Raw genomic sequence first — 60948 nt, 5'->3', positions numbered from 1 at the left:
AGCAATTGTAGCCCATCCAAAATTTTGATGGCCTTTTATTCAATTTATTGGTACAATACGCAAAAATAGTGACTGATGTTAAAGGAGTTATTTGTTTTATTTAATTTGTAATGTCTCATTATGTTGTAAAACTGTAGTAAATGTACTTTTTATGTACTATAATCGCTTCTATTATAGTCACTCTGATAATCAGCCTCTTAAACCCGACCCTTGTGCCAGCCAACTATTGCTGCTGAGCAAATATCCCCATGTATTTCAATGGGTTCATGCACCCGACAGTGGTTTCCCCACATATGAGCCAACCAGCCAAGCTGCAAATTAAGGAGCAAGTCCTATTCCTGCCAAGGCAGTCTTTTCTGTGGTCATCAAAGCATGAGTGGACCTCACACGCAGATGACACATGGGCCGTCAACAGCGGATCATGGTCTTCCGTTTGCGGACACCAATTGCACACCTCGTGCAAGGCATATCACCTAATACTAGTACTAAAGCTCAGCCAAGATGCATAAGAAAATAAATATAAAATTAGCATGTAAAAAATTGATGAGTGCAGCTTTGTGGATGAAAAAGGGAAAATGGCCATTTTGATATTAGTTTAAGATGTAGAAGGTTTTCAGATTATTCATGCTAGCAGCTCCTAATCTGTGTAGCTGGACAATTTGGAACATACTTTTAATCCAAAGAATTAAAATAAATAAATCCATTCCCATAATGGGTTAAAATACATTTTCTCTGCGATTCCAATCTGTTCACTGATAATGTAATCCATACAGGATCTACAAAATGACATACAAATCACATTACAACTACACAAGCCAGAGGTATTTACTTCTTATTCAGAAACGTAAACATACAACTGGGGTTTACCAAATAGTAACATGTTTATTTCACTCATGTTCTTAAAAATAGTTCATCTGCAATTGTCGCAAAAACATCCTACTGTAAAAAAATATTGAACTGTTAGGAAAAAGAAAGCAAAGCATGAAAAACAGACCCAAAATGTTAAGATTTTATTTACAAAGTTTTTTTTTCTTTTTTTTGCTGTTGTACAGAAAGTAAAAATGGTGCTCCATTGTCTATTTAGTAGGCAGCCATTGACAATCATGACTCACCAATCAGACGAGAAATGTTCTAGTTTGTTAACCCTTAAGAACCCCAATGTAATAGTAAAAGCATTGACCCAGTTTGTTTAGCCAAACGTTTTGTATATATTTTTTCCTCTGTTTACATATACACATATATATTTTTTTTCTTTTTAGGTTTTTTTTTTTTTTTTTTGCTTTTTAGACACTTAATTAGAAACCAGGGTGTAAGCTTCCAGTAGGGTTTATTGGCTGTAGGAATGTCACAGTAACAACTCTTTGGCTCTTTTTGGGTGTTTGGGGACAGGGCTTGTTGTAATTGGTACAATTTTTTGCAGCTTGCTTTTCAGTTATCCATGTATGGGGCCAGTTCAATCAATACTGTGTAATCCGATAAAGTCCTTTTCAAATTTTTATTTTTTTTATTTAATTTTTTTCTACTTTTCCTTACAGAAATTTAATCATCCTCTTCATCGCCTTCATCATCTGTGTCTCTCTTCCTCTTCTCTCCTTTTCCAGCTTCTTCTTCATCTGCAGAACAAGCGAGATAAAAGTATTGTATTACTATAAAACATTTCAAACTTTGTGGTGGATATTACCTCAACCCACTCCTGCCACGGCAGTTTTTAGTTTTTATGTTTCCATTTGCATTTGTTTCCATAACAAATTGCGCTTCATAGTGATGGTATTGAATATTCCATGGTGTGTACTGGGAAGCAGGGAAAAAATACATTTACACTGTTTTCTTGTGGGTTTCGATTTTACGGCTTTCACTGTGCGCCCCAAATGACATGTCTACTTTATTCTTTGGGTTGGTACGATCATGGGGGATACCAAATTTATATAGGTTTTATGTTTCATACATTTACGAAAATGTTTTAAAAATAATACATTTTTCATACTTTGGTGTACGGAGCTGTGGGTGGTGTACTATTTTGCGACCTTTTATCAAAAGGTCATACAGTTCTAAAAATTGAAGCATTGAAAAGTCAGCACTTTTTATTGTTTTAATAGCAAAAAAGTGCCATTTTCGACTTTGGGCTCTTTTTTCCGTTACGGGGTTAGACCGAGATTTGATATTTTTTTTTCACAGTTTTTCAGACCTCCTAGTGTACTTTAGGTCGTCTGTCTGATCCTACCATATACTGTAGTATGGCAGTATGTGGAGTTTCCTCCTCATTCCTTACTATGTGCAAATTGTTTAAAACGGGTTAAAATTACATTGAAACGAGACAGCCTTCTTCGGAAGACCCGAGGCAGGTGTTACCGCTAACTGTTTGCTACTCAGACAGTAGCTCGAGAATAATTAGCTTATGTTTAATACTTTATTGTCTTCAAAATGCAGCATTTTCAGATTTAATAAAGACAACATCCATATTCAGCAGGCACAGCAGTTCTTAGCTTAATTTTTGTGTCGGATGGTGGTACATTTACTTTGCAGAGACTAGTCCTAGTAATCAGTTCTTGATGAACTATTCTTCTCAGTCTGGCGCGCTCTAGACCAGTAGAGTAACAGGGGAGTGAAGAAAATTATAATACGAGGTGCTCCAGTTACGTACCCCTCTTGGCAGGAGCGTGACAATAAATTAAGTTCTAAGTATAGGGAAGCAAGGAGAACACACTGACAGATTTGTGGGGTTTTCAAGTAAAGGAGCTTGATCACACATCTGTGCCCATTCAATAAGAACTCGTTCAATGTGATGGTTAGAGGAATAGTTTAGTAGCATCATACAAAATGAATGTGCTTGCCTTTGTGGCTCAGCTGAATGCACTGGAATGGAAATACTATAGGCCACATAATGCAGAGGCGAGTCATCACTGGCTCACTATGTGGAATGGGTGCAGGCTTTCAAATACCAGTCAGTCTCAAACTGATCACCTATTCTAAGGATAGAAGATCAATTTTTTTAAGCTGGACAACCCCTTTATCTATAATCAATATAGACATATTTATCTATAACACACCTTCATCTTCCTCTTCATCCTCCTCTTCATCTACTTCTCCATCATGTCCAAATTCCTCATCCTAGATGATAAAAATTGGAGTTAGAACAATTTTACTTCTTTACACAGCGATGCGGTGAGGTATACATTTTATTTGTTTGTGTCTTTTGAAACAATGGATCAACATATTTTATTATTTAGATGAACAACTAAATGCTGCCTCTGTCATTGCCTCTCACCAGCTAGCATGTATAATAAAAATGATTAGCCTAATGAATTTAAAGCTTTATCCAAGAGAAGACAGAGAATAAAAACCTCTATACCATTACCGGGGACATGGCCAGATACTAGAAAGTGGGGATAGAGTCAGGAGGGGCATAGAGTACCGCCAATGTGCATTATGCGCGATACCAATCTACCCCAGGAGACAGGGGTCTATAAAAGCCTGGGAGCGCATTATATATAACACAAACCTAAACAAGAGTTACCAGAGCTGCTTCAAGTTGGTGCAACTACATCATGTTAATGTACAGCATCAGAATATTGCACTCAGTATCATCCCAACCAGCGTCTAAAGCCGGACATTTCCAAGGAATCATGACCAAACTAACAAAAACCAATGTGGCTGTATCAGTGCATGCGTCTGAGACAATACAGGTATTTTAATAACACATCAATACACGTTAAAAAACAAACAAATACAATCCACTAACCTCCTCTTCTCCACTCCCATCCTCCTCTTCATCTTCATCTCCAACTTCTTCATCTTCCTCATCCTCCTCCTCTTCCTCATCTATATCTTCTTCCTCTTCACCATCATCCTCCTCTTCATCTTCTTCCTCTTCACCTTCTATAATTATGAAAAGGTGTATGAGAATGTATGTTGTGCATTAATAAAGGAATGTTTCTGTAAGTTACAAAAATAATCCACACACATAATATTTGCTTGGTACCAACTTACCGCATATACTCGAGTACAAGCAAAGTTTTTCAGCACCACTCAGGTATAAAAAATAATAAACTCTGTACTCACCTTTCCGACGCCCACCGCAGGTCCTCCTTGATCCCTGCCCACCAGCAGCACCAAGTCTGTGCGCACTAGCATCACACAGACTATGATGTCGGCATGATCTATGACTAAAGACCAAACGGGTCTGAAACACGTCAGATAAGCTAACTTATTGTATTTTTGTAACTGCTTGTATACCATGGACCAATACAAAATTCACGTCTAATCAAGAAACAGTGAGTGCTGACCTCATCCATTTTGAGTCTTGTATGACGTCGGCAAGCAGGGATGTTGGAAAAGGTACAGAGTTTTTTATTTTTATGTGCTGGGCAGGTGGCTAGCTATATACTGGGGGGAGGCCGTGACCAATGCATTTACCACTTTAGGCTTATAATCTAGTCAATAGGTTTTCCTAGTTTTTGTGTTGTAAAATTAAGGGCCTCGGCTTATACTCCAGTATATATATGGAGTGTGTTTTGACACAAGCTAGACAACAGTTTAGGCACTTAAATAGCAATTTTTTACATGGCACCTTCCACTCTGGATTCAATTTTTGGAAGAAACCGTGATGTTACTATACCCCTTGTGAAATCACCAAATTATGTGGTGCTCATTTACTTCTGAGCCTGTTGTATTTCTACAAAGAGATTCTAAAATCAGAAAATGTAGCATAGAAAAGAGTTGCCTTTTACAATGGGATGAGCTTTACATGATATTGTGGGCACTGTAGATTTCAGTTTTTAATTCGTATTAGCTGATGCACAATAAGTTTTAGAAAGAACCTGGAGCACTTTAAAGTTGTAGATATACCTTCATCTTCTTCCTCCTCGTCGACACCATCTCCATCAGCTTCTGCATCAGAGTCTGGTGCCTCCTTATCGTCCCTGTCATATCCATCCAAGTATGTCAGTTGTGGGAGGAGTTTAAATACACTTTCTCTGTAGTCATTTAGATTTGTTACTTCGCAGTTAAACAGGTCAAGACTCTTCAAATGTTCCAATTTTTTCTGAAACAAATGTTTTTAAGTCATTGATTTTAAAGTATAAAAACTTATGTCTAAATCTGTACTAAGCAAAAATATGCAATTCTCTAATTTGCTATAATTAGCTATCTGCAGGTGTTTAGCTGCTAGCAGCGGTTTTACCAGGCTAATCTCCATTTACCATGTTTCCTGGTTGCCAAGGGAAACTGTATAGTACAGTAGTACAGCTAGAGAGGACAGGAGTTTTTTGAGATTGTCTGTAGGCCTGTAGTGATGTCACCAGCATGTAACTCATCACATGCTTCAGATCAGCCAATTACAAAAATGCTCTCCTCTTCTGGCTTCAGGAAGTGCCCATCCACTTCAGAATGAGCTGAATCTGAATCTAATTTTATATATACCAGATATATCTCAGACTAGGAAGCAGCCAGCAGCATGATACAGGTATCATTGGAATTGTTATCAAAGGCTCTCTCCAGCTGTGGCTGCACAATTTTTGTCAGTAACTTTACAGTTACGCTTTAGGTTTAATTGCAAGATATCAAGATACATTCTTAAAGTAAAAGTTTGCACAATGCCAGAAAAAACACTCGGTGATGAGCGTCCATTTGTAGGTTTCCATGTTTATGTTTTGCCAAATATTCATCATAGAGCTTTTTTATTTATGACAGAATGGTTCTTTGGGAAAAACTTTTACAGTCCTAGGTTGATAAATTAACCTAAGTATAGGTGAAAGGATTAGCCACTTTGTAGGAATATACATTAAAGGGCACCTACCACCACAAATCTACCTATAAAGGTAGATTGGGTGGTAGGTGGATTAATGGGACGTGAGGATAGCCCTTTTAAGGGCTAATCCTCACGTCCCTGCACTTTTTTAATAACTTTAATTTGGTATTTATTCAAATTTACTTATGCGGCTACCGGGGCGTGGAGTAGCCGCATATGAGATTACACGAGGCGGCTACTCCACGCCCCGGTAGCCATTTTACCCCTCCTACTCACCCATCTTCGGCGCGCAGCTCCGCGTAGCTGCGCGCCCTCGTCCGGCGATCCTGCCGTCTGCGCATGCGCAGAAGAGCAGGCCCGCGCCTGTTTCGGAGTTGTGACCGCGCAGGCGCGGGCCTGCTCTTCTGCGCATGCGCAGACGGCAGGATCGCCGCTCCGTGTAGCTGCGCGCCGAAGATGGGTGAGTAGGAGGGCTAAAATGGCTACCGGGGCGTGGAGTAGCCGCCTCGTGTAATCTCATATGCGGCTACTCCACGCCCCGGTAGCCGCATAAGTAAATTTGAATAAATACCAAATTAAAGTTATTAAAAAAGTGCAGGGACGTGAGGATTAGCCCTTAAAAGGGCTCTCCTCACGTCCCATTGATCCACCTACCACCCAATCTACCTTTATAGGTAGATTTGTGGTGGTAGGTTCCCTTTAAAGCAATATTGTCAACTAGGACCTCAAGATCAGATTGTTAGGCGGGTGAGGCTCCTCTAAAGATCAGATGTTAGTCGATAACAGAGAATGGAACAGGAAGCAGAAAGAATCACTGTCAGTGTAGCGGTCAAACCAGGTTACTTCAAAATAACTCTCAATCATTTGCACCTTTGTCTAGTTTTTAAGATTATTGGCAAAAAATAAAAATCAGAATGTAAGATTTGTCAATGTATCCTTTGGTTTGTACAATTTCTGACCCAAAGATGTGAATAATGATCCAGAAATGGAGATTGCATTTGTTGAATCTAGATTTAAATTAGCAACAACCTATTAAAAAACACATACCAGAGGTTCCAATGTGCTAATGTCTTTTAATTTATTTCCACTGAGATTTAGATGTGTGAGGTTGGGAAGCTTTTCTGCTAATACATCCAGCCCTCCAGAGATTCTATTGTCGCTTAATTCAAGCTAAAAAAAGCAAAAACACAAAATATACAATAATTTTAGATAAATATTCAAGAACGACACCAAACAAAAATACATACATTATATATCTTTCCCTATCCATCCTTACATGCTGGTATGAGTCCGCTCTGGCAGGAACCACTTATTTTATATGCAAAAAAAAGTCTCCATATCTGTTAATTGAGCTCTAAACCACTCAAAACTAGTTTGCATATTTTTAAAGACTTTTTTTTTGTAATAACAAGAACATAAGCTAAAAGAAGAGCAGATCCTGCCAGAAGGGGCACACACCTCCTTGTAAGTGTGCTTAATGTATAATCCTTCATCCTAGTGGTATTTTGGGCTTAGGAGTCCTATTATAATAATAATCAGTCTCTGTATAAGCATACATGCAAACATGCCTGGCATTTATTAAATGAACCCTCCCACTAATATCTTCTCATTCTTTGCTGGAGGCAGTTAAGCTGTTATGCCTAGTCATTCTACTTCTCACTCTCCCTATATAGTCACCCTCTACAGATGGCCCTTTATTTACCAATTCCCGGATACATTTCTAACTGACAAAAATAAATGGCATATGGGAAAAAAAAAAAAAAAAAAAAAAAAAAAAAATCAATTTAGTAAGGGAAAACTCATTTAAGGAAATTGATCTAGCACTCCCTGATTACATAATTATGCACACCCCTTGCATGCACAAGCTGGGTCTTACATGGGAATGGGACAGAGAAGGAGGGAAGAAGCGCCTCTTTATGTTTGTTTCTTCCCTCCTCCTCTGTCCCATTCCCATGTGCAAGAGCCGGCAGGCATAACTATGTAATGAGGGAGCGCCAATGATCAGCAAGTGCCCCAAGCTAAAAAAATATATATATAATTTTTTTTTTTTTTTTAAGTGGTTGATTTCCTTTAAGCAAGTGACAAGTAAAACCAGAGACATGAAGTTACCTTTTTTAACTTGGGTAGCTTTGGAAGGTTAGAAACGGACATCAACATAACATTTATTAGGCTGAGAAACTCTAAGTTGACAAACTCTGCTGTTAGACCCTCAATTTTGCCTTCTCGTGCTCTGCAGTTGTCAAGTACCAACTCCCGTACCTGTAAAAAAAGCAACATGTAACATTACACTAGTGTACAGAACATCCACAAACAGAAACCACATGCAGAAAAACACATGCTATTACAAGATATGTTATGAGCATATTTCTGGTGGGGCCAGAAAACAGAACAGGTAAGGGAGTCTCATTATTAAGAATTGGACACTAGAGGGCATCATGCAACCCTTGTTACATAACACTGCATACAATCTTATGTCAAGTATGGGGCATGTCATCTTTCTACACTGTATCAAAGGTGAATTGGTGACTCACAAGAGAAACAATAGTAATAAAGGCATAAACAAAGTATATGCTTACTGACATCTTTCATTTACAAGACTACCAGTAATACGTTTGGAACATTATGAAGTATGTTTTGGTCTCATATTATTCATTATTTGTATAAGCACATGTCTTAACTACAATTGTGTAATGTAGAAATCACTGTACACAGTTTTATCCTAGTGTTCTATTTTAAAATTCAAATCTTTACATCAGATTATATCAAAAGAATTCAGTAAGTATCACCATAGAGCACACCAGCCGTGCACATGTCTTCCGGCCTGCACTATGCTCCACAATGTCACCTGAATTGGTGGCCGCCACCCAGGAACTGTCCGTAGCTTATCCTCTGCAGAGAGGAGATGCACAGGAAGGCAAACTATATTGATAGCCAGGTAATTCTCAAATAATTGTTTACAAGGGAAGTTTTGGGAGGGGGGGGGGGGGTATCAGTTGTGCAGTGTTTAGGACTGCATGTTCTGGAATTTGTATGCGTATGAATGGCCATGTGTACAAATCCACCTGCATAACGACCATTACACTTTCCTTCTAAAATAAACTTTTACAATTATGCTAATGAGTCTGAGGGGCTCTGGTGAGTGTTTCCAGAGCTCCTCTGTGCTGCAGCATTACAGATTGTTACAACTAGCAGGACATGCCTAACCATCCCTCTGCCTGTGTAGCATTAGGAAATGCAGGGGAAGGGGAGTTCTGATCAGCTCACTGTAAGAGGAAGTGAAGGGAAGTGCTTCTAAAAACACCCACCAGAGCCACTGATGCTAATGAGAATACTTTTAAAAGTTGATTTTAGAAAGAAGGAGGCCATGAATAATAAAGACAATTACTACAGTCACATGAGAAAGTGTCCCTGGTTTATGGATTGGAATAGTAGATATTCTTTAAGCTTGTCATTGCCATGGTTACTTGCTTTGTCTGTGTAGTTGTGTACTACTTTGGGTTGCATATTGTACTTTGTTTTGTTTTCTTTTAAAAGGGTTATAAATAAAGCCTTTAAAAATGTGTTTACAGTATTTGTATTTTACCAAAAAATATTATCTTTTTCAAACAGTTGTCCAAATGGTAATGGATTACTACAGTTGCAATTGCAGTCCCATTGTAAGTCCCTATGAATACAAACACTTCTAAAACAAATTACCCCATGACAAATCAAATCGAAGGTTACTAGAATATAACCATGCATCACTTTCCATTGAATCACACACTTTCAGAAGGAGACACTACATGTACTGACATATTGCGTTTGAACACAACTAAATAAGCATCCTCTGCATCCAAGATGTTGTATAAATGTGGAATTTAACAGTATGCTATTCACATCAAAGGCTAGCTACACAGAAAAGACATGAACAGACATGGTTAGTATCAGTTTTTTATGGGTGATTTGCATGAGCCAGGCATCCTTTTTCTTACAGACCCACAAACTATATTCAATGAGTGATCTGGGAAAAACAGGGAAACGCTCTACTTTTTAACAAGTCAATTACAGTGAGTTAAAATAATGACTGTGGGCACGGATCCATCATGTAGTATTGCATTTAGTACAGCCGTGTTCTGGACATTCACATGTCGTGCTTACCCTACAAGGTATTTGTACACTGCTCAAAAAAGGGAACTCTCAAATAACACATTATGAAATATTCTCATTGAATACTCTGTTCTGTTCTTGTGCTGACAACGAAATCACAAAAAAAATTCATCAATTGAAATCAAATTTATTAACCAATGGAGGCCTGGATTAAGAGTTACACACAAAATTAAAGTGGAAAAGACCCAACTTTGATGTAACGTCCGTAAAAAAGTCAAAATGAGGCTCAGTATTGTGTGTGGCCTCCAAGTGCCTTTATGCACTCCTGTTGAGGTTGCAGATGGTGTCTTGAGGGATCTCCTCCCAGACTTGGATTTAAAAAATCTGCCAACTCCTGGACAACCTGTGGTGCAATGATGGACATGATGTCCCAGATGTGCTCAATCGGATTCAGGTCTGGGGAACGATTAGGTCAGTCCAAAGCTTGAATGTCTTCATCTTGCAGGAAATGCTGACACACTCCAGCCACATGAGGTCTAGCATTGTCCTGCATTAGGAGAAATCCAGGGCCAACCGTCACATGTGCTCTGCTTTCATCTGTGAATAGCACAGGGCACCAGTGGCGAATTAACCAAGACTCCTGCACAGTGTTGGACTGTGAGCACATCCCCCCAATCTGTGGACGTCAGGCCCTCATACCATCCTCGTGGACCCATGTGTTTGTGCAGACACATGCACATTTGTGGTCTGCCGGAGGTCATTTTGCAGGGCTCTGGCAGTGCTCCTCCTGTTTTTCCTTGCACACAAGGCAGAGATAGCGGTCCAGCTGCTGGGTTATTGCCCTCCTACAGCCCCTTCCACGTCACCTGGTGCACTGGCCTGTCTCCTGGTGGCGCCTCCAGACTTGCGCTCCAGACACTTTTCTTGTGGGCTTGGATTTTACAGCTTTCACTGTGCGCCCCAAATGACATGTCTCCTTTATTCTTTGAGTCAATAGGATCATGAGGATACCAAATTTGTATAGGTTTTATAATGTTTTCATATATTTACAAAAATTAAAACCTCCTGTACAATTTTTTTTTTTTTTTTGCCATCTTCTGGCGCTAATAACTTTTTTATACTTTTGTGTACGGAGCTTTGGGTTGTGTAATTTTTTGAGACTTTTGATGACTTTTTCAAAGCTACTATTTTTTAGGACTGTATGACTTTTTGATCACTTTTTATTAAAAAAAAAAAAATAAAAAATTTTGCAAAATAGCAAATCAGTGCCATTTTCCGCTACACAGTGGGAAAAAAAAAAAGTTATTTTTAAAAGAACGGGCAATTTCTGACGCGGTGATACCTAATGTGTTAATGATTTTTACTGTTTATTTATATTTATCAGTTCTAGGGAAAGGGGGGCAATTATAATTTTTAGGTTTTTTTTTTTATATTTACTGTTTTTCCCAGACCCCTTAGGTTGTCTGATCGATCCTACCATACTACGGTATGGCAGTATATGGGGATTTTCCACCTCATTCATTACAATGTGCAAATTACACATTGTAATGAATGAGTTAAAACGAGACAGCTTCGAGTCTTCGAAGACCCAAGGCTGTCTCGGCGCTCCCCGATGACATCATGGGGAGTGACGATCTTCGCCAAGATGGCAGCAAAGCAATATGCAGCAAAGACTTACTGGCTATGGAGAGGGCTCAGCCCTTGAGCCCTTTCCATGCACCAGAAGCCAGTGCGCGCCGTAGTAGTACGGCAAGCATTGGGTGCTGGTGCATGGAGATGGCTCACTGGCTGGGGTTAAAATTGACCAAGGCATAGGTACTGAGAAGTGTCTGTGGTCCCCACCTGCAGAATCACTCATTTGAGCAAGTCTTGCTAATTGCCAATAATTTCCACCTGTTGTGTATCCATTTGCACAACAGCAAGTGAAATTGATTGTCAAGTTTTATTTATATATTTTTAAATTACAGGTAACACCATTGGCATTATTGGGCTGCACACTTTTCCATGTGAATGGTTTCTGCTGCGAGTTACTATGAACTCAACTTAGGCTTCAAAGAAAACACACAACAGTTTCTTACACAGATGAAATAAGCTTAAAGTTAGTCTTCATAAATTCTATAGGTAAAAATCCCTTCATAATTTTAAGCAAAATAAACCTGAAGTATTTATGTGCCTTTAATACATCAATGACCACAAGCCCAACCACAGGAACATCCATTTGCGCTTTTACATTATATAAAAAAAACTGTTCAGAATAAGCGTTTATTAGGTATGTGAAAAATGAAATGGTCCCAACAGAGGTCCTATTAAGGCAGGAGGTCGCGCTAACATTTTTCCAGAAGGGTAAAAATACTCCTCTCACCATTTTTGAGGAGTATTTTTACCCGAGGAGGAGTATGAAAATTTCTGTAGCACACTGCGCACACAGCACACACTACACTCACACACTGCGCACACAGCACACACTACACTCACACACTGCGCACACAGCACACACTACACTCACACACTGCGCACACAGCACACTCACACACTGCGCACACAGCACACTCACACACTGCGCACACAGCACACTCACACACTGCGCACACAGCACACTCACACACTGCGCACACAGCACACTCACACACTGCGCACACAGCACACTCTGCGCACACAGCACACTCACACACAGCACACACTACACTCACACACTGCGCACACAGCACACACTACACACACACTGCGCACACAGCACACTCACACACTGCGCACACAGCACACTCACACACTGCGCACACAGCACACTCACACACTGCGCACACAGCACACTCACACACTGCGCACACAGCACACTGCGCACACAGCACACTCACACACTGCGCACACTCACACACACAGCACACTCACACACTGCGCACACAGCACACTCACACACTGCGCACACAGCACACTCACACACTGCGCACACAGCACACTCACACACTGCGCACACAGCACACTCACACACTGCGCACACAGCACACTCACACACTGCGCACACACTACACTCACACACTGCGCACACAGCACACACTACACTCACACACTGCGCACACACTACACTCACACACTGCGCACACAGCACACACTACACTCACACACTACACTCACACACTGCGCACACAGCACACACTACACTCACACACTGCGCACACAGCACACACTACACTCACACACTGCGCACACAGCACACACTACACTCACACACTGCGCACACAGCACACACTACACTCACACACTGCGCACACAGCACACACTACACTCACACACTGCGCACACTACACTCACACACTGCGCACACTACACTCACACACTGCGCACACAGCACACACTACACTCACACACTGCGCACACAGCACACACTACACTCACACACTGCGCACACAGCACACACTACACTCACACACTGCGCACACAGCACACACTACACTCACACACTGCGCACACAGCACACACTACACTCACACACTACACTCACACACTGCGCACACAGCACACACTACACACACACTGCGCACACAGCACACACTACACTCACACACTGCGCACACAGCACACACTACACTCACACACTACACTCACACACTACACTCACACACTGCGCACACAGCACACACTACACTCACACACTACACTCACACACACTACACTCACACACTGCGCACACAGCACACACTACACTCACACACTGCGCACACAGCACACACTACACTCACACACTGCGCACACAGCACACACTACACTCACACACTGCGCACACAGCACACACTACACTCACACACTGCGCACACAGCACACACTACACTCACACACTGCGCACACAGCACACACTACACTCACACACTGCGCACACAGCACACACTACACTCACACACTGCGCACACAGCACACACTACACTCACACACTGCGCACACAGCACACACTACACTCACACACTGCGCACACAGCACACACTACACTCACACACTGCGCACACAGCACACACTACACTCACACACTGCGCACACAGCACACACAGCACACACTACACTCACACACTGCGCACACAGCACACACTACACTCACACACTGCGCACACAGCACACACTACACTCACACACTGCGCACACAGCACACACTACACTCACACACTGCGCACACAGCACACACTACACTCACACACTGCGCACACAGCACACACTACACTCACACACTGCGCACACAGCACACACTACACTCACACACTGCGCACACAGCACACACACTACACTCACAGCACACACTACACTCACACACTGCGCACACAGCACACACTACACTCACACACTGCGCACACAGCACACACTACACTCACACACTGCGCACACAGCACACACTACACTCACACACTGCGCACACAGCACACACTACACTCACACACTGCGCACACAGCACACACTACACTCACACACTGCGCACACAGCACACACTACACTCACACACTGCGCACACAGCACACACTACACTCACACACTGCGCACACACTACACTCACACACTGCGCACACAGCACACACTACACTCACACACTGCGCACACAGCACACACTACACTCACACACTGCGCACACAGCACACTCACACACTGCGCACACTCACACACACAGCACACTCACACACTGCGCACACAGCACACTCACACACTGCGCACACAGCACACTCACACACTGCGCACACAGCACACTCACACACTGCGCACACAGCACACTCACACACTGCGCACACAGCACACTCACACACTGCGCACACACTACACTCACACACTGCGCACACAGCACACACTACACTCACACACTGCGCACACACTACACTCACACACTGCGCACACAGCACACACTACACTCACACACTGCGCACACAGCACACACTACACTCACACACTGCGCACACAGCACACACTACACTCACACACTGCGCACACAGCACACACTACACTCACACACTGCGCACACAGCACACACTACACTCACACACTGCGCACACTACACTCACACACTGCGCACACAGCACACACTACACTCACACACTGCGCACACACTACACTCACACACTGCGCACACAGCACACACTACACTCACACACTGCGCACACACTACACTCACACACTGCGCACACAGCACACACTACACTCACACACTGCGCACACAGCACACACTACACTCACACACTGCGCACACAGCACACACTACACTCACACACTGCGCACACAGCACACACTACACTCACACACTGCGCACACAGCACACACTACACTCACACACTGCGCACACTACACTCACACACTGCGCACACAGCACACACTACACTCACACACTGCGCACACAGCACACACTACACTCACACACTGCGCACACAGCACACACTACACTCACACACTGCGCACACAGCACACACTACACTCACACACTGCGCACACAGCACACACTACACTCACACACTACACTCACACACTGCGCACACAGCACACACTACACACACACTGCGCACACAGCACACACTACACTCACACACTGCGCACACAGCACACACTACACTCACACACTACACTCACACACTACACTCACACACTACACTCACACACTACACTCACACACTACACTCACACACTGCGCACACAGCACACACTACACACACACTGCGCACACAGCACACACTACACTCACACACTGCGCACACAGCACACACTACACTCACACACTGCGCACACAGCACACACTACACTCACACACTGCGCACACAGCACACACTACACTCACACACTGCGCACACAGCACACACTACACTCACACACTGCGCACACAGCACACACTACACTCACACACTGCGCACACAGCACACACTACACTCACACACTGCGCACACAGCACACACTACACTCACACACTGCGCACACAGCACACACTACACTCACACACTGCGCACACAGCACACACTACACTCACACACTGCGCACACTACACTCACACACTGCGCACACAGCACACACTACACTCACACACTGCGCACACAGCACACACTACACTCACACACTGCGCACACAGCACACACTACACTCACACACTGCGCACACAGCACACACTACACACAGAACACTACACTCACACTGCACACACAGAACATTACACTCACACTGCACACACAGAACATTACACTACACTGCACACACAGAACATTACACTACACTGCACACACAGAACACTACACCTACAATCACACAGAACATTACACTACACTGCACACACAGAACATTACACTACACTGCACACACAGAACATTACACCTACAATCACACAGAACACTACACTACACTGCACACACAGAACATTACACCTACAATCACACACTCACCCGTCCGGATCTGCGGGCAGGTAGAGATGGAGCAGGACAGGGAGCAGCAGCCCCGCTGTCCACAGGTATCGCGGGGCCTGCGCTCTCGCTCCGGAGCGCTGCTGACACAGATCACTGTGTCAAGTGTCGCGCTGAGCGGTCCGGCGCGCGCTGTGATCGCGCGACATTTACCTCTTTTGCAGCGCGCGCCGAGCCGCTCAGCCTGCGCGCTGCAAGGAATAATTGCCAAGCGTAACTTTACGCATGGCAATTATTTTGGGGGGTAATGGCGCCTCATCACGCGTCTATGACGCGTGGTGAGGCGTTAATGCGACCTCTGTATTAAGGCTTGTATAAGCATCATAGATGCTTGCACATACATTACCATTGACGTATAATAAGGATGCCCCGTTTACCGGAGCAGTGCTTATAATGAGCAGTCCACGGAACGGGCACAATGCCTCCATGACCTCTCCCAGGCATCAAGCTGTTAGGTCATGGTGGGCAGAGCCTAAGCCACACCCCCTCAGGACCTTATATTCTGCACAGCGATGAGGGTGGGGCTGTCCCAGAGAATAATTTGGTCACACAATTACCTGCACTCAGAGAGGAACTGAGCAGTGAGGGCTATGAGGGCAGCAGTGTGCAAGCCGCAACCCAAAGCTCTGTGGGCTGTATGTGTCCAGATGTTGTGCAACACTGGTCTAGAACATTTGTAAAACAGGCCACAGAGAATGTTAGTTTTACGGATGCATATTATTCTGGTGCTTTTTGCTTAGCTCATCTCCCACAAGCCGATATGGAATGCCAGGAATGGTGAAGACTACAAAGAATATTCCAACAAAGCCAGAATCAGTTGTACAAATCACTTTTCAATGGGAATTGCGTAATGCATTGATTAAAGTTTGCGGAAACTAGGGAAATATGCAAATGCATTTTCCAGGGTGGGACAACGAAAACAATGCCTCTTTTTGTACTTTAAAAGACAGCCCCTGTAACATCAAGCATGACTGTTAGGACACCTAAAGACATGAGGTGGGATTGAAGCCAAACCAGGATATATATTCCAGAAGGAACAGATTCCCAACTGTAGACCGGTCTGTTTCAATATCTTTGCATCTCTTCAATTAAGTCCACCTTGTAGGCGTGTGGAGACTTGCAGCCATTGATGCTCCATTCTAGGGGATTCTGGGAAATATGCAAGTATGTTTTCCAGGATCTGGCAGCAAAAATGCAACCAAAAAAACCCTTTCCTATGCAAGACTGTGGAACTGCCCCAAGTTTTTTTTTTCTCTTAACAGTAGCAATAATGGTTAGGAGGACATCATTGTTTTGGCAGATGCACACGAAGAATATATTCAACATATTCAATAACTACAGATCTAAAGAATACATTTCTATTAGCTTGGAGGAAAAGTTACCATCAGCCTCAAGCAGATGTTTGTGTAGGAGAAATGTAGTACGGCCGTCCACTCCACACACGTTTGCAAGCATGAAATACAGAAGCCATTTCAATATTTGCCTGCAAGACAACAGTCAGACTTCTTCAAGCAACACAACAAATGCATTGACAAGTGTCTTAAACAGGAGTAGAGCGAATCCTATGTTCTATGAAAGAGGCCTTTACTGAAAGTAAGAAAGCCCTTCTCTCAAAAACCTCTGTACACCTCTGGTCTTACCATTCAAGGAATGTGTTATACAAACATATGTTACTGTTTAAAGGAAACATGGCTTACTAAAAAAGGTGAACATAGTTCAGCTCTGCAGGTCAAAGAAAAAGTGAAGCCATTATACAGTCTTAAACCTCTGTTGATTGTATATAACAGTGTAGAGTAACCGAACTGCTTGTACTTTTTCATTCATTTCAGCAACAATTCATCATAATAATTATTCAGAAAATGTAATCCTCCTGAATCACATGAATCAAAATGCTAATTTAATATTATTCAAATTGTATTCCATGCCTGGCTGCTCCTCCTCCTTCTCCGACTACAGTACAGGTCTCTGGCAGCATTTCACAGGATGGAGAGGGAGGCTCTCACACTGCAGCTAGGCCGAGCACACAGAAAGCTGTATAGAAGGTATGCATTGCAGCCTCAGTCCAGCTCCAGAGGAAGCAGCTTCCTGAAGAGCGAGCACAGGCCCCAGGTAATGGGACCTGCAGCCAGACAGCTATTCATACTCATCTGCTGCACAGGGTTGATTCTTGCCCGTTTACTGACCGTGGTGAAAATTTAAATGCCACCCTCCCCCCCACACTAACTAGCCTTAGCAATGGTTACGATACATCAACTACAATACTGCCCTCTATGTACAATATAACTACTATAATACTACCTCCACAGACAGTTAGCCCGCAGGTCTTCTCTACCTCCTCACTCAAGTAGTACGTCATTTTTCAAAATGGCAAAAAAGTGCCAATACGGCTATGGCCACCATTTTTCATTACGCGATTAAACGCTGTGAGAAAACCTTATTTTCATAGATTGGGCATTTTGGGACTTGTTTAGGATTTTTACTGCTTATATATATTCAAATTACTTCTAGAGAAACGGGTTGGGAGGGGGGGGGGGGGGAGATTTGAATTGTTAGGTTTTTAAATATAATTTTATTTAAAGTTTTACTATTTTTCAGACCCCCCTAGGGTACTTTAACCCTAGGGAGGGGCAATCTTTACCTATATAAAGCCGTCGTCAGCTTTGCCGGCGGAGATGACGTGTGACGTACTAGTAAGGAGTTAACCTACCCCCTCCAATCTGTAGATCTACATCCTAATTAAAGGACATCTACCAGCTGCATGAAGCATTCTAAACCAAGTACTTTATTGTGCCCTGAGTAGACAGGGTGTAATCTGCAGTGCTCAATTAAAAACAGAAGATTGTACAGCATATGGACCTGGCAAGTGAACCTGTAAAGTGAACCATACATTGCTCATGCACTTGTTTGGTATTATGGTATATGTGAGAGCGAGCCTTTAAAATTGTTTTGTTAAAATTATCAAGTTGGAATTATCGCCATTTTACATGCAATAAAAATTTAAAAGCGATCATAGTTTTCAAAATGGTATCAATGAAAAATGTCCTCCCTTCCCACAAACAACCTCACACAGCTTCGTAGACTGAAGTATGAAAAAGTTATGTGGAACTACAAAAATCTGAAGCGTATAATGCATCACACCAAATGCAAAATTTGGCTGTGGTTGTCCAAGTTTCAGAAGACCTTGGTCCTGAGAGACCAAAAGCAAAAAGCTATATGTTGTTAAGCTTAGTTCTGTACTAATGTTTCAGGTTTAAAAGATTTGTGGCAGTACGCTAAATAGAACACAAGATTTTTCTCACCTCTGTATGTAGTCACATGATTTATAATATAGGCTGTTGTTACTTTACACACATCCATGAATAAGGACTAACTGAAACATGTAAGCTCCGCCAACAAGCTCATTCTTAACCTACAGTTGGATTAGTATGCTGTGTCTTTTAACCGGTTCGCGACCGCCCGCCATGTATTCACGGCGGCGGTTGCGTTCCGATACGTGGAGAGGGCTCACGGCCCGAGCCCTCTCCATAGCCGGTAAGTCTCTGCTGCATATTGCAGCAAAGGCTTAGGCCGGCGCCACACAGGGCGCTTTGTTTCTATGGAAACGCCTGCGATCGGGAACGAGCCGCCGGTGTTTTGCGTTAATTTAACGCGAAACACCGGCGGCTCGTTCCCAATCGCAGGCGTTTCCATAGAAACGCCGATGCGATCGGGCCGAGGCCCGCCCCGGTGGGCACGACTTTGTCTGCGTTTGCAAGCGCAGACAAAGCGCCCTGTGTGGCGCCGGCCTTACCGGTAACACCCACGATCTGTCCCAGCACCGATCGCGGGTGCTTTCTTGCTGATCGCCGCCGGCAAAGCTGCCGGCGGCTTCAAACAGATGGCGGCGCGTGGGCGATCTGTCGCCATGGTAGCTTCGGGTCTCACGGGTCTCTCGATCAGACAACCTAGGGTTAAAGTACCCTAGGGAGTCTGAAAAATAGTAAACGTAAAAAGAAAATAAAAAAATAATAAAAAAAACCTAAAAATTCAAATCACCCCCCCTTTCCCTAGAACTGATATAAATAAACAGTAAAAATCATAAACACATTAGGTATCGCCGCGTCCGAAAATGCCTGATCTATCAAAATATAATAACGGTTTTTCACTGTGTTTAACCCCGTAACGGAAAATCGCGTCCAAAGTCAAAACTGGCACTTTTTTGCCATTTAAAAAAAATTTAAAAATTCTATAAAAAGTGATCAAAAGGTCATACAGTCCTAAAAATAATATCATTGAAAACATCATCAAAAGTCGCAAAAGATGACACCACCCTCAACTCCATACAAAAAAGTTATAAGCACAAGTATGGAAAAGTTATAAGCACAAGAAGACGGCAAAATAAAAAAAAAATTTTGTTCATGAGGCTTTAATTTTTGTAAATGTATGAAAACATAAAACCTATACAAATTTGGTATCTCTGTAATCGTACTGACCCAAAGAATAAATTAGATGCGTCATTTGTGGCGTGAAGTGAAAGCCATAATATCCAAGCCCACAAGAATACGACACAAATGCGTTTTTTCACCATTTTCACTGCATTTGGAATTTTTTTCCCGCTTCCCAGTACATGGCATGGAATATTCAATGCGATCACTATGAAGTGCAATTTGTTACGCAAAAAACGAGCCATCACATAGCTTTTTACATGTAAAAATAAAAAAGTTATAGATTTTTGAAGGTGGGGAGTGAAAAATGGAAATGAAAAAACAGGAAAGGGCCCGGTCCTTAACAGGTTAAACTGTGTATAATAAAGAAATACTGTTAATGATATTGGAGTTTCCTCTTAAGCTGGATGTACATTTGTTTTCCGTGGAACGTGTTTTACATCCAGCCAAAAGTTTATCCGTACCAGGAGGACCCCTGGAACTTAGTGCCAACACAAGTTGAGCTGGTTTTCTATTGGTCCTAAAAGGTGAACCAATGTCCTTCCATTCACCCTCCTAAAAGAGAGTATAACAGAAAGCCCAGACGTAGTTATGAACTGGGCCTGACTAATGTGCATGATTACATACAGAGATGGCCATCAGTCCCTACGGACACACAAAGGAGTACTGCTTTACTAAGCCACAGTGTGTGGAAAGTCACTTTACATTCATGCAAGTCATTTCACTGTATTCCTAATATCAGAATATGTCCATATAGGACCCTATTGATGGTACATACTTAAACAGAGGTGGTATACTAGATTTCTACATTTTTAATAACCCCATCCATGCCATAATATTTATACCAAAGTTTCTATTCGAGTCACTTCACAATTCCTATAGGCATGTCCCAGCAATGCATGGTATGTGACCTTGACCAGGTCGCTTAGTCTAGTTCTTGGTGAGCTGACAAAAAGCTACCCAGCAAAGTGATGACAATCCTCGCAGTGGCATTAGCAATCCTTGCTGGATATATGTGTCTAACTAGTGAATGAAAGAAGCAGTAATGACTTCTGCTCTGAGGGATGGCGATATATCATTCACAGAATAAAGATGGCACAACACTTGGTGAAGACTGAGGAGGGGTGTGATTGGCATCTCTTGGCTCTCCTGTGCTGGGTACAATGAGGGAAATATCCAGAGAATATCCGGCAACATTGTAATGTATCAGACGCTCCTGGACTATGGACAAGATACTCGTTTCCAAGTATTGAAACATTCAAGGACTGGACAGATGGAGGGTGTAAGGAGCCGGTGCACGAAGCAGGGAGAGTACACCTCTAACACAAGGGAGATATCAGACAAAGGCGGTGAGGGGGAGGGAGAAGCGGAGGAGGAAGGCAGCCAAAATGCTACCGAAACGTCCAGCGCCCGAGCTGCGCCATGCCGGGGACATAGTCACACACACTCGACGGGGCAAAATGGAGGCTGGAAGGCGGGCACTGCAGCTGTCACCAGAGAAGGAGAGCGCCGAAAGCACGACGACACACTCAACATGGAGAGCGTGAGTGAGGAGGAAGACAAGAGGACAGCCAACATGGCGATGTCTCCTCCTCCGACATTGGCCGGCTGGGGGAATGCTGGATTAAGCCGCCATAGCACACAGCGAGAGCTGCGTCTCCCCAGGCGGATATGTATCTGCACATTAGCTCGGGTCTTGTATTTCTTTCTCTACTGTATATGTTAGTGTGATAAGGAGCCTCTGCTGCCTCCTCCCCCTCTGCTCTGCTGCGCTTTCCCGCCCGACTAGCAGAGGAGGAAGAGGAGGAGGGCAACATGTCGCCCGGCCTCGCTGTATAGCTGTGCATTTTATTCTTTTCATCCATTATCTAGCTAGTAACCACACACATACATAGCAAACAGTCGAGCATTGACGAAATAAACACAAGCTGGCGCCCGGTCCAGTTCTACAAGCTGAAGGCACCGGCTTGGGGCACTGCTAAAGTATGTCGGGGCCGTGCATGCACACAACAGGGCCATGCTGGCTGCCATACAATGGGAGCGTCCTGCCGGGAAACTTCACTCCGGACACACAATGTAACATGTTGCCACTTGTGTCAGGAGCGTGTTATTACCTCACACACACAATATACTGGCGTCACGTGATAGCATTTATATATCTGCCCGATAGCAGCAGCAACTTTCCACATGACTTTCAGCGCGGGCACAATGGACAGGCTGCCCTCTGCTCTGCATGCCCGGCACCGCGTTATTAGTATGGGAAGAGGCTGAGCTCTACTCACAACTCTCCCACAAAGTGCTGCAAGCAGGCAGGGTGAAAACACGTCCTCCCCATTACTGCCACTTCTTCTACAACCCAGCAGGGCGGTCAGGTAATGCCTGTATATGCTAAACATGGCTACCGCATTGGCAGCCCTGAAGACAGTGTGAACGAGCAGCCAAGGAAAATAACTTCAAACTCCGAAAACCAATGAAACCATCCATCTAAATCTAATTTTCCATAATGCCATCCCTTCCTCCCCCTCCATAACTCGCACCTTCCTGGCTGTAGCTGGAAAGGGTCATCACAAACTTTACCATTCCGGGCAATGGCAGGAATAGGGCGCCAGGTAAAATAAACTGGGATAAAGTGGAGTCTGGAGCTCGGGGGGTGGGTGACAAGGAAAGTAGGAGCCCATGTGGTGGCCAGTGTGGAGCCCATGCCAGCAATACAAAGATGAACTTACATCAGACGGCGTCCTGTTCCTCAGCTCCAGGTGAATTCTTTTTTTCATGTCCATCTTTTTGCTTTTCTCGTTCCCCGCTCTCTTGTCTATGGCTCAATGATAGATCTGTCTCCCCCCAGTCCTGGCTGCTTTTCTAGGTGATCCAGCCGAGAAATAAAACTTTCAGAGGGAGGGGGTGGGAGGCAGCAGAGTAAAAGAGCAGTTCGAGGTGTCCTTAATGGAGGCAGAGAATCAGAGCGCTCTCTGTATAGGAAACGTGTGGAAGCTGCTGAGACCAAACGCCAAGTTACTCACAAGAGCGAGGAGGAGAAACCATGGAGGGAAAAAAAAAAAAAAAAAAGACATTGACACGACTGCCCCTAGCGGCCGCAGCGCCCTATTACAGCCTGAGGCAGCAAACGCTGCAGCAAACAGCAGAAAGCGACACCGGGGAAAAAAAAACACACGCTTGCATAAGAAATGTACAGTACAGAAGACGCGGCTCATTTTATGGAGCGGTTACATAGCGCCGAGTACTGTAACATCTCGCATCACCTGCTCCTCATGGCTACTCAGTGGTATTAGTGTGCTTATTAGCACTAGAAACAGGGGTCAAGGCAAACAGAAAGGAGTGGCCCGGTGAGCTTGGCTTATAGTTTTCATGGTCCTGCATCTCCATGAATAGTATTACTTTTATGTCGTGATATAATATAATCAAATGTAGTGATCAGGACCTCATCTCTGAGATCCTCCACGTGGGAGGATATTTTTGTGCATTTTTAAATAAGAACTAAAAATATTCTGGTCCTGAGGACTGTCAGATGCGGCCATATGTGTGCACACAGATGAAGAGAAACCTGCAGCGGGGTTTGTATATGTAGTTTTCTGTATAATGGTTCGCTCTTTATTCAGAATTTTAAAGAGGTCCTTTCACTACCAACACCAGCATCTTTTATTGTTTAATAGGTGTTACTTCACTAATTTACATTCATTTGCAATTTCATTCTAGCAGTAGTGGATTATAATATAGGCGGCTTTGGTAGTACTGTTTTCCCCAAAATAAGACGGTGTCTTATACAAATTTTTGCTCCCAAAAAGACACTTGGTCTTATTTTGTTGTTTTATTTGTCAATGAAAAAGATTTCAGTAAAAAAATTCTTCTTTATTAACACACTGTATTCATGTGATCACAAACAACATAACCAACGTATCAAGAATTTCTTGTCACTCAATAATGCACAAGAATTTGATTATTTTTGCGATGAACAAAAAGGAACATTTTTTTATTTAAAGACCATAATTCAGCAACTTTTCCGAACTCTGAATTCCATCAATAATTTATGAACAAAAAGCAACATTTATTCATAGACGGTCAAAACATCATCTTATGGAATATCATTATAACTCCAAACTCTGAATTTCATGCTGTTTTTGTTGTGACTCCATTTCTATTAGAATCTTTGGCCCTAATCTGTTTAGGGCACTTTCACATTGGCTTGTATTTTCAATTATCTGTTGTTTTCAGAAAAAAAATTATGAAACATGTCCTATTTTTTTCACTTATCTGTTGTTTTTGGAAAAAATTATAAAACATGTCCTATTTTTTTTCACTGATGCGGATCATAGAAGTCTATGGGTCTGCATAAAACACTTGAAACATCATTTTTCACTGAGGAGACTGAAAAACCGGAAGTTGTTGGAGCAGAGCTTCTGTGCCCCTGTTAACAAACGGGAACAGATCTGACCGACCACATCGCAGGACCCCAGGAGTGCTGGAGCAGATGAGAGCTTTATTTAAAAAATTTTTTTTTTATTCCCTCCCCAGCCTGACTGCTACATTTTAACAGTCAGACAACTTTTTTTTAATCCGCTTCTGCTTTCTAGCCCTCACCATTCCGGAGAATCCTCTATACACTAACAATAGTACCATATATACTCGAGTATAAGCCTAGTTTTTCAGCACAAAAAAGTGCTGAAAACCCAAACTCCGCTTATAATCGAGTAAAAAAATATAGGTTTTACCAGTTTTTTGTGGTAAAATTAGGGGCCTCGGCTTATACTCGTATATACGGTAATTCTTTGTTTATAAAGCGCCATCATATTCTGTACTTTACAGATCAACGGGGACATGTACATGTACAAAATATGACATTGCAGTTAACCCATGAGAAGAAGTGTGGGTCCCCCTATATTTTTTGAAAGGTATTTGTTGCAAAGTTACATAGCATCATTTTTATTTTTGTGAATGTAGAAAAAAAAAAAAAAAAGATCAAAGGATCACCAAAAAAAAAACCAAACGATTTGGATACAATACTGACACAAAAAAGACTGAAAACTGTGGTTTTTTTTTTTTCGGAAGCGCAATGAACACAACTTTGTGAATGAATCCTTGGTGTGTGTAGTAAAGACTTCTCTTGCCACATTATAAATAACCAGAGGAAGCACTAAGGTGAAACACAGGTCTGGTCTGGTGTACTGCCCACGGTCAGTATAGAACCCTTATCCAGCCTTAATTACTTTATATGTTGGTGTACTTAGCTGGAATACTTTACATTGCTTGTGTGCGTCATTTTCTTTGGCTAGCAATTCTAGAATGTATTTTTACTAGAACTCAATCTTTCCTTTCCACGTCTATATTACGGGTATATTCCACTTTCTATTACTAATTGGGTATGAATTCCTGTTTCTTTTTCTTTACCTACCAACATTTACTAAATGTTTTACCTCTGTGTTCAATGAATTAAAAAAATGTATACATTTTCCATACATGACTTTATTTATTTATGTTTTATATTACATGATATTTGATTTTTTTTTTTTTGTGGTTAATTCAAAGTAAATGTTGCAGACTGAGTAGCATGGAATTAATATTTTTAACACTATAAAATTTATGAATGCAGCCCAGGTCTCCAGCAGGTACTGTAGATCAGTAAGGTAAGCAGTGCAATGGATTTTCACATTGGATTGTATTTTTATGTAGATTCATTCTGATGATAAATGATTTTTAAAAGTGGACATGTTCCTCAAACAAACATACTGACAGCAAATCCATCACACACTTTAACAAAGGTGCTTTTAATGATAAGAGAAATCATCACACACCAGCAGGGCATTGTGGCTGCCCTTAGATCCTATGAAATGATACTTTTCAGTATACACCAGTTTCTAATCTGCATGTAGGACACATACTAGCAACTACATGAAACATTGCAACATACATCAAAATGAAAATTATTTTATTAGTTCAGATATCTATGATATGACCACTTTCTATGGCCTGCAATCCATCTTCAAGATTTACATTATATTTTTAATAGGTGTATTTTGTACTATTATCTAGTCATAAATACAGTCTGAAGTCAGCGGGTGCTCCTTAACAAGTTAAAGAGGACCTGTCACCTCTAAAAACGTCATTAGGAGCTACTTACTAAAGTAAGGAGCTCCTAGTGCCAAAACAGACGGAGCAGTGTTACACTGCTAGCGTTATCGGAAACCTCAGATAACGCCAGCAGACACTACTGCGATGTACATTAGAAACGCCAGACGGCACTGGAAGCAGTTTGGTGTATTCATGAGGGGCGGGATTAGGGGTGGTGACTGCCGCATTACACGAGTCTGATGGGCTACCCTAACCCTTCTGTGATCTGGCTTTACAGACTGATGCACTGTCTCACCCTCCCCACTGCTCCCTCAACACTTTTGCAATAAGTGAGAAGTGTAACAGTCTGTAAATCCACATCACAGAGAGGCTAGGTTAGCCCCTCAGGCACACTAACATCATTTTAAAAGTTTATTTTAGAAGGAAGGCGGCCATGAATGACAAATATAAGAGGATTACTAGAGTCACTGTGCCTGGATCCAGTAAGTGTCGCAGGTTTGATGCTTGATTTTGATGGTAGATTTCCTTTAATTACATTAATATTTATGTCGTAGGCATTCCTGCCTTGAGCATAGCTAGTAATTAAATCCTGTTGATCTATGGCTAATCATTGCCCAAATGTCCAAAAGCTGTTCCTTGTAATTTAAGACGTTAAAGGGTTTTTACTAGAAATACTGTTCACACAATCCACAAATTGATAATGATGTTGTACAGTAAAACATTCAGAGTGCTCCACACCTTGTTCTGTTAATTATACACGTTCAGTAGTAAAGAAGGAGTGAACAAGCAGTGAAAAACTAGTCCAAAGAAGATTTGTGTCTCCATTACCGTATATACTCGTGTATAAGCCGAGTTTTTCAGCACAAAAAATGTGCTGAAAAACGTCCCCTCGGCTTATACACGAGTCACAACGAGTTAAAAAATAATAAACTTGTATACTCGCCCTCCGGTTGCCCCGATCTGCAGCGCTGCTCCCCCGATGTCCTCTTCTGGCTCCCCCGATGTCCTCTTCTGCAGCGCTGCTCCCCCGATGTCCTCTTCTGGCTTCGCGGCGCCTCTTCTGCGTCCTGTACATTGCGCTGGGCGCCGCCATTGCTGTCTCCCGGGCTCTGCTGATGACGTCATACTAGGCGGCGCCCGGGAAACAGCAATGGCGGCGCCCAGCGCGATGTACGGCAGACGGCAGAAGACAGAAGAGGACCCGCGCGGACATCGGGGGAGCAGCGCTGCAGATCGGGGCCACCGGAGGGTGAGTATATAAGTTTATTATTTTTTTTAAATGCTGGGCTGGGCTGTGCTGTATACTACTGGGGGCAGTCTGGGCTGTGCTGTATACTACTGGGGGCAGTCTGGGCTGTGCTGTATACTACTGGGGGCAGTCTGGGCTGTGCTGTATACTACTGGGGGCAGTCTGGGCTGTGCTGTATACTACTGGGGGCAGTCTGGGCTGTGCTGTATACTACTGGGGGCAGTCTGGGCTGTGCTGTATACTACTGGGGGCAGTCTGGGCTGTGCTGTATACTACTGGGGGCAGGCTGGGCTGTGTACTACTGGGGGCCGGCTGGGCAGTGCTGTATACTACTGGGGGCCGGCTGGGCAATGCTGTATACTACTGGGGGCAAGCTGGGCAGTGCTGTATACTACTGGGGGCAAGCTGGGCAGTGCTGTATACTACTGGGGGCAGGCTGGGATGGCTGTATACTACTGGGGGCAGGCTGTATACTATAGGGGGCTGGCTGGCTATATACTGGGGGGGGGTCTGTGACCAATCCATTTCCCACCCTCGGCTTATACTCGAGTCAATAGGTTTTCCCAGTTTTTGGTGGTAAAATTAGGGGTCTCGGCTTATACTCGGGTCGGCTTATACTCAAGTATATACGGTAATTTAAAAAATGCTGTGGCAATTCCATATAAAATAAATTCACAGTTCTGGTGTTATTTGAAAAAGGAGAATCTCCTCTATCATATTGTTTCTAGCTGCCAGTGAATCGGAGAAAAGTGAAATTTGTGTGTTCAAGCGTATTATACAGACTGTCACTTTAACTGTTAATATTTTTGGTTATCTGCCCACTAAGAAACACAAGCCTGATATCATTTCATTTTGAAACCAGGACTGTGATTCTGGGTGTAACTAATCCAGAGTTTTTTTTAACCCATTGCGACTATTAACTCCTCCGAAGCCACCGGCAAAGCTGTTGGCGGCATTTAAAAGATGGCGGAGCATGGGCGCCATATTGGATTCGATTGTCACTCCCCGGGGTGGCGATCGGTTGCCATGACACCCTCGGGTCTTCGTTAGACCCGAGGGTGCATGGTTTCTGCAGTTTTGTTACAATGAGCCAGTGGCTCATTGTAATGTATACTGTGCGGAAATGCCATATACAGAATACAGTAGTAGTATTGCTATATATGGTAGGAATGATCAGACTATCTAGAGTTAATGTACCCTAGAGGGTCTAAAAAAAACAGTAAAAAAAAGTTTTAAAAATAATTAAATTTTTTTTAAAAACCTAAAAGTTCAAATCACCCCCCTTTCCCTAGAACTGACATAAAACGTAATAAATAAAATTCACAGACATGATAGGTATTTCCGCGTCCCAAAATGCCTGTTCTATCAAAAATTAAAACTGGTTATTGCCGGCGGTGAACCCCATAATGGAAAAGAGCCCAAATGTCCGAAACGCAACTTTTTTTTTTATCACCGTGATCGTACCTAACCACAGAATAAAGTACAGGTGTTATTTGGAACGATCAGTGAAAGTCGTAAAAACTGAGCCCACAAGAACGTGATGTGAACATGATTTTTTTTCCACATTTTGAATTTTTTTTTCAGATTCCCATAATAAATAATGTGACGGTGAAGTAAAATTTGTTACTCACAAAAAAAAAAACCCTCACACAGCTCTGTTCACGAAAAAATGAAAAAGTTATGGATTTTTGAAGGTGGAGAGCAAGAAATGAGCAAAAAAAAAAAAACCTGCATCCTCAAGGGGTTAAATATGCCTCCCTCCAGCCTCCTAGCCAGCCTGCAGCAGGGTCAAGAAGGAAGGGGGTGCAGAGAGGGGGTAGCTACAGCATGCAGAAATTCCAAATATTATCTGTTGCTAAACATGGTGGATGGGTAACATGAAAGTATGACTCTTATTGTCATATATTGACTGTTGTTTCGTTGTCAGTAATGGAACAGAAGATTAACAATAAAAATAATAATAAACCTTTATTTTTATAGCACCATCCTATTCCGCAGCGCTGTGCAGATCATGGGGTACATATATAAATAAAACAAGACATTAAAGAGCAACAAAATAATCAGATGAAAACCTAGGAATGAGGGCCCTGCTTGCAAGAGCTTATAGTCTATGAGGATGTAGGGGTGACACAGAAGGTGACTTGAAAATGGTGATTATCTTTAAAGGGAACCTGTCACCAGGAGACCCATTTTTAGCACTCCCCCAGTCCCCACAGAGCATAGTACATACACTGCCAAAGTGTTTTTGTATAAAAAATTGGTTTTACAGAAAAAAAGATATGTTATATTGTACCTTTCATTAGCATCTGCTGTGTGACTAGGCAGTTGCCTTTTGGGAGGAGCTGGAAAGGAGCAGTTTCCCACCCACCCTTGGGGAACATGTGACCTTTTCAAATATATGAATAACTCCCCACACTCAGGATTGGCTGTAGAGGAGCAGGGGGCGTCGCTAAGCCAAGTGATGGGTGTTTTCATATATTTGAAAAGGTCACATGGAGAAGCTGTTCCCCAAGGGTGGGGGGAAACTGCTCCTTTCCAGACCCTCCCAAAAGGCAACTGCCTAGTCACACAGCAGATGCTAATGAAAGGTACAGTATAACATATCTTTTTTCTGTAAAACCAATTTTTAATACAAAAACACTTTGGTAGTGTATGTACTATGCTCTGTGGGGACTGGGGGAGTGCTAAAAATGGGTCTCCTGGTGACAGGTTCTCTTTAAGAGATAAAATAATTAAATTATTATATAAATAGTAATGAATTGAACAAGTCGCCAGCAGATATCAATATTTTCTGAAACCAGGGTGCATCCGTCTGCAGAGAAACCTTTTTATTAGTATTAAGTTATGAGGAATTACATAGACAGGTGGAGAAATCAACGTAGGTTAACAGAAAAAAGTGACACCTAATTTGGCCGCAGAATAATATCCCCAGCCACAACTTGAACAAAACATTGCAAGACACATACATTGCTGAGTAAAGTTTTTATTTTACATGTTCCCTCCAATGTTTATATCTACATTATGGCATTCTAACTCAAATTCTTATGAATCACAGAAGAATCATTTTATTGCACTTCTAATTTGAAGGTGCATATCTAAATTTGGATGCATGCCCTAAACACACCCACCTGCCAAAATCTGCCTAGCAGGCCTCAAAAAACCTTGGTCGACAATCCCTACACTGTATAGGTGCACAGGAAAAATGACAAGACACAGAGGGACAAAACTACAGAGAAGTTAAATTAGGCAGAGCCACTTTAAATCAAAGGGAATGGACCAGTGAAAAAGAAAGGGCTCATTAAACACTCTGTCCCTGCCCGAATTACCCTTAGGGGTAGGAGACACTCACCAGTTTTTGTTTCCCTGTCCCTCGGGATGGATGGAACCCGGCGGCACTCCACCGTGAAGATTGTGCAGCTTGAGGTCTAACACATGCTAATGAGCCCCAGTCCTCTACCTCTAGAATGCCAGTAACACCTATTCCTCCTATTCTGCAACCTATTGAGGAGGATAAAACCTCTGATGTGAAATCAGATGATGGTTTTAGGAAGCCATTTTGTACACCAGAGGATATGGTTTGTTTGTTTACATCCCTAAGAACAACAATCGAATTAGAAGAAGTAAAAGAATCCCTGCCTATCCAGGACCAGATGTTTTAGGGCCTAAAAGAGAGAACATCCCTGAGAACAACAATCGAATTAGAAGAAGTAAAAGAATCCCTGCCTATCCAGGACCAGATGTTTTAGGGCCTAAAAGAGAGAAAAATGAGTCTTTCCTGTTAAAAAAAAATATAGAGGCACTGATTTAAAAAGAATGGAAAGATCAGAGAAAAGCGTACAGGAGTGTCAAAAATGTTTAAAAGGAAGTAACCTTTCTATGAAGAAGACTCAGTCTTCTGGGAGACGGTACCAAAGGTGGATGCGCCCATAGCAAAAATTTCCAAGAAAACATCTGTTCCTTATGATTAAAAAAACGGACCGTCTCCTGAAGAAATCTTGGAAAAATTAAATGGCCATGTTAAATGGCACCTACTCTGGGGGTCTAGCTTGGGCAACTAGAACATCACGTGATGTCTGGCACACCAACACAAGAGATCTTAGCATCAGTACCAAACCTACAACAAGCAAGAAATCTCATTGCAGATGCATCAGCGGATCTTCTGTTTTAGCAAATGCAGGGAGCAGGACAACTTGGCTGAAGCTATATAGTGGTTATGGTGGATTAAAAAATAAGCTTTGTTCTTTACCCTGTGAAGGAGATAGTTTGTTCGGGAGAGGATTAGATGACATTCTGGAGAAAGCATCTGATAAAAAGAAGGGTTTCCCAATGGAACCCAGCTACTTCCAGCACCACCAGTCATTTCAAGGGCAAAGAAGGGCGCGTGGGGATTTCCGGAGAAGAGGTGGACCAAATAGATCTGAAGCGGCCAGAGGCAGAGGGAAAGGTTTCCTCTTCAACCCTAATGTTAATAAAGGATACACAGACCAATGACACCAGACTTCCCATGGGGGGGAAGGCTAAAAGTGTTCTACCCCGCCGGGACCATCTATCATCTTCCCCATGGGTAAAGGCGTTGATTGAGGGAGGCTATCAGATCGAATTTGACTCCACACCTCCCAGAAGGATCCTGATTGTGAAAAACTGACCCAATCAAGCAACACTGGAGTCAGAAATAATGTCTTTAGTGAAGAAAGAAGTCATGGTGCCTGTCCCGTCCAGCCAACAGGGAAAAGGGTACTACTCCTCTGTTTTTTGGTAAGAAAACCAAATGGCTTGTTCAGAGCCATTATTAATCTAAAGGATTTGAATTTTAATTACAGCGACCCCTGTTTTGATATTCTGATTCACCGAAACTCCCAAAGGTATCTGAGAGTTGCTCTTTACATAAATGGGGTACATTTCCAGCTTCAGGCATTACCATTTTGTATCTCATCTGCCCCAAGGATATTCACAAAAATCGTGGCCGAAGAAGTTGCAAGCTTTCATTTAAAAGGGATTCACATAATGCCATACCTGGATGATTTGTTTGTCTCCGCCCCTACAGAATTACTCCAAGAACATTTGGGTTAAGAGGCAACAACTCTTTCAAAATTAGGTTGGCTAATAAATTGGGAAAAAATCTAAATTAGTTTATTCACAGGAAAAAGTATTTTTGGGGTATCGTGCTGCACACCAAAAGAATGATGCAAGTTACAACGAAAAGCTTGGTCCTGTGCAGAGTAGCCAAAAAGTTGTTTAGATGGGCAGAGAAAAACCTCAACTCGATCACAGCACTACATTTGAAAGGCAAAGCCAATCAAATAGCAGATTTTCTAAGCAGAAAAACTCTGAAGGAAGGAGAATGGGCACTGAGGAAACACGTCTTTTTGTCTCTAACAGATTTATGGGGAACTCCATGCTTGGGCTTATGTGTTTTCAGCAAAAAACATCAAGTGTCAGCTTTCTTTTCACTACAAAGAACAAGTTCCACATGTGGTACAGATGCCTTATGTCATCCCTGGCCCCAGGGTTTATTGTATGCCTTTCCATCCTTTTGTCTCCTGTCCAGGGTTTTTACAAGGATAAAAGAACTAGGGGCATAAGTGATCCTGATAGCTACAAATGCAGTAAATCCCGGACACTTCAAATACAAAATGTGCCTACGCCTTAGAGAAAACTCTCCTGCGATATTCCTGCGTTCCTGAGTGTTCCTGTGCTCCCGTGTGTTCCTGCATTCCTGTTCCCATGCTCCTTTGTGTTCCTGTCTGTTCCTGTGTTCCTGTTCCCAACTGCCTGGACCTCCTGTTGCTGACCCTGGATTGGACTTAACCTTGCATCTCTGCCGCCTGCCCTGACCCTGAGCCTGAACCTGACCACGAGACTGTCTTCTGCTGAGGTATCTCAACCTCGGCTGCTACCACGGGCTAGTTGCACCTGTGGAACGACCTTGTGATACCCCACCGCAGCAAGACCATCCTGCTTTGCAGCAGGCTCTGGTGAAGGCCGGGTGCCACTTAGATTCCGGTCCCAGGTGTCAGATAGTACCATCTCATGCGGTGGTCCTGAATCCTGAAACTGTGCTTGAAACACTATAGGGTAGATGCCAATTGCATCCACCAGTGAATGCTAGTGCTTACAGGGGAAGGACCTGTATGCACTGCAATGGCAATCAATTGTACGTTGCTCTCTCCACCGATGGTAGACCTGATGTTAACTGTAGATCACTTCAAACCTTTCGTATCAATATACCGTATATACTCGTGTATAAGCCGAGTTTTTCAGCACAGAAAATGTGCTTGGCTTATACACGAGTCAATACAGCAAAAATTTGTTTCCTCTTGGCCGACAGGTGCATACTATGACACGGCGCGGAAGCCAGAAGAGGAGCCGCGCTGACATGGGGGAGCCGAGCTGCGCATTGGGGCCACTGGAGGGTGAGTAAATAAGTTTGGTTTTTTTTAAGTGTTGGGCTGGCTGTATACTACTGGGGGTGTGCTGGGCCGGCTGTATACTACTGGGGGCATGCTGGGCTGGCTGCTGGGTTGGCTGTATACTACTGGGGGCTTGCGGGGCTGGCTGTATACTACTGGGAGCGTGCTGGGATGGCTGTAGACTACAGGGGGCAGGCTGGGCTGGCTGTATACTACTGGGGGCAGGCTGGGCTGGCTGTATACTACAGGGGGCAGGCTGGCTGTATACTACAGGGGGAAGGCTATATACTACTGGGGGCTTGCTGGCTATATACTTGTCGGGTCTGTGACCAATGCATTACCCACTAGAGTCAATAGGTTTTCCCAGTTTTTGGTGGTAAAATTAGGGGTCTTGGCTTATACTTGGATTGGCTTATACGGTATATATCCAGAGATAGTATATAGCTGCTATCATACAGACAACCATACACCAGTAAAAAGCATATAACCAAAAAAAGGGCAACAAGAAAAAGTGGGCTAAACACATAATCAAGATTCAGGGGTAGTGGACGCTCTGTACCTCCGTGGACGATGATGTAAGCTGACACCTGGTAGTGGAGTCTAAGTGGTACCCCGTTTTCACCAGAGCCTGCCGCAAAGCGGGTTGGACTTGTTGCTGCATGGTGACACCACTTCGCTCAACAGGCGTGACTTTGTCTGCAGTGGCGGCCAAAGCGAAGTACAGAGTCGGATAGCAGAATCGTATTCAGGAACAGGAAGAAGGTCAGGACAAACAGCGTGGGATCAGAGTCGGTGACGTGGCAGATGGTCAGGGCAGGCAGCAAAGGAGCGGAGTCAGGAACGGAAGCCACGAGGCAGAGGCACGGGGCATAAAGATCTGGCGTAGGCATGAGGGCAGAGGCTGGCAGATTGGCAGGTGGCCAGTGCCAAATAGTGGCGTGCGCGCCCTAGGAGACGGAGCCGCCCGCTGGATCACAGACCGGTGAGTGAGCTTGCGTGCAACGCTAAGGGGGCACACGGAGGCACATGGGGGTGTCTGCGACCCAAGAAGTGACACACATCAAATACCCATCGAAAACAAAATTCTTTATTTAGTATGCTTTAAAAACATACCAATTTGCGTGTAACATCAGAGATAGCAATGAAGTAAAGTGCTCGAGTATATATAAATATATATCACTAGTGTCTGGATACGCTTGGGAGGAGGCTTGCTTGTCCTCGCGACACACGTATCGCCACAGACATGTAGAAACATATGAAAAGAATCTTCCAAAAACTGAACTTTAGCTCTAAGAGGGGAATTGGCATAAAATGAACCAAAATTGATGTATTCAGCAGGAGGTGTAAATGTAGACAATCTAAAACTATAGTCAGCCAACTGTGTTAAATCTGTGTTTAAAAAAAACTCCAGGTGCATATATTCTACCTCTTCTCTGGCACCCTATTGCCATCCTCCTATGCCATCCTATGCTATTTGGGAAAGGGGAGATGATACGGATCTGTTAGTGGTTTGAATTCTTTTGCCAAGTAGTTTTATGTAGTTTTTGAATAATGAGATTCAAGCAAAGGATACTGTCCATTTCTCATTAAATGAAATCTTATACTTACTCATAGATCAAGGATACTTACTCATAGATTTAGGCATAGGCACTGTGACTGTGGTAAATATTTTTATCCATGGCCTACTTCCTTCAATCAACTTTGAAAATTATACTAATAAGTCAAATGTGCTCTGGGGGGCGTTACCAAAGCCCCTCCATTCTCTGGCTTTACAGGCTGTTACACTATCTCTCCCTCTTTCCTGGTCCCTCAACACTTAATCATCTCTCTGCCTACTGTCATCTGCACAGTGTAACAGGCTGTAAAACTGCAGCATTGAGAGGCTCTGGCGGCTAATTAGCAAAATTTTCAAAGTTGATTTTAGAAGGAAGGATGTCATAGATAAAAAAAATTGTATGAATATTAAAAAAAAATTGTAAGAATATTAGCACAATCACAGTGCCTGGGTCTATGAGTAAGTGCCTCTATTCTATCATGTCTGATTTTAATGGTAGATTTCCTTTAACATACACAGGTCCTTAACCCCTTAACGCTCTGCGCCGTAGCTCTACGGCGCAGAGGTATAAGGGATGTATGAAGAGGGCTCACGGGCTGAGTCCTCTTCATACAGAGGTGGGGGTTTTTGCATTTTGCACAAAACCCCCACCGCTAATAACCGCGGTCGATGCTTGCTATTAACCCTCGGGCGCCGCCATCTTTTTTTCGATCGCCACGCCCCCGAACGTCATCGGGGGGCGGCGATCGGTTACCATGGTAGCCTCGGGTCTTCTTTTGACACGAGGCTACATGGTTTATGCAGGTTCGTTACAATGAGCCAGTGGCTCATTGTAATGTATGACCTGCAAAAATGCCATATATTGCAATACTGTAGTATTGCAGTATATGGTAGGAGCGATCTGACCATCTAGGGTTAATGTACCCTAGATGGTCTAAAAAATAGTGAAAAAAAAGAAAAAAAAAAGTTTAAAAAATAAAAAAAATTAATAAAATATTAAAAGTTCAAATCACCCCCCTTTCCCTAGAACGGATATAAAACATAACAAACAGTAAAAATCACAAACATATTAGGTATCGCCGCGTCCCAAAATGCCCGATCTATCAAAATATAAAAACGGTTGCGGCTGGCGGTGACCTCCGAGGCGGGAAATGGCGCCCAAATGTCCGAAATGCGACTTTTACACCTTTTTACATAACATAAAAAATGAAATAAAAAATGATCAAAATGTCGCACAGACCTCAAAATGGTAGCAATGAAAACGTCGCCTCATTTCGCAAAAAATGACCCCTCACACATCTCTGTGCGCCAAAGTATGAAAAAGTTATTAGCGTCAGAAGATGGCAAAAAAATGTTTTTCTTTTTTGTACACATTCGTTTAATTTTTGAAAATGTATTAAAACACAATAAAACCTATATAAATTTGGTATCACCGCGATCGCACCGAACCAGAGAATAAAGTAGGCATGTTATTTGGAGCGAAGAGTGAAAGTCGTAAAAACTGAGCCCACAAGAACGTGACGCACGTGCGTTTTTTTTTCAATTTTTCCACATTTGGAATTTTTTTTCAGCTTCGCAGTACACGACATGTTAAAATAAATAACATCACGGGAAAGTAAAATTTGTTACGCACAAAATAAGCCCTCACACAGGTCTGTACATGTAAAAATGAAAAAGTTATGGATTTTTGAAGTTGGAGAGCGAGAAATCAGCCGAAAAACCCTCCGTCCTTAAGGGGTTAAGGGGTTAACATTAATTGGTTGGCGTTTGACTTATCATTATTATTTATTTATAGAGAACCAATAATTCTTAGGTACTATATATTCAATGAGGGGCACACATAAACATAAACATAAACATTAAGATGAGAACAAAGAAGTACAAGAAACACAACTACATTGTACTGGCACAAGGGTCAGGAGGACCTTGCCTTGGAGACATTTGATGTTGCATATTGTATAAATATGTGTACAATAAAGGAGCTACAAGATTTCTGTCTGCCGTCAGTGATCTGACATGGATCAGGAGAGGTAATATGTCCCTTTGTAAAGACTGCCTTTGTGGTTGTTCTTATATGTACCCGTGTACCCGTGCAAAAGCAATTATAACGCAATTCATGCAGTTTCGCGGCGTCAAATCCGGATGAATTTGGTGTGTTATTGTGTTGAAAAAGCACCTTATTTTTTGCCAAATGCTGGAATGTCTCCTTCAATTTTTCTAAAAATTGCCGATCTCATCCCAAAAAATTTTCACCATGACCTTTCCGGACGATGGGACCGTCTTTACCTTCTTTGGAGCAGATTCACCGGGAGAAATCCATTGTTTTGATTGTTGCTTAGTTTGTGGTGTGTAATGAATCCAGGTTTCATCAACGGTGACAACTTGACGCAAAAACTCCTTCGGATTCCTCCCAACACTGCTTTGAAGTTAACAGCCGCATCCGCTTGTTGTCCAACGTGAGCAATCGCGGCACCCATCAGGCCCACAATTTTTTCATCGCCAACTTATCATGTAAAATATTAATTGCCGTTCCGGTTGACACACCTACGGCCTCTGCTACTTCCTGCTCTTTCGTTCGTCGATCAGCGAGTATCATGTTGTGGACTTTTTGAATGATTTCCTCGGTAACAACGTCTGCCGTGCATCCTGGTCGCACCTCATCAAAAACGGATGTTTGCCCATGTTTAAATTAGTTGAACCAGTATCTAACTGTGGTCATAGATGGCGAAGTGTCCCCATAAACAGCATCCAACTTTGCTTTTATCTCTTTTTATATTTTTAACTTATGCATTTTTTCCCATCCAAAAACAAAAAGCGAATTATAGAACGAGACTGCTCTTTTTCCATCTTAGCCAAAATCACGAAACACTCAAATGGCTGCTAAATCCAAACTAACCTATCAATCATCGTGTGTAGATGGCAACACACGATGATAACACCAACTTCCCTCAGGAACGCCCTCTGTCGTCAAACACAAAAGTACTTATTGAACCACCCTCGCGTGTGTGTGTATATATATATATATATATATATATATATATATATATACCGGTATATATACAGATATCAATTAATCAAGACCATTAAACAGTTAATTCATATAAATATTAAGACATGCCATATATTGTGTATATATAATAGTAAAAAAGGGCATAAATAATGTAAACATTGCATAGACATGTAGATTGTGCATATGATAAAAGATATACATGAAACTACCTCTAGGGTAGCATTCTGTTCCCCCCTGATTCCTCAGCAAAGCAGTCAGATCATTGTTGCGTGTCTACCTTGTCTGCGTGGAATGCAGCATGGAAAGCAAACCAGTACACAACATACTGTGCATGTGCATCACGTCATTGGCATTATGATCCACCCACTATAGAAAAATCTATCATAATAAGTGAAGAACACAGCCCAGGAGCAAAAAGAAAGGTAAGTATAAGAAAAACAGCCTCCAATGCTCACTAATGTGTCCAAAAGCCGAACTGTGATGGGAACAAAAATTATATTGTGGCAGCCATATTACCAGATTGATAGTCAAATCTATAGGCCAGATGGTGGTTAAAAGGTAATGGATGGACAATCCCCCCAGAAACAGAAAATGTTTGTTTTATTATGGCTGAAAGTACATTTTACCATTTGGTTACATTTATGCAACCTGGGAAACATCCCATTTTGAGATTGGCCTGTCAAAGTAAATAGTTTTTTAAATTTAAAGGAGCGTACATCAGAGTGTACCTCTTTAACGCTCTGAGACTTGCAGTATGACATTAACCCCTTAAGGAGGGAAGGTTTTTTTTCTCTCTCTCTTACTTCAAAAACCCATAACTTTTTAATTTTTCCATGTACATGTCACAATCATAGGTAGTGGATCCTCTGTACCACGGCGGGCGATGACGTAAGCCGACATCTGGGACCAGAGTCTAAGTGGTATCCGGTTTTCACCAGAGCCCGCCGCAAAGCAGGTTGGACTTGTCGCGGCGTGGTACCACCAGGTCGTTACATAGGCGCGACTTTGCCCGCTGTGGCGGCCAAGGCGTAGCGCAGAATCGTGATGCAAACTCGTGGTCGGGGACAGGCAGCACAGAGGAGAGGAGACCATCACTGGAGTGCGGCAGGGTGAGTGAGACTGCCGGCCCGAGGGGGCACACAGGAGCACCCGTGACAGTACAAAGCTGTATGAAGGCTTATTTTTTGCGTGGCAAATATCACTCAGTCACATAACTGGAAAAAAATTATAGATGTGGTGAAATTGGCAAAAAAACCTATTTGCGTCACTTTCTTGTGGGCTCAGTTTTTACGACTTTCACTGTGCGTTCCAAATAACACCTGTACTTTATTCTTTGGTTTGGTACGAACACGGTGATAACAAATTTATATAGGTTTTATTGCGTTTTAATACATTTTCAAAAATTAAACAAATGTGTTCGGAAAAAAATGTTGCCACCTTCTGACGCTAATAACTTTTTCATACTATGGTGTACGGAGCTGTGTGAGGTGTCATTTTTTTGGAAATGAGCTGTCATTTCAATTGCTACCATTTTTAGGACGTTTTGATTACTTTTTATTACATGAAAAATTAAATGTAGGAGGTCCTCCATAGATAATTTGGCCATGTCTACTCATTCTCCCTCTTCCTACAGTCCCAAGTAGCAAAGTAAGTATCAAAATATGTCTGAAAGCAGCATCTTTTAAGTTGCTTGAAACTGGAGGAAGATTCTTTGAGTCCTGTCTGGGGTGATGGCCTGTGTGCCATAGGTTCGCCACCACTGTCCTAGACCCTCTAGGGTACATTAACCCTAGGTGGTCTGATTGTTCTTTTCATATACTACAATGCTACTGTATTTCAGTATATGGCATTTTTGCACTGTATTTATTACGAGGCACGGTCTGCCGAGGACCCAATGAATGGAAACCGATTACCGCCCCCCCTCCCCCGATGACGTTCAAGGGAAGAGACGATTGGAACCAAGATGGTTGCTTTGCTGGCGGCATAGTAAGGGTTAATACCCGTGATCGTGCTAGCACCGACCGCAGCTATTAACAGTGGGTGTTTGCTGTAATATGTGGGAGGGGTGGATATTAATAAAATGCATAAATTAGTGAGCGGAGGAGCCATGAGGTATAAGTGGTAAGTGGTACGAGCCTGAGCGCCTCTGGCTCATTTACATAATGTTATAAAGTTGTTTTCTTGGTGATTGCGGTGCTTCGGATTTACCTATATACCCGAGTATAAGCCGAGTTTTTCAAGACAATTTTTTTGCTGAAAATTCTCCACTCTGCTTATACTCGTGTATATAAATACAATAAACTCAGTACTCACCATTCCGACGGCCCTGTGAGCTCTACTTCCATCTTTATGTACAAGGCAGGTCTGCGACAGCTTTGTCTGCAGCGCCTTTTCTTCAGCAGCTGACATCACAGTTATGCGCCGACCGGGCCATGCACACGGAAATGTTGTGGTCCTGGCGCCAGCCTGAAGAAAGAAGAGGCGCTGCAGACGGAGGTGTCGCGGACCTGCCTCGAACATAATGATGGAAGTGGAGCTGCCTGGGCCATCGGAATGGTGAGTACCATTTTATTAATATATTATTTATTGTATACTGGGGGCTGGCTATATACTACAGACGGCTGGCAGGCTGTATAAAACAGACGGCTGGCTGGCTGTATACTACACGGGGCTGGCTGGCTGTATACTACACGGGGCTGGCTGTATACTACAGGGAACTGGCTGTATACTACATTGGGGCTGGCTGCTATATACTACAGGGGGCAGCAGGCGGTATACTACTGGGGGCTGGCTATATACAGGCGGTCCCCTACTTAAGGACACCCGACTTACAGACAACCCATAGTTACAGACAGACCTCTGGTGAAGATTTCTGAATGCTTTACTATAATCCTAGATTGCAATAATCAGCTGTAAGGTGTCTGTAATGAAGCTTTATTGATAATCATTGGTCCCACTACAGCAAAAAATGTTTAAACTCCAATTGTCACTGGGGCCAAAAAAATTTTTCTGGATCTACAATTATAAAACTTAAGAACAAACTTCCGGACCCTATATTGTACGTAACTCGGGGACTGCCTGTACTACAAGGGGCTTGCTGGCTATATACTGGGGAGGCTGTGATCAATGCATTTTCCAACCTCGGCTTATACTCTAGTCAATAGGTTTTTCCATTTTTTTGTGTTAAAATTAGGGGTCTCGGCTCATACTCGGGTTGGCTTATACTTGGGTCGGCTTATACAGTAGCTAAAAGAAGTGGAATCATCCTCTACAGTGCTTATAGGACAGTCTAAAACCGCTCAAGTTCCAGGCAGCGAATACAAAGGGATCATGAAATATAATCAAAACATTTGGTGGATATTCAACTGCGCTGCACCGCTCTGGTGGAATATTTACATGTCCAACACATCCCCAGAGGATGTGGGTCCCCTGGGTCCCCAGGGACAAAAAGGAATATACTTTGACCAGAACAGTATCGATTTTCTTGATACCACCTTGATTAAATCCCAGGAAGGTATACTCACCACTGGTATTTTCACTAAACCCACAGATAGAAATAGCCTCCTGCACTACATCAGTTCTCATTCCAATGTCTGCATATTGGCTCTTCATTGATCACAACTGGAGATGGTCAAAAGAATAATCATCTTAAAACCTACCATGAGGAATCTACCATCAGAAGTGTATCTGATGGTATCTTCCTCCTGTCTGTCTCTGTCGTAATCTATAATCCTGGAACCTTTGTTAACTTTGATTGATTGATATCAATAAAGTAAAGTTTTTAACAAGTTAAGTTAGGTTCCAGGATTATTAAATGACAGAATAGGGCAGAGGCAGGCAGAAGGAATCTACTATCAGATCTCCTGCTGATGATAGATTCCTGACCACTTTTATCTAAAAGTCATCCTCAGATCCCGAAATTCTCGGTTCCCTTCATGGCTTGTTTTAAACGAGCCCCTAATCTCACAGACAAACTGATTAGGGCAAACTTTTTTGAGCAGACCTAAACAGGGAACTTCCCCCTGTTTGACATGCGCACAGTGCAGAAATGTTCTCAAAGGTGACATGGTTTCTCACCAGGGATACTGAATAAAAGACCTTTTTACCTATGAATTTACCTACCTCATATGTCATCTATGTTAAGTGACCATGTGGCCTACTATATGTAGGGTAAATGATTCAACATGTAGGACAGGATATCCAAACACAAATCCAACATAAGGAGTAAATGACTACTCCTACCCTTACCATAGCACTTTGCAGAAGCTCGCCATTCTCTATCACAACTTAAGTATCAGGTGCGTCAAAGTAAAAGGGCCTCCTCAAAAGAGCAGCCTTCTAGATCCATCAGGGTTCCTTGTGATAATACCAAATATAGGGATTAATTCTCATCAGATGCATAAATTATTTATTTACAATCCTTACTGTATACCAACGTAACATTAATTGTTGTTTACTCTTATTTCACAGATTCGCGGACACTGGATTCTTCTTTACATTGCTCTTTCCTTACTTGCTCGCACTTCCCTCTACCGAGACCATTAGCTCTTTATCTCATCTATATCCTGTTCTTACCACTGTCTGTCATGCTTAATTTGTAGATTCAGCGCTGACCTTCACTCTCGGCCCTTTGGCTTCGGCCAGGACGCCTCTCCATAAGACTTCCAATTATACTTCCACAAATACTTCCAACATCAGGATTGCTAGAAACAATTCCTTGCCTCAAGTTACCTACCACTCCTATTCCCCTTCCTCCTCTTGCCTCCTCATCCAGTTAGGCCTGCACCACCAGTTTCAACCATGGGGAAATGACTGTAGGATGTGCTGAAACTCATCTGTCTGGGACAAGACCACACACCGCCCTAAGTAAGTCAAAATTTCATTCCAAACCCCTAGATTAACCCCCTGGACAAACAAACTATTTACAAAAACAAACTTTTTGTAATATAGTATATTTTTTGACTAACAGAAACATTTTTTTCTAAATGTTTTCTACAAAAAAAGAAACTTTTTTTACCAATTTTTTTTTACAAAAACTTAAAGTTTAAACATAAAGCATTAAGTTTGTTCCATGTGTGCACTTTCTGTATTCACACCCTGCTGCTGCTTAACTTTCTGCAATACAGAGGTACTTTGGCATTCCCATCAATCGATGGATATTTGATGTGCCAACCAGTGCTGTGCCAACTAATGAGTGGACATCCATGAGGGACACCAATATGGTCAGCGCAAATGATGCCATAATCAGAGCTACTATCCCCATTCTTTTTCCTACTAGGAAAAACACTTTAGGCCATGATAAAGGATGTAAGGGTGGCACAGGAGAAGGCAGAGGATGATGAGGTGTCAGGCCAGTACACACATGGCTCGCAGGGAGGTTTGCTGATCCAACAGTGGACAGGTATTATCTAGCCAGGGGACAGTTTTGGAGTATGAAGAGGAGGAGTTTTCCTTATAGCTGGATGTAACACAGCACAGCTCACGGATTCTTCTGGAGCATCACTGGAAGGATGTAACGGAGAAGGAAGCACCTCGCACCCAGGACAGCTGGTCCTTGCATCTGGGCAATTAGTGTCTTTTAAGGCAGTGAGAGGAAGGGCCAGATTTCCCCATTGCGTCATTTAAGGCAGTAAGAGGTAGGGCCAGGATTTTGTGTCTTTTTAGGGATTTAGAAAAAGGGCCAAGTTTTTCCCGTTGATTACCATATGGCCACCCTGCTGTATCCACGCTGTAAAGATAAATAATTCCGCCCCTGGAGCTCATAAGAAGAAAATCGAGATAATGCACTAGTGTTGTAGTTCCCATCTGTTATTGAGCGCTTAGTGGCACCACAAGCCCTAGGAGCAGGAAGTCACCAGGGGAACCATGAAGAACAATAATACAAGGAAGGTATAGGAACCAAGGCTGCAGTTTTTAACTGACTTTACAGTTAAATGCCTAAAAAATTGAAGCTTTATGGATTGGTATGTAATTAAGAGATATTTCAATAAAGAAAAAGAAATGCAACTGTCACTGCTCTATTGGACAGTATGAATATAGAAATGCAGGTACCCTCACTGCACTATACTACCGAATGAGGAAAAATATGAAATGAATATTGTCACTGGCCATGTATAATAACAGCACATCAGTACACATGTAGTCCTAAGAAAGAGAATTATCGCTGACTAGCCCTGTCTCCAGTAGCATCCTCTCCCAAGCTCTGTCCTCATCATATGAGAATAGAGAGGTAATTAGTACTTTCACTGGCACTGCACTTTGGGAATAAATGGAGTTAAAAGTCTGCTGCAAAAAGTCCTAGACTATTACTGAAAAATATCACTGTATGATGCAAATAGTATTTAGACTGATACTGTAAGATATTACTGCATGATGCTGGAACTGCAAACAGTGCTAACAATAGTACTAACACTTTTAGTCACTGCCAAAGGTGTCTGGCAGCAGCTTATTCCTCTCTTCCTACTGAGATCACATACACATTGAGATGAACTAATAAGGCATGTGTCTGCGGAGGTTGGTCAAAAGGAATAACTGTGGAGTAAGCTAACACTTGGACAACAGCTTATTCAGTTGCCCACCTTTACAAACAGAAGACTTTTGGGGTTCTAGAACAATATTTAATATTTATGGATTAGAAGAAGAACAAACATATATCATGGTAAGCCCCTCCTGATGACTGTCGCTAATTTTCCTGATGCAAACTGTATTGCACCAAACTACAAAAATACACTGTAGTATGTCAGCATGACTTTGCAGGCTGAATACTTTCTCTGACTAGGCAGATGTATTGGCACAGCATCAATGGTGGCTTTGGCACTTTCACCGCATGAGGATTTTCACACCACTCAGTGTCAGTAATTCAAACAGATTCTAGTAAAATCCCTGTGTAGAAGTATTTAGGTGTAGACCACATATGCTCAGACATTGATGTAAAGTGTTCATAAATAATGAAAGAAATTATTGAAATACACTCAGTGCCTAGCAAAATGCACCAAACAGGAATTGTTGAAACAGAAAGAAACTTTATATTTGTGAATGTAACAATGATATAAGTTAGTTATTACAATATAGTAGCAATAGTATACATTAAAATGGAGGGTATATTAACCAGCTGGATTTCCTCTATCCTGGTTACAAGATGAGATACAGTGGAGTATGGAGGTATACATGTGTGCACGGTCGGACTGGCCCACTGGTGGTCAATCCTGTGGAGGGCCCCAACACCTCAATTATGGCAGGGGCCTCTGTCTGTACCCGCAATCGGCTGCTAGAGTACTTTACTGTAGAAAACAGTCAATAGCATCTGTGTCTATAAGAAGCAAATGCTATTCAATCTGAAAGCAACATGGCCAGGTAGCTTACCTGAACGTGGAGCACTCTGACCCTGGATGTGCAATGGCGTAACATCATTACGTGGCCATGGTTCCCTTTCCTGCTCGTCTCACTACTGAAGCAGCGAGAAGATAGGAGTGAGGATTTGGCAACGCCGATTTTGATTAAGGGAAAATAAAGGAGAGGAAACAGTGTATAATCTCTAAGGAGGGGCACAGTACACAATCTCTAAATAGGGGTCAGGGTATATAAACTCTTTGGGGATACTGTATATAAACTGTAAGGAACTGGCATAGTATATACAATCTGAGGGAGCACAGTATATCAACTCTGAGGGGGTACAGTATATTTACTGTATATTTACTGTTTAAGTAGGGGGTCATAGTATACAATTTCTATGGAAAGAACACAGGGGGGCACATTTACTTACACGGTCCTAGGAGTTCACAGAAAGTGCATGGTCCTACAATCATGCACTCTGCCACGATTCACCAAGGTTGTAGAATATAGAAAACAGCGGCACTCACCAGTACGGTGCAAAGAATACTTTTTATTGAGGTGCGTACAGGAACAGAGCGGGGCCAGGCGACGGGCCGTTTCGCGCTAGTCTAGCGCATTATCAAGCCAAACAAATTTGGTCATTTGGCTTGATAATGCGCTAGACTAGCGCGAAACGGCCCATCGCCTGGCCCCGCTCTGTTCCTGTACGCACCTCAATAAAAAGTATTCTTCGCACAGTACTGGTGAGTGCCGCTGTTTTCTATATTCTACATTTGGATTGTCTTTGCTCCCGCTGAGCACCACCGTGTTACAGATTTGTGCAAGATGGCCTAACCACCCTGCCAAGACCCCTGCCGGGCTTCACTGAAGGTACACAACGTTGTGGTCGGTTGGTGCCAGACTACTGTCTTCTTCGTTGATTGATTTTATCACTAAGGTTGTGCGCCCGATATCCTCCATGTGTCGCTTGCCCGCTCAGGTCCACCGGAATTCACCTTCTTCTTCCTGGTGTATGTAAGTGCATTATCTTGCGACACTTATTGAATATTAAATCCTGCGCTCAGTCCGTGACATGACATGAAAGCCGTGCAACACAATCCCCTGCTAAATACCTGTCACAGCCGTGCATTCCCCGAAAATGCCGGAAAATCCGACAAAAGTACGATCTGCGACCCTTAGTAAATAAGCCCCAGTATGTAACATGTAAGGGGAACACTGGTGAACACTGTGTAAAATGTAAGTGGTGGGCACAATATATAACATGTAAGGGTGGTACAATATTTCCTTATGTACTTGTAATTGCACTGTTCCGACTTGGAAAAAAAATTGCATAAGTCAGGGGGTGGGGAGCTCACTGCTGAAGCACGCTCCCTCCTATGTGATTGATGTCACAAAAATTTTCAAACTGTTCTTCTGAAGTGTTGTGCATACGCTGTGTACACTGGATTCTGGCACATGTGTCATGCACTGGAACCAGAAACTCACACTCAATCACAATGGAGTGGACTTTATCATGGCTCTTACCACACAAATTAAAAAGATTTTTTTTCCATTTTGGAGCAGGGCAATAACAAGTACATAAAAGAAAATGGGACTACATGCTGCACAAAGTACTGGTGCTGGTTTACTGGGGTAATCCCTGCTTATGGGTTCCTTTTAATACTTTAGGGGACTCTATATAATAATAGAAGCAAATAATGTAGGGGAACTATGTGTAAATTAATATTTAGGAGGCACATTGTATAACTTTATAATTTAAGTGGTGTTATATGCACATTAATAACACATTAATAATTTGGAGATAAGTATATTTATTGTAATAATAAGGGCAATATGTATAAAAATAGACTGCAGCATTTTATATCAAATAAATGATTAGGTGCACTGTGTATATGGAGAGCATTATATAAAACATTCTTTAGTGAAAACACTGTATGTGTCAGGATTCGAAATGCGTGGATCCTCTGGACCACCGCGGGAGGTGGTACCACCCGACATCTGGGACCGGATTCTAAGTGGCACCTGGCCTTCACCAGAACGCGCCGCAAAGCGGGATGGACTTGCTGCGGCAGGGTACCACCAGGCCGCTCCATGACAGTATGAAAATAAGTGGAGGGGAATTAAAAAGGTAAAATAATTAAAGGGGGCCACAAGTAAAATTATTCTTATAGGAACCATACACTAATTAATTTGGGGCACCACATATAATTTATTAAGGGTACAGTATTATTTATTCAGAGACTATAAAATAGTAATATATTGGGGGTTGCAATGTAAATTTTGATATACGTGGAGATGTGCTGCTGGGAGCTAAAAGCACTTGGTGGGAAAATCTGCAGCAATAGGTCACAAACAGGAAAAGTCGTTGTGCAGTTCTGAACCCAAAGGAGAAGACATGTCATCTGTGTATCATGTCATCATGTGTATGTCTTACTATGACCCTAATGTGCGGGATCGTTATTGTTTTCAGTTATTAAAAATGTCAGCATTTTTTAAATAACATCGGTGCTGACACGTACATCCCTAACAACTACCTAGCCACCAGCAGAAATCTTGGGAAACCAGGGATAATTGTTGTAACATTAATGCACTCCAGTACTGTACCCCAGGCACTCCAGTATGACCCCGCATGAGTGTGTTCTAAGTAGTTTTCATGTAATTATTGTTACAGAGCAAGCGTTCACTGATCCATGCTATGTTGTTAGGTTTTTTCTTAATAACTTTTCTTGTTTGAATTAATATTCTATATTAATGGTGTTTACATACTTGAAAGGGGTTTTTAATGTTTTTTTTACTTTTCTATGTCCATGCACTTTTTTATTTTTCCAGTGCATGTACTGTACTGGAAAGTTGGGCAAAAAATCCTTCCAAATGAGGTGAAGGTATTTTCTTGTGGTTTTATGGCGACATTACCTCTTTCTTCTTTGGGTCCGCAAGATCGCTATGATAGTAAATTTATGTAGGTTTTATTATGTTTTAGTAGATTTAAAACATTTAAATCGTGTGCACAAAAAATATTTTTTTCACCATATTCTGAGGCCAATAACTCTTTCATACCTCATAGTACAGACGTTTGTAAGATGTATTCTGTAACGGGACAAGATAACATTTTCATTTAGATCAATTTGGGACCTATATGACCTTTTGATAACTTTTTAATTACCGTATATACTCCAGTATAAGCCTTGTTTGCCTAACTTGGTTTATACTGAAGTCTATGAAAAAAAAACACTCTATACTCACCTTTACAACGCCCCCCGCAGGTCCTCTTCTGTAGCTCTGGCTCCATCTTCGGGTTCCCGCACCCTGTGTTGCACACACCATGACGTCAGCCACTTGCTGACATCATGGTGTAAGTGCCACCATTGGTACACACTATGATGTCAGCAAGCGGCTTAAGTCATGGTATATGTGGTGGTCTAGCTATATACTAGGGGAAAGGCACCAACTTTATACTAGGGGTTGCTGGCTATATACTAGAGGGCTGCTCACTATGTACTAGAGGACAATGGATGCTGGCTATATACTAGAGGGCTGCTGGGTGTTGGTTGTGACTAATGCATTTCCCACCCTAGCAGGGCCGGATTAAGGTTGGTGGGGGCCCCTGGGCGCAAAATCTGGTGGAGGCCCCCACTGAGTATAGCGTACACACACGTCATCCTGCTTCCTTTCCACTATCCCAGCTGTAACACAGCTACATACAGCCGCCTCATCCCCAGTAACACAGCTACATACAGCCGCCTCACCCCCAGTCACACAGCTACATACAGCCGCCTCACCCCCAGTAACACAGCTACATACAGCCACCTCACCCCCAGTAACACAGCTACATACAGCCGCCTCACCCCCAGTCACACAGCTACATACAGCCGCCTCACCCCCAGTAACACAGCTACATACAGCCGCCTCACCCCCAGTCACACAGCTACATACAGCCGCCTCACCCCCAGTAACACAGCTACATACAGCCGCCTCACCCCAGTAACACAGCTACATACAGCCGCCTCACCCCCAGTAACACAGCTACATACAGCCGCCTCACCCCAGTAATACAGCTACATACAGCCGCCTCACCCCAGTAACACAGCTACATACAGCCGCCTCACCCCAGTAACACAGCTACATACAGCCGCCTCGTCCCCAGTAACACCGCTACATACAGCTGCCTCACCCCAGTAACAAAGCTACATACAGCCGCCTCACCCCAGTAACAAAGCTACATACAGCCGCTTCATCCCCAGTAACACAGCTACATACAGCCGCCTCACCCCCAGTAACACAGCTACATACAGCCGCCTCGCCCCCAGTAACACAGCTACATACAGCCGCCTCACCCCCAGTAACACAGCTACATACAGCCGCCTCACCCCCAGTAACACATCTACACACAGCCGCCTCATCCCCAGTAACACAGCTACATACAGCCGCCTCGTCCCCAGTAACACCGCTACATACAACCGCCTCATCCCCAGTAACACAGCTACATACAGCCGCCTCATCCCCAGTAACACAGCTACACACAGCCGCCTTGGCCCCAGTAACACAGCTACATACAGCCGCCTCGCCCTCAGTAACACAGCTACATACAGCCGCCTCGTCCCCAGTAACACCGCTACATACAACCGCCTCATCCCCAGTAACACAGCTACATACAGCCGCCTCGTCCCCAGTAACACCGCTACATACAACCGCCTCATCCCCAGTAACACAGCTACATACAGCCGCCTCGCCCTCAGTAACACAGCTACATACAGCTGCCTCCCCCTCAGTAACACCGCTGACTATAGCCTGGCAGGCACACGTCGGGCATTGTGGAGAGAAGATCGCAGCTCACCCCTCCCGTCTCCATAGAGAATAGAGCTACGTGGTCGTTCTTACGGCCATAGATAGAGCACGCTCTATCTCTTTTGCGGCCGCAGCACGAAACAGTGAGTACTCGTTGTGCTCACCATACCAAAGCACTATAGATGCCTATGAGGGAAGTGTATCAGGTAGCAAATTTGCGGCCAGATATACGTCCCCCATACATGTTCCCTTATACAGACATGTTTATACAATTACACACTGATATATACACACCTTTATATACTTATATACACACAAATAAAGTTCTACACTCGTATACTTGCACCCATATACACACACAAGTATACACTTATACACACATTTATGCACTCATATACCGTATTTTCCGGACTATAAGGCGCACTTAAAAGCCTTGGATTTCCTTGGAAATCCAAAGTGCGCCTTATAGTCCGGTGCGCCCTATATGAGGGCAGCGGACCCTACTTACATAGGTCCCGGCTACCGGAGACAGCAGATCTCCAGCGGGAACTGCAGACCACGCGGCACGAACAACTTCTGCCGCGTGGTCTGCAGTTCCCGCTGGAGATCTGCTGTCTCCGGTAGCGGGGACCTATGTAAGTATTCCATTCTCCACCTCCCCTTCCCCGCGTTCCGTGTCTCTTCTCGGCGTCGCGTCCCGTCTCCGCTCCGCCCCCGGACCTCCGCCACGCCCCCGACCCTGCGCCTTATAGTCCGATGCGCCTTATATATGGAATTTTTACATATATAAGGCGCATCGGACTGTTGCGCCTTATATTCCGGTGCGCCTAATGGCCCGGAAAATACGGTACATTTATACACAGAGTATATATAAACTCATAAAGTATATACACACATATAGCATATACACACACATAAAGTATATAGAGCATATACATACCATATTCCCAGTAATATATATATATATATTTAAATATACACACATATATGCTTATATAAATATATGCATGTATAAATACAGTAAATACACCTATACACGGTAGATGCATATATACCCATATACACAGTATATATATTTATACACGGTAGATGCATATATACCCATATACACAGTATATATATTTATACACGGTAAATGCATATATACCCATATACACAGTATATACACATAAATAAACAGTATATACACATATACACATACACAGTAGATACATATATACACATACACAGTATATACACACATACACAGTAGATGCATATATACCCATGTACACAGTATATACACATAAATAAACAGTATATACACATATACACATACACAGTAGATACATATATACACATACACAGTATATACACACATACACAGTAGATGCATATATACACAGTAGATACATATATACACAGTATATACATATATACACATATGCCCTGTATATACACATATGCCCTGTATATACATATATACACACAGATAAATTGATATGTATATACTTACCTTTTAGGGTGCTTGTTCGTGCGGGTGGGTCTTTCGGTTGCTTGTTCGGCCGGGGAGGGGGTCGGTGGGTGCTTGTTCGAGCGGAGGGGGGGTTGCTTGTCCGGCCGGGTAGGGGGGCGGCGGGTGCTTGTTATAGCGGGGGGCGGAGGGGGGGGTGCGCGCGGGTGCTTGTTCTAGCGGGGGGCGGAGGGGGGGGGAGCGCGGCGGGTGCTTGTTCTAGCGGGGGGGCGGAGGGGGGGGGGTGCGCGGCGGGTGCTAGTTCTAGCGGGGGCGGGGTGCGCGGCGGTTGCTTGTTCTAGCGGAGGGGGGGGTGCGCGGCGGGTGCTTGTTCTAGGGGGGGGCGGGGGTGCGCAGCGGGTGCTTGTTCTAGCGGGGGTGCGCGGCGGGTGCTTGTTCTAGCGGGGGGGTGGAGGGGGCGGGTTGGTAGCTCGGCCATGCATGCCGGGGGATGGGCGGGCCGAGAGGCGGTCATCTGTTCTGGGGGGGCGGGCGGAGAGGCGAGCGCAGAGTCACCTGTGGCAGGGTTTAGGCGGTGTCACCTGTGCTGGGGCGGGCCCGGAGGCGGTGTCAACTGTGCCGGGGGGAGATGGCGGCCGTTGAGGAGGAGTTAGTAACACTCATGCCAAGGGGGGCGGGCGGCTCCTCCAGCGGGCATCTCAGGCGGGCGGCGCGGGCGCACAGGAGGTGCGATCTGGTGGGGGCCCCAAGGGGGGGCAAGATGGTGGGGGCCCCGGGGCTCGAGCCCCGGGAGCCCCGCCTATAATCCGGCCCTGCACCCTAGGCTTATACTCAAGTGGTGGTGTTCTCATTGGCTTCTATGAGGAAGTAAGTTCCAGACTGGATCTGTGGAATGCTGTGGATGTTGTATATCTGGACTTTTCAAAGGCATTTCATATAGTGCTGCATAAAAGGTTGGTATATAAAATGAGACTGCTGGGAATAGGGGAAAATCTGTGTATTTGGGTAAGTAATTGGCTTAGTGATAGAAAACAGAGGGTCATGTTACCAGTGGAGGCCACAGGGGACAGTATTGGGGCCATTTATTTTTAATATTTTTTTTATTAATGACCTTGTAGTGGGTTTACACAGTCAAGTTTCAATATTTGCAGATGATACTAAGCTGTGTAAAGTAATTAATACTGAGGTCGATAGTTAAGCATTGCAGAGGGACTTGTGGAAGCTGGAAGAATGGGCAAATGCTGTTAAAGCAAATAAAATTATGGGATGTATCAACAGAGGAATAGATTCTCATGATAAAGACATAGTTTTGCCCTTATACAAATCACTGGTCAGACCACACATGGAATATTATGTACAGTTTTGGGCACCAGTGTATAAAAAGGACATAGTACAACTGGGACGGGTGCAGATGAGAGAAACCAAGATTATTAGGGGAATGGGGGGATTAGAATACAAGGACAGATTACAAAATTTGGGATTATTCAGTTTAGAAAAATGTTGACTGCGGGGAGACCTCATTACAATGTACAAATACCTGAACGGACAGTATAAGGATCTCTCCAAAGATCTTTTTATACCTAGGCCTGTGACTAGGACAAGGGGACATCCTCTATACCATAGACAGGGATAGACAGGGATTCTTTACTGTAAGAGCAGTAAGACTATGGAACTCTCTGCCGCAGGAGGTTGTTATGGCCGACTCTATGTACATGTTCAAGAGAGGCCTGGATGCCTTTCTGGAGAGAAAAAATATCACGGGTTATGGGGAAAAAACAAAAAATTCTTAAAGGTTGGACTTGATGGACTTGCGTCTTTTTCCAGCCTTATATATACTATACTATATACTATAACATCATTAGGAAGTACAATTTCTTGCACAGAAAAGCTCTGTACATAAAAAAAAATTACAAAGTTATGGATTCTTTTTAAATTTATGCTATTGAGTCTGGGGACAACTCTAGCCCCTCTGTGATCTGCCTTAAACAGACTATTACATTGTGTCAGTCTCCTCCTGCTCACTCAGCACTTGTGCAGTGAGCATTTCATGCTGTATTCTCAGTGTTGTGAGAGCAGGGGGAGAGTGAGACAGTGTAATAGCCTGTGAATCTGCATCAGGAAGGAGATCTGGGAAATTGTCAGGGCTTTGGAAATCACTTTGTGATAAGACATTAACACAGAGTTCTCTCAATTTTACTTTGCTTGCAATGAGAATGGAGAGCCATCTGTGATGGCATTCCGACTTTCTTCACAACAGCCCTTACTGTCAAGAGTCACTTTATTGGGCTGGCAGACAAACAGGAATAAGGAACTAAAAAAATAGGACATTTTTGCAAATTCAATTGCCTACAATAACAACATCATTTTATTTCACCAAAACCACAAGAGGGTGCTGTTGTTATTCTCAGGTGTGGAATTTGCAATTTTTTTATTTAAATAAGTATATAAGATAAATAGGTAACATGAAATTACATTTTCATGCTAATATATGCATGTAATTAACTTTTTTATTATATTTTAATTAAAATGACACTAGGTATGTTAAGTTATAGATATCAAGCATGAGAAATGGCTACAAATATAGGGGCTCATTTACTACGGGTCGCACGGTGCACTTTTGTCGGACTGTGCATGTTCTTCATGGCGAAAAAGGGCTTGCACAGGTATTTGAGAAGTGTGTGCGCTGAGATTGTGTCGCACGTGACCCTTTTGTGGTGCAGCTGCGCTGGCTTCCATGCGACACAAAGTAGGGGGGGGGGCGCTCTGTTGGACGGTCCGACTGATTCAGACCGAGCGTCGTATTTAACTTTCAAATTGTGTCGCACGCCCTATGTTAAAGATGCACCACAAAAAAGATAGTGAACTCTGTCCAGCTAGTGCAGGGAAGTGAAAGATTAATGATTTCTGGCGCATGATCTTAGCGAATCGCCGCACGCAGCACTATAGACGGACAAAGCACTTTTAGGGAACTCTTTAGTGACTTTGTAAGTAAATGTGCCCCATAGTTTAGTCACAGATGAAATATCTATTGACAGATGGGAGAAAGATTAAAATAACTATCTGCACATTAATAAAAATCAATATAAAGGTTTACAAACATTTACCAATGCAAAGTAACTTAGGAGATCAGGAGCTAAAGATTAATGTTGACTTTTGCAAAATTGTTGCAAAATATCTAAAACCATATCTAAAAGAATATATGGACATATTTAGTAAAATGTTTAATCTTCAACTTTGATGAATTTATACAGCACTTTAGGGACCATGGGGGGTATTTATCTATGATAGCCTCAATGCCCATCTAGCGCAGGAAGATATATAAAGAGGCCAGTTGCACCCACTCCCCCTCTGGTCACATAAACCTTAATGCCCCTCCATGCCCAATGGGGAGGTGGCGGAAAGGGGAAAAGTACATACTAGCCATGGTTATGATCCCTGGCCAATCATAGCTTGTCTTAACAGCTTCCTGATATTCACCTGTCCTCCTCTTTAAGACACCAATGCAACTGCGATGTCTTTCACTGGTTGCGAGGTCATGTGTGAGGACGGCACATGACACTGCTTCATGTCCACCGGGGAATGAGATCCGGATCTGCCATCCTGGTTCTCCTCTATAGCACAAGGCAAACTGCGGGAGCAGCGGCTCCCTGCTCTATCTGCACCTTCTCACAGGCTGCATAAGTATGCAGAAAGATCATGCTGGCCTACAGTAGTAGTATTAATGGCTATTGGGGGCACTGTTACTCATGGCTACTGGGGGACTGCACTGTTACCAATGATTACTGGCGAATTGTTACTAAAGGCTACAGGGGACACTGTTACTATGTGTTAGTGTTGGGCCACTTTTACTAAGGGCCACTGTGGGGACACTATTACTATGGCTACTGGGTGACCTGTTACTAATGACTAATAGGAGCAATGTAACTAATGACTACTGGAGAAACTGTTACTAATCACTAATGGGGGAGCACTGTACTAAAGGCTACTGGGAGAACTGTTTTTAATGACTACTGGGGCCATTCTTGCTACAAACAACTATGGGGGCACTGTTACTATTGGCTACTGGGGGCACCCTTACTATGTGCTAGTGTGTGAGCATTGTTATTATCGGAATTGGGGGGGGGGGACTGTTACTAGTGCTAATGTGGGCCTTGTTACTAGTGTGGTGCCCTGTAAAAGAGGAGCATTGAACTGTGGACATTTGTAGTTATTATAATATTTTTCCTTACTTTATTTTTCCTTACTTTATTTTACATTAAGGGTTAACTTGTAGTAATCTCTCATCAAACTGGTGAGGGAGCTGAGGATAAGGGCAGCTAATTTAAGTGCCTCTGTTAAATCCTGTGCCCCAATAGTATCGAATCCGAACAATATAGATCTTCTCTTCATTCATAAACACTTTTTATGAATATTAAATAGATTTTATTAATTTCTTCACAGAAAGATAATCACAAACATACATGAAAAGGTAGTTGTAAAGTGAGAACATTTTGTTAAAAACAGTGCATAGCCACATAGTAGAAAAGCAAGATACCAAGAAGAAGAAAACCCAGTATGGGATCCATAATATAGTCACTTAAACCAAAAAGCAGTTGAATACATGCCTTAGCATAAGGCTCAGTGAGTACTAAAGGTCGTTACCATACCGGGATAAGCTGTGTGCACTGTGCAGCCCCGACACGTGTTTCGCCAACTGCCTTTCTCAAGCCACGTAAAACAGTAATATTATTAACTTATAGCCTCCCTCCACACAGGGATATCCCGACAACACTCAGGAATAGCCTCCAAATAAAGTAATGACCCCAAAACCCTATATGCACACTGTATAATTAAAAAAGAAGAGTTACACTTACCTCTCTTCACTCATGATTTCCTCTTGCCCTCCATCTGCATAACGGGATGTGGTGACGTCACTACATCGCATCTCTGGCTCCAGGCTGCTAGTGGGAGCTGCTTGAAGCACGGGATGCGATGCCTCCTGCAGCTCTCAATACAGCACCCTGCTCCACTACAGTAATCATCTCTAAAGGCATCCAGAGGATGCAAATTAGAGATGAAAGTAGAGAGAGCCAGGCAACAACATTCGGGGCACCACTAAAAAGATCCGGGGCTCGTGCCCCGGATCTTTTGACCTAACAACGCTCCTGATATAAGGAGAATAGTCCCAGTCCTTAGTGTCTGCAGTTAGGGAACAGAGCTTGGAGGAGAAGTGTACCTTAGCAAATAGAAGAAAAGCTGAGACAGAGAAACTCTGCCATAGACCTTGGACTCTTAGCCTGTGACCAGCCTTCCGAGAGAGGGACAGCTGCCCAGGCCTTTCCTCAGAATTTACCCTTTTTCTGCCCGAGAGGAGATTGGAGAAGCCGTCCTTTGATTTGCTTGTATTGCTTTGCACCTGAATTGCTTCAATAAAGAAGGAAACTGTTCACTGCAGACTCTGACTCTCTGGAATTATTTCCCATTGGGGTGCACCACACATTAATATACCTTCTGGAAAGCAGCAACCTTGACAGTGCCTGGTGGACCCAACATAGCATTGGGGCCAACCCTAACTGCACGTGGGCAATCTGTTATTAATGACTAATGGGAACAGTGTTACTAAAGGCTACTGAGAGCACTGTTACAAATGATTACCTGGACCACTGTTACTATGGGCCACTGTGGGGGCACTATTACTAATGGCTACTTGGGGTACTGTTACTATGTGCTATTGTGGGGGCACTTTTACTAAGGGCCAATGTTACTATGGGAAACTTTGGGGACAGTGTTACTAGGGCTACTGGGGGCCCTGTAGGGCTTCTGGATGCCCTGTTACTAATGACATATGGGAGCAGTTTTATTACTGGACTACTGGAGGCATTGTTACAGATCACTGATGAAGGGCACTGTTACTAAAGGCTACAGGGAGAACGGTTAGTAATGACTACTGTGGCCACTCTTACTACATGCTTCTAGGTAAGCAAGACAGGAAAGATCCACAGTGTGGCGCAACTTCACTTTGGTAAGAATCTTTATTGCAAATGAACTACGCGTTTCGGCGCTTGGACCAGCGCCTTCGTCAGGTTCGGCAAACAAGATAAAAGGTAACATTCATGGCTATATTATATACACAGAGGCTGGGAGCCTCATTCTCAAAAAGGGGAGGTATGTCATGGGTTAAAACAATAGATATTTGAATAATAACACAGTAATAATCCCGCATACTTCATATAGATACAGATAGGTTGGTTAAAATAACAGGTTAAAAATAGCTTGTTAATAAAGAAAAAAAAAAAAACCTGTGGCTCACAACGGACGAACTAACAGCTCTATCCAAGATCAAGAAGAACCAAAATATAGTAATCCGGGAAGCGGATAAAGGTGGTGGCATTGTCATTCAGGACAGAGACTGCTACCTAAATGAAGCATACAATATACTATAGGACACCAAATACTACACGATATTAAAGAAAAACCCAATCCAGGACTACCTTTCCTCATACAAAAATCTTATAAAAAAAAAAGCCTCCGAGGAAGGAATCCTTAATAAACAAGAAAAAGGTTTCCTCACTGTAAATAATCCGGTCATTGCGACCTTTTACCATCTCCCTAAAATACATAAGGATGAGACTAATCCTCCGGGACGCCCCATTATATAGGGGATAGGTTCCTTAACAAGTCATTTTTCACACTATGTGGACCTCTTTCTACAGGACCTAGTGAAAAACCTACCCTCCTATTTGAGAGACTCCAGTACACTCATATTGGAACTACAGAATCTCAAATTGGAATCAGAATTTCATTTTCTCACATTGGATGTTTCAGCCCTGTATTCTAATATTTCACATGAACTGGGAGTACAAGCAATGGAGTGGTACTTATACAACCAAACAAAAATGGATAGCAGACAAATCAAATTCATTACGGAGGGGATCAAATTTGTCTTAGAACATAACATCTTCGAATTCCAGAGCCAAATCTTCAAACAAATCTGCGGCACGGCCATGGGGACTCGGGCTGCCCCTAGCTACGCCAACCTGTTTATGGGACGGTTCGAAAGCCAACATATATATGCATCACCTTTTTGGTCCAAAATTCTATTGTATAGAAGATATAATTTGGAATGGGAGTGAAACCGAAGCCCAAGCCTTTGTAAACCATATCAACAATAATAATTGGGGCCTCAAATTCACATCTACCTTCGATTCCAATCGAATTATCTTCCTAGGCCTGGAAATCAGGAAGAACAGTACCAACCAAATTGTCACTAAAACACATTTCAAGAAAGTTGATGGAAACAGTTACCTCAACTATATCAGTGCCTATTACAACAAATGGCTGAGAAATATCCCTTTCAGCCAATTCAGCAGAATAAGGAGAAATTGTTCAACCCTTACTGACTACAAAATTCAGGCTAAAGTGATCTTCAAGAGGTTCCTCACGAAAGGATACCCGAAAACACTTATACATGCTTATACAAATGCTTATACAAAAAATCTACACACCAGTCAAAAGGAATGTCTTCTCCCAAAAAAAACAGAAAAACTAAGCTCTCATAAGACTACAAAAAATAACTTTATCACCACCTACACACATTAACCCCTGAAGGTTTAAATGAAGCTATGGAGACCTTCAAAAATTGAGATATACGGCCACCACACTCCAAGAGAACTAGCAGACCTAACTACCCTCATCATAATGTAAGAGGCCACACCGGCTGAAAATATAGTGAACACTATGCTCCTCACTTGGTCCTTTTTGACACAACGAACGGAAACTTTTTGTCCCAGACCGGCTTCTGTAGAAACTGGCTTCAAGCGTCGGAACACAAGGAACTTTAACTAAAGCGTCCGGTTACCATGACCACAAGTAGCCCACAGAGGTACAGCCTCCCCCTCAGCGATGAGTAGAGAATCCACACTTGAGTCCCACAGGTCCCAACCAAATAATTTTTTCTTTTTTCTTTATTAACAAGCTATTTTTGACCCGTTATTTTAACCAACCTATCTGTATCTATATGAAGTATGCGGGATTATTACTGTGTTATTATTATGTTATTGTGTTATTATTGTGTCATTGTGTTACTATTCAAATATCTATTGTTTTAACCTGTAAAAAACACAGGGCTGCCACTGATGGACAGCAGCATCTTCCTATCCCACCACTATCTTACCCATGACGTACCTCCCCTTTTTGAGAATGAGGCTCCCAGCCTCTGTGTATATAATATAGCCATGAATGTTATCTTTTATCTTGTTTGCCGAACCTGACGAATCTTTATTTGCAATAAAGATTCTTACCAAAGTGAAGTTGCGCCACACTGTGGATCTCTCCTGTCTTGCTTACCTACAAGCATCTTCACACCGCAGGATTCTACCTCTGGACGTTCAATCCTCGTGGCTCCACCGGCAGCACTCCACATACTTGACTA

At 43.1% G+C, this 60948-nt stretch overlaps 1 protein-coding gene across 2 annotated transcripts; it reads right to left on the bottom strand.

The window, feature by feature from the left end:
* Nucleotides 1–995: 995 nt before the first annotated feature.
* Nucleotides 996–23707, bottom strand: ANP32B (acidic nuclear phosphoprotein 32 family member B). 2 transcript variants are annotated; one of them, XM_072154683.1, is made up of 7 exons: nt 23387–23707; nt 7856–8005; nt 6794–6916; nt 4846–5041; nt 3745–3876; nt 3048–3110; nt 996–1613 (listed from the first exon to the last, which is right to left on the bottom strand). In XM_072154683.1, the coding sequence occupies exons 1-7, from the start codon at nt 23438–23440 to the stop codon at nt 1540–1542; spliced, it is 792 nt and encodes a 263-aa protein (XP_072010784.1). In that variant the 5' UTR covers nt 23441–23707; the 3' UTR covers nt 996–1539. The 2 variants fall into 2 exon arrangements, with proteins under 2 accessions (XP_072010784.1, XP_072010782.1); XM_072154681.1 differs by having other exon boundaries at nt 3048–3108; nt 3740–3876; nt 23387–23706.
* Nucleotides 23708–60948: the final 37241 nt, after the last annotated feature.

The sequence above is a fragment of the Engystomops pustulosus genome, chromosome 1 (assembly GCF_040894005.1).
Source record: "Engystomops pustulosus chromosome 1, aEngPut4.maternal, whole genome shotgun sequence".
NCBI lineage: Eukaryota > Metazoa > Chordata > Amphibia > Anura > Leptodactylidae > Engystomops > Engystomops pustulosus.
Note: the sequence above shows the minus strand (reverse complement) of the source record. Positions and strands in the feature narration are given on the sequence as shown.

Coding starts and splice junctions, on each gene's coding strand:
- ANP32B (XM_072154681.1), bottom strand. CDS start 23,440: ATGGACATGAAAAAAAGAATTCACCTGGAGCTGAGGAACAGGACGCCG. Junction 3,877..4,845: donor CGAGGAGGAAGAAGATGAAG/GTATATCTACAA, acceptor TCATAATTATAG/AAGGTGAAGAGGAAGAAGAT. Junction 3,109..3,739: donor ATGGGAGTGGAGAAGAGGAG/GTTAGTGGATTG, acceptor TTTATCATCTAG/GATGAGGAATTTGGACATGA.